At 32.3% G+C, this 71,360-nt stretch overlaps 4 protein-coding genes across 4 annotated transcripts; 3 read left to right on the forward strand and 1 right to left on the reverse strand.

Annotated features, from left to right (window-relative positions):
• The first annotated feature begins 20,752 nt into the window (after positions 1-20,752).
• LOC139875570 (uncharacterized) lies at positions 20,753-21,277 on the forward strand. Its single transcript, XM_071862916.1, has one exon. The coding sequence runs from the start codon at positions 20,753-20,755 to the stop codon at positions 21,275-21,277; it is 525 nt and encodes a 174-aa protein (XP_071719017.1).
• A 22,460-nt stretch (positions 21,278-43,737) lies between these two features.
• LOC139860657 (uncharacterized) lies at positions 43,738-53,503 on the forward strand. Its single transcript, XM_071849354.1, has 2 exons — positions 43,738-43,963; positions 52,881-53,503. Exons 1-2 carry the CDS (start codon positions 43,796-43,798, stop codon positions 53,403-53,405), a joined length of 693 nt encoding a protein of 230 aa, XP_071705455.1. The 5' UTR covers positions 43,738-43,795; the 3' UTR covers positions 53,406-53,503.
• LOC139886456 (uncharacterized) lies at positions 47,500-51,118 on the forward strand. The gene is made up of 4 exons (XM_071870278.1): positions 47,500-47,878; positions 47,974-49,709; positions 49,802-50,678; positions 50,755-51,118. The coding sequence occupies exons 1-4, from the start codon at positions 47,803-47,805 to the stop codon at positions 50,925-50,927; spliced, it is 2,862 nt and encodes a 953-aa protein (XP_071726379.1). The 5' UTR covers positions 47,500-47,802; the 3' UTR covers positions 50,928-51,118.
• Positions 53,504-57,165: 3,662 nt separating the features above from the next.
• LOC139860673 (cytoplasmic 60S subunit biogenesis factor REI1 homolog 1-like) lies at positions 57,166-60,373 on the reverse strand. The gene is made up of 5 exons (XM_071849355.1): positions 60,268-60,373; positions 58,685-59,233; positions 57,981-58,150; positions 57,600-57,815; positions 57,166-57,457 (listed from the first exon to the last, which is right to left on the reverse strand). Exons 2-5 carry the CDS (start codon positions 59,141-59,143, stop codon positions 57,298-57,300), a joined length of 1,005 nt encoding a protein of 334 aa, XP_071705456.1. The 5' UTR covers positions 59,144-59,233; positions 60,268-60,373; the 3' UTR covers positions 57,166-57,297.
• Between the last annotated feature and the right edge of the window lie 10,987 nt (positions 60,374-71,360).

Raw genomic sequence — 71,360 nt, forward strand, 5'->3', positions numbered from 1 at the left:
ATGTTACCGAGCAAGATTACTCACTGGCTGTTTCCAACCCATTCATGACCACCACTAAATACATGAGACCTCTTGTAAGGAATTTTGAGTCTCAACCACTGAGCTATCTTGTTTATTGGTGTACTGTAAAATTTTTAATCATCGTTTGTAAAAAAAATAAAAATAAATAATTAACGATGTCCTGGAATTCACGGGCATATATGTAGGCTCGCTAATGTGGATGTATAGATATTGATGGATGTGGAGAGATATTGTAATGACCAGGACTTTTCCATGATTATATATATGAGATTAATATTTACATGCATAAATGTTTCCAACATGTTAAGCAATCAAACTTGTTAAGACATGAATGTTTAAAACGGATTTTACATAAACGATTGATCACCCAGTTTGTCCGACGATTCACGAACGTCATAACTTGTAAAAATGATGTAATGGAATATATATGGATATATATATATATATATATATATATATATATATATATATATATATATATATATATATATATATATATATATATATATATATATATATATATAACTTGATAAAATGATATTTAAGTATCTCATTAAGTATATTAACAATGGGATATAAACATAAAATGAAACTATTAACTTAAGGGTTTCGAAACAATATATACATGTAACGATTAACGACGAAATAACGGCTTAAATTAAAATGTATATATATGTATTGTAATAAGATGTATTTACACATTTGAAAGACTTAAATACATATATCAAAATACTTATACTTAACAAAGATAGTTATAATCGTATTCCCATTCGTTTTCATCAAAATTCTACTCGTATTCATACGGTATTTGTACCCGTATAATACCCAGCTTCTAGATGTATATATTATTGGTATATACACATAATAATTCAGCTCTTAGCAGCCCTAAATGATTTAGGAAACATGTGAGAACCATCATTTAACATCTAGCATCAAATAATTAAGCTAAATAACAAAACTAAAAACCTTTGTTGACTTGTTAAAAAAAAACGTGTATATGCATGGATATATACATCCATTTCATGCTAGATTACTACATCATTTTACTCTCAAAACACACACACTACCACCTCTTTTAACCTTCATCATATTCAGTAAGATTTGATCTCATAATCAGGCTTCGATCACCATAAAAAGAATCATTCAAGAACACATCAAGAACACTTCGAAAAATCCTTTCAAGTTTGCTAGATTACTATCAATCCTTCTAATCCATTTCAAGTAATCATCCAACATCAACAAATATTCATTTACTTACAGTAGTTTATCATTCTAAATCAACGTAATATTCATATTCAAGCTTTGATTCGATTTCTATAACTATAACTATCTTAAATCATGTAGTAATTTTACTCGAATTTGTTTTCAATTCATGATTCTACTTCAAGAGTTTCCAAGCTATCAAAGATCCTTTCAAGCTCAAGATTATTTCTTGTCATTTCCAGTAGGTTTACCTTCTAAATTTGAGGTAGTAACCTTGTTCATAACTATAATGACCCGGAAAATTTCGATTTATCTAAACCAATTCTCTATATGATTTAATATTTTTGTCATGATAAGCAATGCTGTCATAACCCGTCCTTAACCATAAGAACGTGTTAGATAACGTATGATTTCATTGCGAGGTATTGACCTCTATATGCGACATTTTTAAAAGAACAACTGCATATATTTTACATTACAAACCATAATTCTTATTTTGATACAAGCTTTAGACAAAATAAAGATGATTATCGTTTAGCGATAATCTTAGACTTACAAACTTTACATGTGATGATAACAATACGATTTCTAGCATATTTTACATTACAAATCCTCCGATATGCAGTTTTATTTTTGACACAAATATGCATACTCAAGATCTTGTTTAAATTCAACATGTTGCAGCGGAAGCTTTTAGAAATCACCTGAGAATAGACATGTTTTAAAAGGTCAACATAAAGTTGGTAAGATATAGGTTTAGTGCCGGCAGCGATATAAATATAGACCACAAGATTTCATATATAAACATTTTAATAAAAATATTCTAAGTGGTTGAGCACTTGGTAACCATACTTAACATTTAATCACGTCGCATATTCCCTTTATTATGAAATCTTACTACACCGTACCAAGTGTAGTCACAAAACGAAGTACTGTGCAACCGTTGAATACTGGTCGTCCAGTCCGGTTGGGGTTGTCAGGCCCGATAGATCTATCAACAGGATTCGCGTTTACAATACCGCTGTAAATAACAGTTACCAAGCTACAGGGAAGTATGCCAGTGGTACAACTCAACGTAGAATATATTTTTCAGTTACTTGTGTCCATAACGTAAAACATAAAATACATGTATTCTCATCCAGAAATACTTAGAGTTTAAAAGTGGGACTATATACTCACTTTTGTCTTGAAGATATGTAATTTCGACTTGGTCTCCGATTGATATCACGAACCTATCCATATATAGTTTATCAATATATTTCTATTTTAAACAATCGTCACATATATATACTTTTTATACTTTTAATAGTTTTAATAATTTCTTAGTCCGTAGTTAGCAGTCCGGTGTTAGTAATTCAATTTTAATGGTTCATTTTTAGGTGTTTAATAAACCCCCAATGAAATAAATAAAAACCCCCATCGTATATGTATTGGTCGAGATTAATCTTGACCCACGGTACCGGTGTTGTCAAATGACGTGTTGCGTACATAAAGTACCGGTGTTGTCAAATGACGTGTTGCGTACAATCATGGGATCTTATGATTAATCTTCTCGTATTGTTTACGGGTGATCCTGAACCATATAAAATTAAATTATGAGTACATATATATAAAATATCATGTTATTTTAAAAAGATGTGATTTATTTAATTTTCTCCAATTATTTTCGTAGCTAAACTAGTCTTAGATATCCGATCTCGTTTTGGTCATAGTTTCTTCGTTACAACTCCGTTTTCGTTGATTCAACTTGCCACTTCCTTGGATTGAGTCCCTCTTTAAGACTATGAACTGTAAATACCTTAGTTTGTATTCGAAATCACAGGTCATAGGTCAAACTTTAGTGAAACTTATGGAGTTGATCATTTTCCATCATATAAACAACCTTAAATGATTATTTTTCTAAAAATACTTATACTTTGAGTTAAATCATGAAATTTTTATGTGTTAACATATTCATAGTAAATATCAATTTTCCAGAAAATAAGCCTCCAATTCAAAGTTCAAAATAGTTTTTAATTATCCAACCCAAAACAGCCCCCGGTTACACTCCGACACCGTAGATTCAGTTTTAAGGTGTTCTTTGAAAAACCAAGTTATACCTTGTTAAATTAGCATATATTTAAGTTATATTATAGGTCTTGTAGTATTTTAAAAGTTAAGTTAGAAGGATCTATTTAGTTTGAAAACAAGTTTGAAAACATTCAAACTATGTTCTTGTTGTTAAAATTTTATACCATAAAATAAGATAGCTATATATATATGAATCGAATAAGGTTATGAACAAAGTTACTACCTCAAGTTACTTGGACAAGATTGCTGTAAAAGAGGAGTAAGAACCTAGAACCAAAAGAGTGATGGAATTGGATGAAAGATTGGAAGTAAACTTGTGTTCTTGAAAGGATTCTTGAAGTGTTCTTGTATGGTTTTTCTTATGATGATTAAGGGTTGTTTTTGAAGCTAAATGATGGGGAAAATTCTTGGAGATGATCAAGTATGAAGTTAAGAGTATTTTGAGAGAGAAATGGGAGTGTAAGTATGAGAAAATGGGGTGAAGAAATGGTGTGCATGCATAAAAACGTTTTTAGGTTATAAAGGAAAAAAAAGATACCTAACTTTGTTTTCTTGCTAAATAATTCATGCTACTTGACAAATGGTTGGTTCCACATGTTTCTTAATCATTTAAGGCTGCTAAGGAGCAGATTTTTATTGGTATATACCAATAGTAAATACATCTAGAAGCTGCGTATGATACGGGTACATATACCCTAGATATACGTGTAGAAATCTTTGAGAAAACGGAACGAGGATTCAAATATAGCTATCTTTTGTAAATATACTTATATTGTTTTATGTATGTAAGCCCTTTAAAAGTGATAAAATACATATCTATACGATGCATGTATAAGTATTATAGGTTATAAGTATTTATGTCGAAGAACGTTACGTATAGTTATCGTTTTGAAAACTTAAGTTAGTAGTTTCAAAATATACTTATAACTCATTGTTATTAGTACCCAATGAGATGTTAAACATCCTTAGATCATGTTAAATATATATAAATACATATATATACATAAACGTATAATTATCGTATGTTATATAGTTCGTGATATCATCGGTCAAATTGGACGGTCAAACGTTGTGTAAAACTCTTTTCAAAAACATAAATCTCAACAATTTAGATTGCTTATCATGTTGGTAAGGTTTAATTTATGTAAATATTAATCTTATAAGTATAAATTGATCGAAAAAGTCCGGGTCATTACAGTACCTACCCGTTAAATAAATTTCGTCCCGAAATTTTAAAATCGTACCTATTTTGCGTCATCGGGAAACAAATGCGGGTATTTTTGTTTCATTTGATCCTCTCGCTCCCAAGTAAACTCGGGACCTCTTCTTGCATTCCAACGAACTTTAACGATCGGTATGTTACTCTGCTTGAGCCGTTTAACTTCACGATCCATGATCTCGATTGGTTTTTCTATGAATTGTAGTTTCTCGTCAACTTGAATTTCTTCAAGAGGAATGGTGAGGTCTTCCTTTGCAAGACACTTCTTAAGGTTCGAGACGTGAAATGTATTATGTACTCCGGCGAGTTGTTGCGGTAACTCGAGTCGATAAGCTACCGGTCCAATGCGTTCGATGATCTTGAACGGGCCTACATACCTTGGGTTTAGTTTACCCCTTTTTCCAAAACGTATTACACCTTTCCATGGTGACACCTTTAACATAACCATGTCACCGATCTGAAACTCTAATGGTTTCCTTCGAACATCGGCGTAGCTCTTTTGGCAACTACGGGCTGTTTTCAATCTCTCCTTGATTTGTACTATCTTCTCAGTCGTTTCGTGTATGATCTCGGGACCAGTTAATTGTCGATCTCCTACTTCATTCCAACAAATAGGAGATCTACACTTCCTTCCGTACAATGCTTCGAATGGCGCAGCTTTAATGCTCGCATGATAACTATTATTATACGAGAATTCTGCTAATGGTAGATATTTATCCCATCCGTTTCCAAAATCGATCACACATGCCCTGAGCATGTCTTCAAGAGTCTGAATCGTTCTTTCACTCTGCCCGTCGGTTTGCGGATGATACGCGGTACTCATATCCAAACGAGTTCCTAGGGCCTCCTGTAGTGATTGCCAGAACTTTGATGTAAATCTACTATCACGATCGGATATAATGGAAATAGGTATTCCATGCCTTGAAACAACTTCCTTTATATACAATCGTAATAGTTTCTCCATTCTATCTGTTTCCTTTATAGGCAAGAAGTGTGCAGACTTGGTGAGAGATCAACAATCACCCAAATGGTGTCGTATCCCCAGGCAGTCTTTGGTAACTTCGTGATGAAATCCATGGTAATACCATCCCATTTCCATTCTTGGATTTCTGGTTGTTGAAGTAACCCTGACAGCTTCTGGTGTTCAGCTTTGACTTTGGAACAAGTTAAACATTCCCCAACATATGTTGCAACGTCTGTCTTTAAATTAGGCCACCAATAATGTGTCTTAAGATCTTGGTACATCTTTCCAACTCCAGGATGTATCGAGTATCTTGTCTTATGTGCCTCATTTAATATCAACTTCCTTAATCCACCCAACTTCGGTACCCAAATACGATTTGCAAAATATCGAATTCCATCTTCCCGCATAACGAGTTGCTTCTCATACTTCTTCATTATTTCATTTCCTATATTTTCTTTAGTAAGTGCTTCTCGTTGAACTTCTTTGATTTGTGAGTTGAGATTCATGCGAATTTTTATGTTCATCGCTCGTACTCGAATTGGTTCTCGTTCCTTTCTGCTTAAAGCATCGGCCACCACGTTCGCCTTCCCGGGATGATAACGAATTTCACAATCATAGTCGTTTATTAACTCGACCCACCTACGTTGTCTCATGTTCAGCTGTTTCTGATCAAAAATATGTTGAAGGCTTTTATGATCAGTAAACACAGTGCATTTAACCCCATACAAGTAGTGTCTCCATATCTTCAATGCAAACACGACTGCTCCCAGTTCTAGATCATGCGTCGTATAATTCCGCTCGTGAATCTTCAATTGTCGGGATGCGTATGCAATAACTTTCTTTCGTTGCATAAGAACGCAACCAAAACCTTGTCGCGAAGCGTCACAATATATTTCAAAATCATTAACTTCTTCTTTAGTAATTGAAATGCACTCTCCTGCTCAGAAGTCCATTCATATTTCTTCCCTTTTTGCGTTAACGCTGTCAACGGCTTAGCTATTCGGGAAAAATCTTGAATAAACCTTCTATAATAACCGGCTAAACCCAAAAATTGACGTATCTGCGTTGGTGTCTTAGGAGTCTCCCATTTTTCAATGGCTTCAATTTTTGCTGGATCAACCTGAATTCCTTTGCTACTAACAACGTGGCCAAGAAATTGCACTTCTTTCAACCAGAAAGCACATTTAGAAAATTTAGCATATAGCTGTTCTTTTCTCAACAACTCTAATATCAACCTTAAATGCTGCTCATGCTCTTGCTCACTCTTGGAATAGATAAGAATATCATCAATGAAAACGATAACAAACTTATCTAAATATGGACTACAAACTCGATTCATGAGGTCCATGAATACAGCTGGCGCATTTGTCAACCCAAACGGCATGACCAAAAATTCGTAATGACCATAACGTGTCCGAAAAGCAGTTTTCGGAATGTCCTCTTCTTTGACACGTAATTGATGATAGCCCGACCTTAAGTCAATTTTTGAGTACACACATGATCCTTGGAGTTGATCAAATAAGTCGTCAATTCTCGGTAGTGGATACCGATTTTTGATAGTTAACTTATTTAATTCACGATAATCTATACACATCCTAAAAGATCCATCTTTCTTTTTAACAAATAGAATCGGAGCTCCCCACGGTGAAGTACTTGGTCGTATGAATCCATGATCCAGTAATTCTTTTAACTGACTCTGAAGTTCTTTTAACTCGGACGGTGCAAGTCTATATGGAGCACGAGCCACTGGTGCGGCTCCTGGTACTAAATCTATTTGAAATTCTACAGATCTAAATGGAGGTAATCCCGGCAACTCTTCCGGAAAAACTTCAGGAAAATCTCTTGCCACAGGCACGTCGTTGATGCACTTCTCTTTTTCTTTCTTTTCGACTTTATTAACATGTGCTAAGATAGCATAGCACCCTTTCTTCAAGTACTTTTGAGCTTTCAAATAACTAATGAGTTTTAGCTTTGAGTTACCCTTCTCTCCATAAATCATCACCGGCATTCTATCCTTACAAGGAATGCGAATTGCCTTCTTGGCACACACAACTTCAGCTCCTACTTTGGACATCCAGTCCATGCCGACTATTACATCAAAACTTCCTAATTCTACGGGTATCAAGTCAATTTTAAACGTTTCTCCAGCTAAATTTATTTTACAATCACGGCAAATTTTATCGGCTTTAATTAGTTTACCATTAGCTAACTCAATCATGTACTTAGCATCTAGAGGTAATGATGAACAATTCAATTTAGCGTGAAAGTCTCTACACACGTAACTTCTATCAGCACCAGTATCAAATATAATAGATTCGGATAAGTTATTAATGGTAAACGTACCCGTAACAAGCTCCGGGTCTTCACATGCCTCTTTAGCATTAATAACAAATGCTCTTCCACGTGCAGGTCCGATATTCTTCTCTGGATTCGGGCACTGGCTCTTATAGTGACCTTGTTTTCCACACCCAAAACAAGTAATGGTAGCCAAAGCAGTTCTATTTGCATTGGTGGCAGGAGTCTTGGTACCATTTGTATTTGTAACGAGAGCCCTACAATCTTCAGCAAGATGACCCTTTCGATTACATTTGTTGCATACCACATTACAGTAACCAGAGTGATGTTTGTGGCATCGGTTGCATAAAGGATTTTGTCCTTTATAACCAAAGCTTAAACCACTACCCGTACCTTGCGTGTTTTCTTGTTTCTTAAAAGATTGTTGTTGGTTACCTCGATCATAATTTCCATTCCACTTTCTTTTGTTACCTGATACCTTCACATCAGTATTGGATACTTTCTTATCCATGATGACCTGATCCATTAGCTCGTTTGCCATGGTTATAGCTTCATGAATTGTCTTAGGTTTCGATGCTGTAACATTTGCCTTGACCTTTTTGGGCAAACCATCTTTGTACATTTCAATCTTCCGTTCTTCGGTTGGAACCAATTCAGGACATAGCAAAACTAATTCCATGAATCGCTGATTGTAGTTGGTGATTTCAGTACCAATAACCTTCAGACTTCGTAACTCATCTTCCAACTTCCTAACCTCGTTCCTTGGACAATATTCATTGATTAACATTGTTTTGAATTCTTCCCACGGAGTATCATAAGCTACATCTCCTCCTACAGCCTTCACATAATTTTTCCACCACGTGAGTGCACTATCTTGTAAAGTGCACGATGCATACTTGGTCATGTCCTTCTCAACACAACCACTGATTTTAAACACAGTCTCCATCTTTTCTATCCACCGGGTTAAACCGATCGGTCCTTCTGTTCCACTGAATGATGAGGGCTTGCAAGCTTGAAAAGTTTTGTAAGTGCACCCCACACTAGGATTTGGGTTAACTGCAGCACCTCTTGCAGCCTCGACCCATAACATTCTGTCGTTCACTCGCTGATTGATGAGTTCCTGGATTTCTTGTTCCGTCATTCGGTTCAATCGCGCCATATTCTTCTATAAGAATGAAAAGAAAATAATTATTCACATGGAATATTATAGATGTAGTGTATATTTACAGTACATTATAGCTTATTAATAATATGAACCAGGTATTATTATAAAAGCCTTTTCTTCTTATTAGCGTTTTATAATTATATCTAGGGTAGTACCTACCCGTTAATGTCCATACTTAATAGCTTAGTACAGAATCAATTACTACCATCTAAATAATACTTAACCATGAAAAATTATTGTATTTCACACTTCACTATTTTACATATGCTTATCTTACATCGAACATTAAGCAAACCACACTAATAATATTATACAAAACATTATATGATCCCATGGTTTAATACGGCAGCGCATCGTTTGGTCTATTTTCTAGGACGTTTAGGTTCAAAGAATCGCTTAACGCTTATCCTGGCTGTCTGCCTATATTTTGGCTGTGGGACTGAAGAACTGGATGCCGGGATAGAACGAATAGGAATAGCGGGAATAGGGGTGGTAGTGTCTAGTGGAGTTGGTGCCACATCATCCTTATTAAACTCAGGATTTGAATTTTCTAATTCATTAGCCTTTCGTTTCTTTCCTAGTTCGAACTCTTCTTTTGTAATTTCCTGTATTTCTTCCTCGGGTTCACTTTCCTCCTCGGGTTCACTTTCCTCCTCGGGTTCACTTTCCTCCTCGGGTTCACTTTCCGGGTTCTCTATAGTCGGTTCATCCGGAATTTGTGAGTCTTTCCCATAGATATTATTTTCGTCATCGGATAGGTTAATGACTGGAACACCATCTGAAGATTCTGGTTCGGAGTCGCTGAATGTGATAACAAGTTTTGAGCCCGACATCTATCAGACAACAACTAACCCATTAGTACTACATAATATTTACATATAAATTTTAATCAACAATGATAAGCAATGGTTTTTAAATCAGACCCGGTCAAAGTCCAGACTTACTAATGTATCCTAACGACTTATCAGTTAGACACACTAATGCAAACCTGGTTCGCTAAGACCACCGCTCTGATACCACATGTCATAACCCGTCCTTAACCATAAGAACGTGTTAGATAACGTATGATTTCATTGCGAGGTATTGACCTCTATATGCGACATTTTTAAAAGAACAACTGCATATATTTTACATTACAAACCATAATTCTTATTTTGATACAAGCTTTAGACAAAATAAAGATGATTATCGTTTAGCGATAATCTTAGACTTACAAACTTTACATGTGATGATAACACTTTCTAGCATATTTTACATTACAAATCCTCCGATATGCAGTTTTATTTTTGACACAAATATGCATACTCAAGATCTTGTTTAAATTCAACATGTTGCAGCGGAAGCTTTTAGAAATCACCTGAGAATAGACATGTTTTAAAAGGTCAACATAAAGTTGGTGAGATATAGGTTTAGTGCCGGCAGCGATATAAATATAGACCACAAGATTTCATATATAAACATTTTAATAAAAATATTCTAAGTGGTTGAGCACTTGGTAACCATACTTAACATTTAATCACGTCGCATATTCCCTTTATTATGAAATGTTACTACACCGTACCAAGTGTAGTCACAAAACGAAGTACTGTGCAACCGTTGAATACTGGTCGTCCAGTCCGGTTGGGGTTGTCAGGCCCGATAGATCTATCAACAGGATTCGCGTTTACAATACCGCTGTAAATAACAGTTACCAAGCTACAGGGAAGTATGCCAGTGGTACAACTCAACGTAGAATATATTTTTCAGTTACTTGTGTCCATAACGTAAAACATAAAATACATGTATTCTCATCCCGAAATACTTAGAGTTTAAAAGTGGGACTATATACTCACTTTTGTCTTGAAGATATGTAATTTCGACTTGGTCTCCGATTGATATCACGAACCTATCCATATATAGTTTATCAATATATTTCTATTTTAAACAATCGTCACATATATATACTTTTTATACTTTTAATAGTTTTAATAATTTCTTAGTCCGTAGTTAGCAGTCCGATGTTAGTAATTCAATTTTAATGGTTCATTTTTAGGTGTTTAATAAACCCCTAATGAAATAAATAAAAACCCCCATCGTATATGTATTGGTCGAGATTAATCTTGACCCACGGTACCGGTGTTGTCAAATGACGTGTTGCGTACATAAAGTACCGGTGTTGTCAAATGATGTGTTGCGTACAATCATGGGATCTTATGATTAATCTTCTCGTATTGTTTACGGGTGATCCTGAACCATATAAAATTAAATTATGAGTACATATATATAAAATATCATGTTATTTTAAAAAGATGTGATTTATTTAATTTTCTCCAATTATTTTCGTAGCTAAACTAGTCTTAGATATCCGATCTCGTTTTGGTCATAGTTTCTTCGTTACAACTCCGTTTTCGTTGATTCAACTTGCCACTTCCTTGGATTGAGTCCCTCTTTAAGACTATGAACTGTAAATACCTTAGTTTGTATTCGAAATCACAGGTCATAGGTCAAACTTTAGTGAAACTTATGGAGTTGATCATTTTCCATCATGTAAACAACCTTAAATGATTATTTTTCTAAAAATACTTATACTTTGAGTTAAATCATGAAATTTTTATGTGTTAACATATTCATAGTAAATATCAATTTTCCAGAAAATAAGCCTCCAATTCAAAGTTCAAAATAGTTTTTAATTATCCAACCCAAAACAGCCCCCGGTTACACTCCGACACCGTAGATTCAGTTTTAAGGTGTTCTTTGAAAAACCAAGTTATACCTTGTTAAATTAGCATATATTTAAGTTATATTATAGGTCTTGAAGTATTTTAAAAGTTAAGTTAGAAGGATCTATTTAGTTTTCAAACAAGTTTGAAAACATTCAAACTATGTTCTTGTTGTTAAAATTTTATACCATAAAATAAGATAGCTATATATATATGAATCGAATAAGGTTATGAACAAAGTTACTACCTCAAGTTACTTGGACAAGATTGCTGTAAAAGAGGAGTAAGAACCTAGAACCAAAATAGTGATGGAATTGGATGAAAGATTGGAAGTAAACTTGTGTTCTTGAAAGGATTCTTGAAGTGTTCTTGTATGGTTTTTCTTATGATGATTAAGGGTTGTTTTTGAAGCTAAATGATGGGGAAAATGCTTGGAGATGATCAAGTATGAAGTTAAGAGTATTTTGAGAGAGAAATGGGAGTGTAAGTATGAGAAAATGGGGTGAAGAAATGGTGTGCATGCATAAAAACGTTTTTAGGTTATAAAGGAAAAAAAAGATACCTAACTTTGTTTTCTTGCTAAATAATTCATGCTACTTGACAAATGGTTGGTTCCACATGTTTCTTAATCATTTAAGGCTGCTAAGGAGCAGATTTTTATTGGTATATACCAATAGTAAATACATCTAGAAGCTGCGTATGATACGGGTACATATACCCTAGATATACGTGTAGAAATCTTTGAGAAAACGGAACGAGGATTCAAATATAGCTATCTTTTGTAAATATACTTATATTGTTTTATGTATGTAAGCCCTTTAAAAGTGATAAAATACATATCTATACGATGCATGTATAAGTATTATAGGTTATAAGTATTTATGTCGAAGAACGTTACGTATAGTTATCGTTTTGAAAACTTAAGTTAGTAGTTTCAAAATATACTTATAACTCATTGTTATTAGTACCCAATGAGATGTTAAACATCCTTAGATCATGTTAAATATATATAAATACATATATATACATAAACGTATAATTATCGTATGTTATATAGTTCGTGATATCATCGGTCAAATTGGACGGTCAAACGTTGTGTAAAACTCTTTTCAAAAACATAAATCTCAACAATTTAGATTGCTTATCATGTTGGTAAGGTTTAATTTATGTAAATATTAATCTTATAAGTATAAATTGATCGAAAAAGTCCGGGTCATTACAAATGCATTTTGACAAGTTTTAAAACTTTTGTAAATGAGTTTTATATAACGGTTGACCACCTTGTTTGTCCGACGATTCACGAAAAACGGTTTATAAATAGATATGTATATATATATATATATATATATATATATATATATATATATATATATATATATATATATATATATATATATATATATATATATATATATATATAATAAGTTGAAAGACGTTGATAAAATATTATGCGATTTAATTGTTACAACTAAATATGTGAACTTTTGTTTCTATACGATTCTTAAATGATATGTTATTACAACCCTCAAAATTCTTAATCCATATTTGATAATTATGGTAATTTTGACATGTTAAGTATCATTCACGAAAAAGTAGTCATTTTATTTCAAAAATCACACAAATGGTAACATATATTGTTAGTAGGGTAATAATTTTAAAGAATAATATTAATAATATAAACAACACATACACGTGAAGTTTATAAAAGTGATGTTACTATAACTCTTTTGAATTCAATATCACAGACGGAAGTTTAATTATTGATGGAACAAATTATCACGTTATGCTATATAATAGTATGGTCCCATGACTTTGTTAAAAATAAAAAAGAAAAAAAAAACTACAAGTTTAAAAGCGAAAGATACAAGCAAGCAAAGCTTGGTGTAAGAACATATATATTAAGCATAAAGTGTAGTACTACTCTTAAAAATAATGTGGGATATATACCTTTTAAGTTAGTAATATGGGATGGGACACCATTTGCTTTTGTTTGTGTGTTTTGATTGAAACTGAAGTTTTTATTTCTATAGAATTATAAAACACGTTTTGTATTTATATTTAATTATTATATTATTCATTATTATTATAGAGTATATATATATATATATATATATATATATATATATGTGTGTGTGTGTGTGTGTGTGTGTGTGTGTGTGTATAATTATATACAAGTGACAACTAATAATATAATTTTTGTTACACACGTTTTGCACATATTATATCAACTTGATATGTTATACCATGCATATATATATATTTGTCTACTTGCAACAAGAACCAACACCCATTTGTTTGGTAATAATTATGCTTTCTTTTACTCGAAAAAGACAAAAACACTTTCCATTTTTTTCTTTCGATACACTATAAACATGTATGTAATTATGCAAGTAGTGTGGGGGTTGCACTAAATAAATAAACATAAAGTTTATCCATTGGTTCCTTTTTGGTGTGTGGTGTCCATAAACACTAATTCATTGAATATTGAGATTAGCCCAAAAGTCCAAGTGTATTATTCAATCAGTGAATGTAAATATCCCGTGACAAAATGATTACTATTGATTTATTATATAGAGTACTAGATATAGATATGGACAGGGGTATTATATAAATAAGTAATATATTTCTGTTCTAGTTAACTAACATGCCATCACCTCCCCATATTCATCACTCTTTTTCTTTATCAATAACCATCGACAACCAGTGCATACCAAAACCCATTTATTGTTATTATTATTATTCTAAGATCGAACGAGAAAAATAATACATCGAGTGTATACATGGGTGTTCTAATTACGGGTTTTCAAACGAATTATAGCTAAGAAAATATTGGGTATTGTTCGTGAATCCAAGACCAACCATACAATCATCCACTATCGTTACGTCTACCTACAATATTGAATCTCAATATTGAACTGTGAGTTTATAGATCCCTTTTTAATTGCTTTTGAAATCTATATTTTTGGGCTGAGAATACGTGCACTTTATTTTAAACGCAATGGATACAAGTACATACTAAATTCTACACCAAGTTTGAACCGAAAATCCCTTAGATTTGGTAACTAGTAACTGCCGGTTATAAGAACTGGTGGGCGCGAGTAGTTATATATGGATCCATAGGGCTTGACATCCCCGTCTGTTCCAGGTATAGAAACCCTAGCCTGAACTATAAAACAGACGTATGCTATTTGAGGTTAGTACACGTTGGTTTGCGTGTATTATACATGTTGGTTGCATGTATGTTAAAACAGGGGTACTTATTTTATATACGTTAAAGTTTAGTTACCAGGGTGCTCAATCTTGTAGAATATTTTGTTAAACGTTTCTGGATGAAACAACTGAAATCTTATGATCCACCTTTATATACAGATGATGTGCAATATTAAAACTATAAACTCACTAACCTTTGTGTTGACATTTTAAGCATGTTTACTCTCAGGTTCCTAGAAGTCTTCCGTTGTTTACTTATACGTTATACAAGCTATATGCATGGAGTCATCATGCTTTATTCGAGAAAACTTTGCATTCACAAAATCTTCACCATGTATCTTATTTTGACTGCATTGTCAATGGATGTATTATTGTAAACTATTATTTACGGTGATTGTCTATATGTAGTAATTATCAGATGTCAAAAACCTTGGAATAGATATTCATTCATGCTGTGCCTTTTCAAAAGAATGCAATGTTTACGAAACGTATCATGTAGAGGTCAAAACCTCACTATGAAATCAATGAATAACGTACCGCGTCAATAGCGATTTTGACGGGTCGTTACAATAACCTTGTTCGATTCATACTTATATAACTATCTTATTCGAAAAATATAACTTGTAATCACTAGAACATAGTTTAGTTAATTCTAAACTTGTTCGCAAACAAAGTTCATCATTCTAACTTGACTTTTAAAAACAACCCCACACATGTATTATATCTATATGATATCTATATGATGTAGACGATAGAGAATAGAAAATGACTTTTCCAGTATGTTACTCCCGTAGTTTTATTTTGATAACAATACTTTTCCAGTATGCTTCTAGCTCATCGATCATCTTGCTAAACTTAGCATAGAATTCATTAAAACATCACATGATATTTTACTTTCATCCCAAAAAACCCATCTTTTTACAGTTTTAGCCCATCTTTTATTCATCTTTCTTTAATTAGTTAAAGATTACGTGGATAGTTCATGTGAATAGTTTGACGAACTCAGTTAACTTTCGTTAAAGTAAGGGATGAAATTGGGAGTTTAAAATGCTTTTAAGGATGAAAAATGCAAAAATAAAATACAGGGATGAAACGGGCAAAAAGTGGAAAATACAGGGACGAAATGATCATTTTTGTCTTTTTTTTCAAACTATATCATGTTCATTCTTACTCTCCATCAACATTTATGGGTGATTCAATCTACTCATATGTGAAAATCTTTGTAAATTAAAAGTTTTCTCAATTTTCGTCATTTTTGTGGTTCTCGTTTGAACTTTTTACTAATATATATATATATATATAATATATATATATATATATATATATATATATATATATATATATATATATATATATATATATATATATATATATATATATATATATATATATATATATATATATATATATATAGATGTGTGTTTTCTACATCTATTTTTCTTGAACTAAACTAAATCAAATTAACACACAAATGCAAACAACTATTCCTAATTATTGCAGTAAAATATTTAATAAGTACAATTTCGTTCCACAGAGAGTAATTAATTAAGATCTTAAAATCAATAATTATCCTAAGTTTAAAAATGGATTTTTGTTTTGATGCTAAACTAAATTAAAAGCAAAGTAAATAAACGAATAACCAGATAAGGAGAAACAAGTGACATCAGAGCTTAGGCTCACGTGTTCGAAGTAACAATGGCGAATAAGAGTGATGTGAAGATTGATCGTTTTGATGAGACTAATTTTAGCTTTTGGAAGATGCAAATTGAAGACCTTTTTATCAAAAGAAGCATTAGCAACCGTTAACGGGTGTTAAACCGGAAGAGATGGGGTAAGACGAGTGTGATTGAATTGATAAGCAATCCCTAGGGGTTGTTGGACTTTCTCTGGCCAAGAACGTTGCTTAAAACATTGTGGGTGAAACCACAACCGCGATATTGATTCCGGCGTTATCCAACATGTATGAAAAGTCGTCCGCTTTGTACAAAATTTTCTTGATTTGGCAATTGGTGAATGCCAGGAAGATGGAGGGTTCCTAGATGGCGAATCATGTTAGCGATTTTAATTCGATTTTAACTCGATTGAAATCGGTTAGTATTAAACCTATATATATATATATATATATATATATATATATATATATATATATATATATATATATATATACATATATACATATATACATACATACATACGTACGTACTTACATACATACGTACGTACATACATACGTACGTACATACATATGTACGTACATACATACGTACGTACGTACATACATACGTGCATACATACATACATACATACATGCATACAAATCTGAAATGCCCCGTTCATATCGATTATAAACGTTTCATATAATTGATTTCATTGCGAGGTTTTGACCTCTATATGAGACGTTTTTCAAAGCTTGCATTCGTTTTACAAACAAACCATAACCTTTATTTTATCGACAAAGGTTTAAAGACATAATGTAGATTATCAAGTAATGATAATCTAAAGTACAACGTTTACACACGACCAATTACATAATGGTCAATAATAATTTGTTACAACAAGACGTTTTCCGAATGCAGTTTTTAAACATTATCATACAAGCATGCTGACTCCAAATCTTGTCTTTAAAAAGTATGCAACAGCGGAAGTCTTTAATAGTCACCTGAGAATAAACATGCTTAAAACGTTAACAAAAATGTTGGTGAGTCATAGGTTTAACCTATATAATAATTCGTAATAATAGACCACAAGATTTCATTTCCATAACAAGGTGCAGGTCTACTCACTGCCAAAAATCATTTATATGATGAACACCTGGTAACCGACATTAACAAAATACATCTAAAATATCTCCAGAACAGAACCACTCGTCTGTAGAGAAAATCGAAGTACTAAAGCAGTTCAAATTCTTTGACTGAGACGTGTCAAAGCCCATAGATCTAACTTTAGGATTTGCGTCAATTAGTGGCAATTATAATAAACACTAATTCTTAGGTTACCAAGCTCAAAGGGGCGATATCCGGTATAGTAATCCAACATAGAATGTAGTTTCAAGTACTTGTGTCAATTTTATAAAACATTTATAAAGCTGCATGTATTCTCATCCCAAAAATATTAGATAGTAAAAATTGAACTATAACTCACTTTCACAGATTTTTAATTCGTCGAAAATCAGACTTGACCACGGATCGATTCACGAACCTATAACAAATATATATATATATATATATATATATATATATATATATATATATATATATATATATATATATATATATATATATATATATATATACATATATATATATATATATACATATATATATATATATACATATATATATATATATATATATATATATATATATTTGTTATAGGTTCGTGAATCGATCCGTGGTCAAGTCTGATTTTCGACGAATTAAAAATCTGTGAAAGTGAGTTATAGTTCAATTTTTACTATCTAATATTTTTGGGATGAGAATACATGCAGCTTTATAAATGTTTTATAAAATTGACACAAGTACTTGAAACTACATTCTATGTTGGATTACTATACCGGATATCGCCCCTTTGAGCTTGGTAACCTAAGAATTAGTGTTTATTATAATTGCCACTAATTGACGCAAATCCTAAAGTTAGATCTATGGGCTTTGACACGTCTCAGTCAAAGAATTTGAACTGCTTTAGTACTTCGATTTTCTCTACAGACGAGTGGTTCTGTTCTGGAGATATTTTAGATGTATTTTGTTAATGTCGGTTACCAGGTGTTCATCATATAAATGATTTTTGGCAGTGAGTAGACCTGCACCTTGTTATGGAAATGAAATCTTGTGGTCTATTATTACGAATTATTATATAGGTTAAACCTATGACTCACCAACATTTTTGTTAACGTTTTAAGCATGTTTATTCTCAGGTGACTATTAAAGACTTCCGCTGTTGCATACTTTTTAAAGACAAGATTTGGAGTCAGCATGCTTGTATGATAATGTTTAAAAACTGCATTCGGAAAACGTCTTGTTGTAACAAATTATTATTGACCATTATGTAATTGGTCGTGTGTAAACGTTGTACTTTAGATTATCATTACTTGATAATCTACATTATGTCTTTAAACCTTTGTCGATAAAATAAAGGTTATGGTTTGTTTGTAAAACGAATGCAAGCTTTGAAAAACGTCTCATATAGAGGTCAAAATCTCGCAATGAAATCAATTATATGAAATGTTTATAATCGATATGAACGGGGCATTTCAGATTTGTATGCATGTATGTATGTATGTATGTATGTATGCACGTATGTATGTAGGTACGTACGTATGTATGTACGTACGTATGTATGTACGTACGTATGTATGTACGTACGTATGTATGTAAGTACGTACGTATGTATGTATGTATATATGTATATATGTATATATGTATATATGTATGTATATATATATATATATATATATATATATATATATATATATATATATATATATATATATATATATATATATATATATATATATATATATATAGGTTTAATACTAACCGATTTCAATCGAGTTAAAATCGAATTAAAATCGCTAACATGATTCGCCATCTAGGAACCCTCCATCTTCCTGGCATTCACCAATTGCCAAATCAAGAAAATTTTGTACAAAGCGGACGACTTTTCATACATGTTGGATAACGCCGGAATCAATATCGCGGTTGTGGTTTCACCCACAATGTTTTAAGCAACGTTCTTGGCCAGAGAAAGTCCAACAACCCCTAGGGATTGCTTATCAATTCAATCACACTCGTCTTACCCCATCTCTTCCGGTTTAACACCCGTTAACGGTTGCTAATGCTTCTTTTGATAAAAAGGTCTTCAATTTGCATCTTCCAAAAGCTAAAATTAGTCTCATCAAAACGATCAATCTTCACATCACTCTTATTCGCCATTGTTACTTCGAACACGTGAGCCTAAGCTCTGATGTCACTTGTTTCTCCTTATCTGGTTATTCGTTTATTTACTTTGCTTTTAATTTAGTTTAGCATCAAAACAAAAATCCATTTTTAAACTTAGGATAATTATTGATTTTAAGATCTTAATTAATTACTCTCTGTGGAACGAAATTGTACTTATTAAATATTTTACTGCAATAATTAGGAATAGTTGTTTGCATTTGTGTGTTAATTTGATTTAGTTTAGTTCAAGAAAAATAGATGTAGAAAACACACACACACATATATATATATATATATATATATATATATATATATATATATATTAGTCAAAAGTTCAAACGAGAACCACAAAAATGACGAAAATTGAGAAAACTTTTAATTTACAAAGATTTTCACATGTGAGTAGATTGAATCACCCATAAATGTTGATGGAGAGTAAGAATGAACATGATATAGTTTGAAAAAAAAGACAAAAATGATCATTTCGTCCCTGTATTTTTCACTTTTTGCCCGTTTCATCCCTGTATTTTATTTTTGCATTTTTCATCCTTAAAAGCATTTTAAACTCCCAATTTCATCCCTTACTTTAACGAAAGTTAACTGAGTTCGTCAAACTATTCACATGAACTATCCACGTAATCTTTAACTAATTAAAGAAAGATGAATAAAAGATGGGCTAAAACTGTAAAAAGATGGGTTTTTTGGGATGAAAGTAAAATATCATGTGATGTTTTAATGAATTCTATGCTAAGTTTAGCAAGATGATCGATGAGCTAGAAGCATACTGGAAAAGTATTGTTATCAAAATAAAACTACGGGAGTAACATACTGGAAAAGTCATTTTCTATTCTCTATCGTCTACATCAACGCAACGGATCGGTGGTGTTTTCGTGGGAATGGACACGGGCGGCTACGGGACGTACAAAAAATGAATTTGAGAATCTTAAAACGTTACTATCCACTTTGGTAATGGACTCAGAAAAGGAGGACTCATTCTCTTGGAAGCTATGCGAGTCAGGGGTATTCACTACAAAAAAGTTAACAAAGCATATTATGTCAAAAGTATATCCTTCAAGAAATATATCTTTAGCGACCATGAGAAATAACTTTGTTCCAAAAAAAGTTGAAGTTTTTGTATGGAGAGCAAAGCGAGAACGATTGTCCGTTTTATGTGAACTCGACAAACGGGGAATTGATCTTCATTCCATTCTTTGCCCTCTTTGTGATGGTGATATTGAATCGGTAAGACAATCACTTTTTTCGTGTACAAATGTTCGAGAGATTTGGAAAAAGGTCCGAGATTGGTGGGGTTTTGATTCGGTTGGTCTATCTTTTGATAATCTTCTTTGTGGTTTTGTCCCCTTAAGTTACTCGGAATTGGGTAGCAATTTATGGCTAGCGGTTGAGTGGATTTGCGTCTATCTTATTTGGAAAAATAGGAATCAAAAAGTTTTCAAGAAGACTTCATGGACCATTCCAAATGCGCTTAGTTAGATACAAGCAAAAAGTTATGATTGGGTTGCGAAGGGTTGTAAAAAGAAAAGGATCGAATGACATGATTGGCTACACAATCCCCGCTCTTTACTTGTATAATTGTCTTTGACATTTTGTGGTGCGCATCCCTCATGTAATTATTTAGGCGTAGGATTCTAACTCAGCATCTCTACGTTGTGCGTTGTAATTAATTGTTGTACATGCGGTTTCTCGAGTAATAAATTTTTTTTTTCTGCTGTTCAAATTTTTTTTTTCTATTCTCTATCTTTAATTTCTCTATTAAATTAAAATGTTTACTAATAAATGCATAAACATCATTATTCCTATAGGTCTTTGCAGCTAAGAAGAAAACCCACCATATCTATAAACAACTGCTATGATCGTATTCTGTTTCATCCATTATCACATTCATTTTATTATTATAGTTACCTGCATACCATCTCTAATTAAATACGCATCCGTTCATCCATTATCACATTAATTAGAATATTAAAGTTTAGTTTTACGATGAATAAATTCATACTTATAACAAAGGAAATAAAAGGGGATGCATCTAATTTGTGATAAGAAGAACGTGTCTACATATATATTTAAGTAAATATGTATATTTATATGAATATATGTATTTCGGGTGGTAAATGGATATATCCATGGATGAGAAATTTTCATCTATACCCGATCCACTACTATTTTACATCATTCATATTTATATCCACTTATTATCCATTTAGATTATCCATATTCATTTAAATGTATCGGATCGGATGGATATCCGATGGATCGGATATCCATTGCCATCTCTATGTAGCATAGAATTCATTAAAACATCACATGATATCTTACTTTCATCAAAAAAAAAAAAAAAAACCCCATCTTTTTACGGTTTTAGCCCATCTTTTATTCATCTTTCTTTAATTAGTTAAAAATTACGTGGATAGTCCTTATTTATAGTTTTAACGAACTCAGTTAACCTTCGTTAGGGTGAGGGATGAAATTGTGACTTTAAAATGTTTTTAAGGATGAAAAATGCAGAAAATAAAATGCAGGGATAAAACGGGCAAAAAGTGAAAAACACATGGACGAAATGGGCAATTTTGTCTTCAAAAAAACTTATATTTTACCTATGTAATCAAATATATAGTTTCTCGTTCACATTTGCATATTTGTTTGTGAACATGTGAATAATTCATATAATTAACAATTTAACATGTAATTTGTGGTAATTAACATATATTTATTAATGATATTGGCATTAGTTAACATTTTCATGTAATTTGCTGAATTTAAATGCTAAAAAACTATGAAATTAAGAAGTTCTCACATGGTGAACGAGAATTGCGAGAACTTTTAATTTACAAAGATTTTGACATGTGTGTAGATTGAATCACCCATAAATATTGACGGAGCGTAAGAATAAACATAGTATAGTTTGAAAAAAAACTTATATTTTACATATATAATCAAATATATAATTCCTCTTTCACATGTACATATTTGTTTCTGAACATTTGATCATTTTCTATAATTAACAATTTAACATGTAGTTTGTGGTAATGTATATTTTTTAGTTAATGATATGAGTATTAATTAACATTTGCATGTAATTTGTTGCATTTAAATGTATAAAAAACTATGAAATTAAAAAGTTCTCGCAGTTCTCGCTCTTTTGTACTTATAAATGATATAAAAAAGTAGGGAATACGGGTCGGTGGTGGAGTGGAGTGACATTTCATGGTCTTTGTTGTTTCCAGTCTCGACTCGACTAGAGTGATGCACAGTCAGAGCTCACTTCGATCTTATTTTCAACTATACTTCAAACATAACACTTTTCCACTTCAACAATTTTACTTTTAACCTTTTAATCTTCAACTTTAATATTAACTAGTTGGGCGACCTGACTTTGCGCCGGTTCTTCACCCTTACATAGTTAATTATTGAGAAGGTAATTATTTATCATATTTTTTTGTTTTATTTTTCATTTTGTCGAGGAAGTACCCAAAATAGTTATGTGATTGATTTGTAATAAGCGTAAAAGTAATTATTCATCATTTTTTGTTTTAGTTTTCGTCTTGTTGAGCGAAAAGAACAAAATGCTCAACCAATAAAATGAGAGGTACATCAACGATTGATATAAATTATTTAATAAAATAGGAAAAAATATTTATAATATATATATATATATATATATATATATATATATATATATATATATATATATATATATATATATATATATATATATATATATATATATATATATATATATATATATATATATATAAACAGTTATTAAAAAATGAGTTACGTGGTTAATTTGTAATGAAAGAAAAAAGTTAAATAATAATAAAGTGAAAAACTATGTGATTGATTTGCTAATAATAAAATTAATAATAGTGAGTAGTTATTGGATAGTGAAAATTGTATAGACGATTTATAATGAATGAGAAGTTTGATGGTTAGATTATAAAATGTGAAAAGTTTGTGTTATGTTTATAAAAACTATGAGGGTAACTATTTTAAAGGGTGGGGTTGAATTGTAAAAAATAAAAAGTTTGATGTAAGTTTGTAAAACTTCTAAAGTCCACTATTCATTTGGACTATATCTTTTAGATATAAGGTATAATATATTGTTGTCTAATTAATATTTTTAGGAGACAAAAATTGTTAGAGCTACGTTTAATTTTAAACTATATATAACTTAATTTCTTATGTATACTATATATAACTTAACTAGTTCAGTTCAGCCCGCTCGATGCGGCGGGGTCTTTCGGTCCGTGTATTCATATTTAACGCAGTTTTATTGACAGAAGAAAAAACGGCACGTGTGTTATGCGTTATTGTTGGTGTCGTCGTCTTTAGTGTTTTTAAAATATGTTCGGTTCAAACATAGTTAGTTTATTTTTGTTGATAAAATTATTTCGAGCCTGACGGTGCTGGCGAAAAAATTTAACTCCTGGCGAGCAAGAAAATACGGGTTGTCGTTGTGTTTAGCGTTTTTTAAAAAGTTTCTGTTTCGAACGTAGTCAGTATCGTTTTGTTCATAAAATTATTTCGAGTCTACCGCTGCTGTCGGAAAAATTTAAGCCGCGGCGAGCGGGAAGATACGGGCTGTCGTTGTATTTAGTGTTTTTTAAAAAGTGTCCGTTTCGAACGTAGTTAGTCTCGTGTTGTTCGCAAGAATATTTCGAGTTTAACGGAGTGCTCGGTGAAATTTGAATCGGAGCGAGGAGGAAGATACGGGCTGTCGAAGGCGTTGAGGGAAGTTTTTATTTTAAGTTTCAGAATTGACAGTTTACTCCCCTGAAGTACAGGTTTTTTTTTATAAACTTGTAAAAGTTGAGGGGGGTGTTTTAACTTTTTTGGGATTGGGTTTGAAAAAATATCGTTTCATGTGGTGGGGTGGCCAAAACGACCACAAACCCCACCATTTTTAGTGTGAATGTAGGGAAGTTTTTATTTTAAGTTTCAGAATTGACAGTTTACTCCCCTGAAGTACAGGTTTTTTTTTATAAACTTGTAAAAGTTGAGGGGGGTGTTTTAACTTTTTGGGATTGGGTTTGAAAAAATATCGTTTCATGTGGTGGGGTGGCCAAAACGACCACAAACCCCACCATTTTTAGTGTGAATGTATTAATGTATTAATGTATTAATGTATTAATATTAATATTAATGTATTAATGTATTAATATTAATATTAATGTATTAATGTATTAATGTATTAATGTTAATGTATTAATGTATTAATGTATTAATATTAATGTATTAATGTATTAATATTAATATTAAAATATTAATGTATTAATATTAATGTATTAATAATATATTAATGTATTAATATTAATGTATTAATATTAACGTATTAATGTATTAATATTAATATTAATGTATTAATATTAATTAATGTATTAATGTATTAATGTATTAATATTAATGAACTAATATTAATATATTAATATTAATTTCTTATGTATACTCTTTATTTATTTTTTTATTTTTTTATTTTTTTTTTATAGCTAATCATTTTATTAAAACTCCAACAGTAAAAAGCCAAATTTCTTATTTATTGATAATGCTAAAAACGAACATATATTTCATAGCATTATTCCTCAAGAAAGACAAGCTTTTAGTTGCAATTGTTCTATTTACAAGTGATAATCGTTTAAATAATAAAAGGTGAAGACAAAAGACAGATTCGACGAATTGAAGACGCAAACGACCAAAAAGCTCAAAAGTACAAAAGACAATCAAAGAGGTTCCAATTATTGATAAGAAACGTCTCGAAATTACAAGAGTACAAGATTCAAAACGCAAAATACAAAATATAAAATTGTACGCAAGGACGTTCGAAAATCCGGAACCGGGACCAGAGTCAACTCTCAACGCTCGACGCAACGGACTAAAAATTACAAGTCTACTATGCACAAGAATATAATATAATATATAAATAATTATATTAATTATTTATATTTTATATTTATATATAAAATCCGTCGGCAAGAAAGACTCCAAAAGATGTGAGCTGTAATTTCAATCTCCGCGACTCGCGGAGTTTGAAGGCCAAAAAGGCCGCGAGTCGCGGAGCCCCAATTTCAGAAACTTCCTATAAAAGCAAACGAATTCTGATCGAAAAAACCACCAAATATATCCATCTCTCTATCTATATCGTATATATTTATATTTATATTTTAATTTTAATTTTAATTTTAATTATAATTCTAATAATAAGGGTATGTTAGCGAATGTTGTAAGGGTGTAAGTCGAAATTCTGTCCGTGTAACGCTACGCTATTTTTAATCATTGTAAGTTATGTTCAACCTTTTTATATTAATGTCTCGTAGCTAAGTTACTATTATGCTTATTTAAAACGAAGTAATCATGATGTTGGGCTAATTACTAAAATTGGGTAATTGGGCTTTGTACCATAATTGGGGTTTGGACAAAAGAACGACACTTGTGGAAATTAGACTATGGGCTATTAATGGGCTTTATATTTGTTTAACTAAATGAAAGTTTGTTAATGTTAATATAAAGATTTACAATTGGGCGTCCCTATAAATTACCATATACACTCGATCGGACACGATGGGCGGGGTATTTATATGTACGAATAATCGTTCATTTAACCGGACACGGGAATGAATTAATAGCCACTAGAATAATTAAAACAGGGGTGAAATTACATTCAAGGGTAATTGGTGTAATTGTTAACAAAGTAGTAAAACCTTGGTTTACACGCAGTCGATAACCTGGTGTATTCATTAAACAAAGTATTAAAACCTTGTTACAATTCGAATCCCCAATTAGTTGGAATATTTAACTTCGGGTATAATAATAATTTGACGAGGACACTCGCACTTTATATTTATGACTGATGGACTGTTATGGACAAAAACCAGACGGACATATTAAATAATCCAGGACAAAGGACAATTAACCCATGGGCATAAAACTAAAATCAACACGTCAAACATCATGATTACGGAAGTTTAAATAAGCATAATTCTTTTATTTCATATTTAATTTCCTTTATTTTATATTTAATTGCACTTCTAATTATCGCACTTTTATTTATTGTTATTTAATCGCACTTTTAATTATCGTACTTTTTAATTATCGCAATTTTATTTTATCGCACTTTTATTATTCGCAATTTCATTATCGTTATTTACTTTACGCTTTAAATTAAGTCTTTTATTTATTTAATATTTTACATTAGGTTTTAACTGCGACTAAAGTCTTAAAATCGACAAACCGGTCATTAAACGGTAAAAACCCCCCTTTATAATAATAATATTACTTATATATATATTTGTATTTTTATAAAAGTAAACTAATATAGCGTTGAGCTTTGTTTAAAGATTTCCCTGTGGAACGAACCGGACTTACTAAAAACTACACTACTGTACGATTAGGTACACTGCCTATAAGTGTTGTAGCAAGGTTTAAGTATATCCATTCTATAAATAAATAAATATCTTGTGTAAAATTGTATCGTATTTAATAGTTTTTCCTAGTAAAATATAAACTATTTTATATACACCTCGCATAACATCAAGTATTTTTGGCGCCGCTGCCGGGGACTTATCTTAAAAGCCGGAAGCGCAACGCTAATATAAAAAAAAAGATTTTTTTTTGTTTACTTTTATTAAAAGTCGTTTTTGTAAAAATACGTTTTAAATATTCGAAAATATAAAAAGAAAAACAAAAATATAAGTATTTTTAAGATTTTGTTAAATATTTAAGTTTTATAAGTTTCTTTATTTTTATTTTAGTTTATAAAAATATAAGTTTTATTTTAATATCTTTTATTTATTTAAAAACAGAAAACAGAAAATAAAAAAAAAATAAAGAAAAAACGCGTCGAATTTAAAGCTGTCATCTGAATTTTTGAACCCCGCGAGTCGCGGGGTTTGAAGCATTATATACCGCAAGTCGCGGAGCTTCTCTGACACGCGAACAGGAAGCCCTAATTCAGCATTAATTACGGTTTATTATTAATTATAATTATTATTTAACCCTAATTATTATTATTATTATTATTAGTTTTATTTTTACTTTTACTTTTTATTTAATTTATGTATTTAGTATTAATCAGTTTTATTAAATTGTAAAATTAGTAGTTTTATTAAATAAATAATATAAAAATAATATTTTTATAAAAATTGTACTTTTTACAACTTTTTGTATATTTTTATATTTTGTCCCTTTTTAATCATTGTAGCGTAATATTTGTATTTTTAGCTCATATTTAATTTTAAACTTAGTTTTTGCTATAGTTATTTTTACTCCTAGATTTTTAGGCTTTGCCGTAGAATTCCTTAAGTGCTTTTTCTTTAGACTAAGATTTAGGTACTTTAAAATTTTGCGACGCCTTTTTAAGTTTTAGTTTCTTTTTAAGTTATTTCCATTTGGGATTTAGTTTTTCCTGTAAGCTTTAATATTTTTAGACACTTTTACTATGTACCAATTGTCATTCCAATTAGTAATTTCAATTTGCGATTATAATTTTAAGTTAGTTGTAGTAATAAGGTTAGGTTAGTTAAGTATTTTTAAGTTTTTATAAGTTTCTTTTATTTTTCCGTCACCTTTTATTTTTCAACCATTTTTTCTTTTTCGACCTTTTTCGACGAACTCTTTTTCTCTCTTATTTCTCGCCATTCTAGTTTTTAGGACTTAGAATTTTTTCTACTTCTTATCTAAATTTCTTAAAATTACGAAAATTTATTTTAAGTGGTTAAATTGATAGACATCAAAATTTTCTGGTTCGTAGTAATAGTTGGATTTGTACGTGGACCGGGTTATTGGAGCCAAACAGTCCTCAATTATATTGAGACCAAACGAATCCTGCCCCTCTGCTGCATCTTTTGGCTATTCGAAACGTGAGCAAAATCAGAAAAGTCTATTAATTGGATAACTTATTATAATTTTTCTTTCCTTTTAAAAACTAATAGGATATTCAGTGAATGCACCGAGCAAGACGTTCATCACCTTTTGTACGTTCACCACCTGTAACTAGATCAAGACATTTAGCAAATATAACCGCCGTTGATTTTTCTTTAGAATCGTCATCCAGTCGACCAAATACTTCAGTTCAAATTTCCGATAATCCATTTTTTGAACCCGACCTCACAATTGAGAATCCGGAGAATATTCAGGAACGGTTCATAGATCCTGAACCATTAAACTTTCCTCCGGAGCCACCAATCATTCAAACAGAGATTGTTGAGGAACGAACCATTAAATCAGAATCATCTAGTGATACCGATTCAACAAATTTAATTATGGAGAATCTGGAACCTTTAAGTATGGAAGACCGAATGAGAGCTAAACGCACTGGCCAAGGTCACGCAATTACTCATCCAGACATTAATGCGCCAGATTATGAAATCAAAGGACAAATTCTACACATGGTGACTAATCAATGCCAATTTAGTGGTGCGCCGAAGGAAGATCCAAATGAACATCTACGTACCTTTAATAGGATCTGCACACTATTTAAAATCCGAGAAGTGGAGGATGAACAGATATATCTCATGTTATTTCCCTGGACTTTAAAGGGAGAAGCCAAAGATTGGTTGGAATCGTTACCTGAAGGGGCGATCGATACATGGGATGTTTTAGTTGACAAATTTCTTAAACAATTCTTTCCTGCATCTAAAGCCGTAAGACTTCAAGCAGAAATTGTTACGTTTACACAGAAACCAAATGAAACTCTATATGAGGCGTGGACTAGATATGGAAAGTTATTAAGAGGATGTCCGCAACATGGTTTAGACACCTGTCAAATAGTACAAATATTCTACCAAGGATGCGACATCACTACAAGAAAAGACATAGATATAGCAGCTGGTGGTTCTATTATGAAGAAAACCGAAACTGATGCTTACAAAATTATTGATAATACTGCTTCCCACTCACATGAGTGGCACCAAGAAAAAGACATCATTAGATCATCTAAAGCAGCTAGAGCCGATTCTAGCCATGACTTAGATTCCATTTCCGCAAAGATAGATGCTGTGGAGAGACGAATGGAAAAGATGACTAAGGATATTCACTCAATACGAATTAGTTGTGAGCAGTGTGGAGGACCACATTTGACAAAAGATTGTCTCAGTATTGAATTAACGATGGAACAAAGAGAGAATATTTCATACATAAACCAAAGGCCTGGAAATAATTATCAGAATAATTATCAACCGCCAAGACCGATTTACAATCAAAACCAGAATTATAACCGAAATATTCCATACAACAACCAACAAGGTCCTAGCAATCAACAAGTATCCAATAATACTTACAATCAGCAAAGACCTAATTTTCAAAACAAACCACCACAACAAACCGATGATAAAAAGCCGAATTTAGAAGATATGATGACAAAGCTAGTTGAAACTCAAACACAGTTTTTCACATCTCAAAAACAAACAAATGAACAAAATGCTCAAGCATTTAGAAATCAACAAGCTTCTATTCAAAATCTGGAACAAGAAGTAAGTAACCTAGCAAGGTTAATAGGTGAAAGAAAACCGGGAAGTTTACCTAGTGATACAAATGCTAACCCCAGGAATGAAACAGCTAAAGCCATTACCACAAGAAGTGGTACAACACTTAAACCACCTGAAATACCTGTAACTTCTGATGAAACTATTCCTACTCCACAAGAACCACAACCTGATCAAGATAAGGAAAAAGAACCGGTAGTTGAAAAAGTTAATGAAAATAACACAGTTAAGGATAAACCTTATGTTAAACCATACCAACCACCACTTCCTTATCCGAGTAAAATGAAGAAAGAGAAACTTGAAGCCGAGCAATCCAAATTTTTGGATATGTTTAAACAGATAAATGTAAATCTTCCTTTCATTGATGTGATTTCAGGAATGCCAAGATATGCTAAATTCTTGAAAGATCTAATCTCAAATAGAAAGAAAATGGAAGAACTCTCGGCTGTTACTATGAATGCTAATTGTTCAGCAGTGCTGTTGAATAAGATACCAGAAAAATTATCTGATCCAGGAAGTTTCACAATTCCATGTTTTCTGGGTAGTCTTAGTTCAATAGAAGCATTGGCAGACTTAGGTGCTAGTATAAATCTAATGCCGTATTCACTATACACTAAACTAGACCTTGGAGAATTAAAACCAACCAGAATAAGCATACAACTAGCCGATAGATCAATAAAATATCCTAGAGGGATAATGGAGAACATGCTAGTTAAAGTTGGTACTTTAGTATTTCCAGTAGATTTTGTTGTTTTGGACATGGAAGAAGATTCTCAAGTTCCTCTCATATTAGGAAGACCATTCTTAAACACGGCTAAAGCAATGATAGACGTGTTCGGTAAGAAACTGACCCTAAGTATAGAGGATGAGAGTGTTACCTTTTCAGTTGATAGAGCAATGCAACAACCACAATCTGCAGATGATACATGTTATTATATTCAAACTATAGATGCACATGCAGAATTATTAGAAGAATTTCCAGAATTACAAGAAACAGGAGAACGTTCTTTAGGAGAAGGTAATGAACCAATTGATGAAGCTGAAATGTTAGCTACACTAATAGCTAATGGATATGAACCAACAACAGAAGAAATTCAAATGCTAAAAGAAGAAGACAAATATCGATATAAATCATCGATAGAAGAACCTCCGAAATTAGAGTTAAAGCCACTTCCAAACCATTTGGAATACGCTTATTTACATGGTGAATCTGAATTACCTGTAATAATATCGTCTTCTCTTACTAAAAATGAGAAATCACAACTCATTTCTGTGTTGAAAGCTCATAAACCAGCCATTGCATGGAAGATTCATGATATTAAAGGAATAAGTCCTTCGTATTGCACACATAAAATCCTTATGGAAGAAGGTCATAAAACGTATGTGCAACGCCAACGAAGACTAAATCCTAATATGCAAGATGTAGTTAAGAAAGAGATTATTAAACTGCTAGATGCAGGTTTGATATATCCAATTTCTGATAGTCCATGGGTAAGCCCAGTTCAATGCGTACCTAAGAAGGGTGGCATGACTGTCATTACAAATGAGAAAAATGAGCTTATTCCTACTAGGACTGTAACAGGATGGCGTGTATGTATTGATTATAGAAAATTAAATGACGCCACCAGAAAAGATCACTTTCCCTTACCTTTCATAGATCAAATGTTGGAAAGATTAGCCGGAAATAGTTACTATTGTTTTCTAGATGGATTTTCCGGATATTTTCAAATTCCAATAGCACCCGAGGATCAAGAGAAAACAACATTCACGTGCCCTTATGGTACTTTTGCTTACAAACGCATGCCATTTGGACTTTGTAACGCCCCTGCAACCTTTCAAAGGTGTATGATGGCGATTTTTCACGACATGATAGAAGAATGCATGGAAGTATTCATGGATGACTTTTCAGTCTTCGGTGATACATTTAAATCATGTCTAGTTAATCTGGAACGAATGCTAATTAGATGCGAACAATCAAATCTAGTACTTAATTGGGAGAAATGCCATTTCATGGTTAAAGAAGGCATCGTTCTTGGACATAAAATTTCAAAAGAAGGAATTGAAGTGGATAGAGCTAAAGTAGATGTAATTGCTAAACTTCCACATCCCACCAATGTTAGAGGAGTTAGGAGTTTTCTAGGGCATGCCGGTTTTTACCGACGTTTCATAAAAGATTTTTCTAAAATTGCCACTCCTATGAATAAACTCCTAGAAAAGGATGCTCCATTCATCTTTTCAGATGAGTGTATCAAATCTTTTAATATTCTTAAAGAGAAACTCACTAATGCACCAATCATGATAACACCAAATTGGAATCTACCATTTGAACTAATGTGCGATGCAAGTGATTTTGCAATGGGAGCCGTTTTAGGACAAAGGATTGAAAAACGATTTCAACCTATATATTATGCTAGTAAGACATTACAAGGAGCACAAACGAACTATACAACTACTGAAAAAGAACTCCTTGCTATTGTCTTTGCTTTTGACAAATTTCGATCATATCTCGTTCTAGCAAAAACGGTGGTCTATACCGACCATTCTGCTCTTAGATACCTATTTTCAAAACAAGATGCTAAACCAAGATTAATCCGTTGGATCTTACTCTTACAAGAGTTTGATATTGAAATCCGAGATAAAAGAGGAGCAGAAAATCTCGCCGCTGATCATCTTTCTCGTCTTGAAAATCCTGAGTTAGAAGTTCTAAATGAATCGGCCATACAAGACAACTTTCCTGATGAATATCTATTGAAGATAGATTATAAAGAAATCCCATGGTTTGCAGACTATGCAAACTACTTAGTTTGTGGATTCCTTGAAAAAGGATTATCGTACCAAAGACGAAAGAAATTCTTCAGTGATATAAAACACTATTTCTGGGAAGATCCACATTTGTTTAAAAGTTGTCCCGATGGAATAATACGCCGATGTGTATTTGGAGATGAAGCTAGTAAAATTTTAAACCATTGTCACACAGGACCAACAGGAGGGCATTATGGGCCTCAACTAACAGCAAGAAAAGTTTATGATGCTGGATTCTATTGGCCTACAATTTACAAAGACGCACACCTTCTTTGCAAATCCTGTGATGCATGTCAAAGGGCCGAAAAAATAAGTCAACGTGATGAAATGCCACAAAATGTCATCCAAGTATGTGAAGTATTTGACATTTGGGGTATTGACTTTATGGGTCCATTTCCAAAATCTCATAATAATCTATATATACTCGTAGCCATTGATTATGTATCTAAATGGGCGGAAGCACAAGCTCTCCCAACTAACGATGCACGAGTTGTAGTCAACTTTTTAAAACGTCTTTTTGCAAGGTTTGGAACACCGAAAGCTTTAATAAGTGATCGGGGTACTCATTTCTGTAATAATCAACTTGAGAAAGTTCTTAAAAGATATGGAGTAACTCATAAAATCTCCACCGCATATCATCCACAAACAAGTGGACAAGTTGAAAATACAAACCGAGCTTTAAAACGTATTCTAGAGAAAACCGTAGGATCAAATCCGAAGGAATGGTCCATTAAATTGGAGGATGCACTCTGGGCTTTTAGAACAGCCTACAAAACTCCAATTGGAACCACACCTTTTAGACTTGTTTATGGAAAAGCATGTCATCTTCCAGTAGAAATTGAACACAAAGCATTTTGGGCTTTGAAGACATGTAATCTTGATTTACATGAAGCCGGACGTCTACGATTAAGTCAACTAAATGAATTAGAAGAATTAAGACATGAAGCATACGAAAATTCGTTAATCTATAAAGAAAGAACGAAGAAATGGCATGATAAAAGAATCAGAAGTTCAAAAGAATTTAAAGAAGGAGACAGAGTTCTTCTTTTCAATTCACGATTCAAGCTATTTCCTGGAAAATTGAAATCAAGATGGTCTGGACCATTCATAGTAAAAAGAGTTTTCCCATACGGAACGATAGAATTAATAAATTCAAATGGGATTGAATTTAAAGTTAATGGTCACAGAGTTAAACATTACATACATGGTCCAATGGAAGTCGACAACGAAGTTAATCACAATTTCGACACCACAGCTAACTAAGTGTGGGGAGAATCAAGTCTTTAAAGGATAATATGTATTTCTGTTAGAGTTAGATTGTCTGTTTTCGTGTAGTTCTCGAAAATGGAACCCGAATGGTCTTTCCCTAGCAGACCCTAAAGAACTAGTCTTCTCCCCCCATTCTGAATTTTTATTTTTTTTTAGGTTTTTACGAAATGAAGACTGCCTGTGAACTAAACCATGGTCTAATGCTACACGCTTTGATCACTAAACGTAATAATGACATACTCCCGAGTGAAATAGTATCAGTAATCAGAGAAAGAATGGACGGAGTTAGAAAAGAATCCAGATGCGAAGATAATAAGTTACAATTTGGTAAAGAAAAATCAAAATCCGCAGCGAAAAGAAGAGCACGACACCTAGAACGATGTCACAAATGCGGAAAATGGTCACATGGAGGTAAATGTTCAAATAATCAAACCTATTCAAATACCGAATTTGTTACTTTATGCAGAGACGGACCGTTCATATGTTTAGAAGAAAAGACACTGAATGCTCGAGGTTACGCCTATGTAGCCATGGAAAATCAATTAAACCGACTATCTTATGAATGGGATAGATCATATAACTAAGAAATCTATTTCACAGGTATGTCTGTACAGTTTTTATTTTTATTTTTATTTTTAACCTTTTGATAATAAATGCTAATTTGTTCGCTAAAAAGTATTAAATTGGTATTGAATAAAATTAGGTTTGGCGACCGAAATTATTGATATCATTCAAAAATTTATTACATCACTGCGAAATTTAACGTTTATTCTTAAGGTATAAATATCTTTAATCAATCAACCCAAAATATTTCAAAAATTCGTCATGAGTTAAATTAGGTCTTGGAACCGAAATTACTTTACCGAAAAGAGGGGCGCATATTTTTGATAATATTTGATTAATTAAAGTGGGATAAAAAGACAAAAAGATTTTTAAATTTGTTTTTACCATGTTTTTAAAATTAATATTTAAATCTTAAATTAATATTGTAAACTTTGTAAAAACAATATTTTTAAAATTATAATTATTTGATTTTTTAAATTAAGTTTGGTGTGAACTTTTAATTTTTAAAATATAAATTTTTAATTTTATGCATTTCAAATTTTAAGTTTGGTGTGAATTTTTAATATTAATTTTGAATTTTATATTTAAGTTATGTGAATTTAAAAACAAAAATTTACTTTATCTCATTAAGTTAAGAATATGATTTTTAAAATTCGTCGTAAGTTGAAGACTAGGTCTTTGAACCGAAATTGCTTTACCCGAGGGAGGGACGAGAACTTTTATTATCATTATTTTTAATCTTATTGAATTAAAGTATGCCAAAAACATTGAAAAACCCCAAAAATCTTAGCTTTTAAAACAATCGCTACAAAAAGACAAATTTTAAAATTTTGTCGAGGGACGGACTAGGACATCGATCCGAAACGACCTCGTCCTAAATAACAAGGGAAACAAAATTTTAAAATTAATTACTTAATTGTTTTAATAAGTTAATGATTATAAAAAAAAAAATATATATATATATATATACCAAACTCCGCGACTCGCGGAGTTTGGAGGGTAAATCCCCGCGACTCGCGGAGGGACCGAAAATCAGAAAAAAAAATAAAATAGCTGAACGATCAGTTTATGGACACACAACTCCACAACTCAAAAACACAGCAGCGAAAAAACCCCGAAAAAACCCGAAAAATACACCCCAAAATCACAATTTTTAACCGTTAATCACCAAATCTTTTGCTAAAATCATGTTGAGAAGGATGCTATCTAAGAATTACTCAAGAAAAACGGTAAATTTCTACACCTAAACACCATTTAATCCGAAATTTGGTGTTCTTGAGCAAATTTTTCCCCAATTTGATTTTGATGCTTTTTAGTGTAATTAAGCTTAAATTGTTTATGTATTATGCTTGTATAACCTAGATTGATGCTGTTTAACATGATTAGAAGCCTTAAACTTCAAATTTTTAGTAATCTAGGGTTTGTGTTCTTGAGCAATTTGGGGCTTTTTGATATAAACAGGTTATGGCCGATTTTTGTCATGAATTGTTGCTAAATTGAGTAGTGTAACATGTCTAGGTAGTTAAATGATCCAAACTTTGAGCCTAAACATGATTTTGAGAATTAAAGTGGACTTTTTCAAGTCTAAAATTCATGAACTTGATTTTTGAAAGATAATGCCATTTGAGACTTGTTTGATTGCTAGTAATGATTATTTTGACATGTTATTTGAGTTGAATGTTTATGAACTTGGCGAACATTTTCGTATATGCTTATTTGAAAAAGTGTAGATTTGATAAAAATGTGAAAATGAGCTTAAGTTTGATATAAATTGATAATGTCATTGTAATTATTTTGATTGATGATTTTGCTGACACTAATGCATATTTGGATGCACAAAAATTGTGTTTGATGTGTTTTGCAGAATGAAAGGGGTGAATCTTCATCCCAAGCCCGCAATGCTCCTGCTGAGAATTTGGAACAACAGGAGGTGGATAACTACTACAAGAAGGATATACCTCATCCAGTCATGACCTTTTCCGATATGCACTTGGAAGAGTTGCACCCGAACCTGAGATTTGACAGACTTTGGATAGATTATCCAAAATATCAAAGGGGTTTGCATACTCTTCATTCTAAGGTTGTTGAGGTACCAAGGGTCATAGAATGGGGACCCTTAGAAGCTGTAGAATTGGCCGGGCCAATTAGGGAATTACTTGTACAGAGGTATGGTAATTCTTCTTTTAATGACTGGGTATGTTTATTCACCATACGTAGACCTGTATATAAAGTATGGTGTGAAGAATTGTTATGTAGTATAGAGTTGAATGATCGGGTAGCTAGTTTAACCGATCGTTCTTTTATTAGATTTTTGTTAGGCGGTTCGATGCGCCACATGTCTTTACTGGACATGGCTCAGGCTTTACGTATATATACGCCTGAGGAGTTAGCGTCTGCCGATTGTAGAGGATTGATACTAAACGGTAGAAAGATAGATGAGAATTTTGATACACACGGTGTGTGGAGTCAAATGACAAGCCATCACCGTTTCAAATGGGGAAATTACTCTTATTTGGATATAGATAGAGCCGAATTAAGAGTGATACATAGGTTTTTAGCTAATTCGATTACACAAAGGGGTAAGAACAAAGAAAAAGTAAATGAACAGGATTTGTTTTACCATATGTGTATTCGAGACCCACAAAGCGCTGTAAGTATACCATATTGTGTGGGTTATTATTTATCAGCTATGGTTCGGGGGATGCGACCACATAGCATAATAGGAGGTGGTATTTTTATTACTTTGATTGGTGAATATCTCGGTGTGGATATAAGTCGGGGGGATTATTAGTAGAAGAACCAGAACCCCGCGATACTATAGGTTTAAATGTATACCATGGTGCGAAAGTTTTGAAGAGGCGAAATAACGCCGCAGTACGATACCATGGTAGACATCCACAGGTGGAGAGAAACCAACAACAAGGTAATGTAGGAGGGGGGAATGAGATGCAAGAAATGCATAGGTTTATAGCTTCTCAGGAATACGAAAATGCTAGACAGAGAGCATTTGAAGATTGGCAAGTTCATCAGAACCAGATCACAGCTCATTGCCAACATATAGGTAGAAACTATATTCCTACACCGAAACCCATCTTCCCTCCTTGGTCTATAGAGATGCAGCCACCATATCCTACGTATGACCCTGCCGAAGCATTCTATAGCACCTATGGTTATGCCTGGAACCCCTATTGGTACCAATATCATCCTTAGTTTACTTATTATTTTTTTTTTATTTTGTAATTTGTAATTATTGATACGTTTAATACTTTTGTTAATATTGTAATCATTTTTATAATTATCTAACTTTTATTCTTAGATTTTAATAATTTTTGAATGTGGGGTAATATACCAAACTTCAAAAATATGTATACATGTTTGCAGTTTATCTTATGTACACAACAGGGTAAAACAACGCATTTTCAAAGACTGGCATTAAGTTCAGCAAAAGCAACTAATTTTGACGACAAGATGCAAAATATATGTAAAATAACAACAAGACGGAATGAACAAATGATGTGCACCATTTATCATTCAGCAAACAAACGCCAATATATTTGGAAACTTTGGTAAAAATTTAATCATTTTCACACAAATCACCTTCAATAATTTAAATTGTTACTGATTTCTTGCAAATGAGGGCATTGCAAGATCTTAAGTGTGGGAAGGGGTTAAATTCTTTCGGATTTTAAAATTTTTATCTTAAACACTTGGTTACCATTAAAAATACTAGTAAAGCAGTAGTTGTATTAGAATCTAGTGCTCTCTGATAAAAAAGAACAGCCCTAGTCTTATATACTGACTACCCAATTCTAGTAAAATTTTTCAAAATTTTCAATTAAATGAATTCAAATTATGTTTATACATATTTATGAACGATAAAACTAGGTTTTAACACCGAAATTATTGTTACCTCGGAAAGGACATAAATTGAGAAACAAACTAAAATGTTAAAATTCATTTAAAATGGAATAGAGGACGATAAAAAGGAAAATAAAAGCCAAGTGTGGGAAAATTTACCAAGTTATTTTAAACATATGTCACATATATCTGTAACAAATAACTGAAAATACTTTTGCTTTGGACTAAACTAAACTGTTTTACCCGATGAAAGAAAAGAAGAGATGGATCTACACGATGAATCAATTCCATCATTAAAAGGAAGTAAAGTCTTCCGAAAAAGACACGCGCTTCTTGATTTAGGTCAAGAAGTTGTCGTCCAGACCAGCTGTAGGTTGACGAAAAGTCTAGAAAAGTCATCACTAAAATCAGCAGGAAATCCACGGACCTCAGCATTAAACAGGGTCGCCAAGTGGTCAGATTTATCCTAACCATGAGAAGGATTTATCTCGTACAATGGGGGGGCACCATGCAAATTAGCTGGATAAGACTAATGAATCAGATCCCCAGAAAGGATAATCTCCTTAAAGATTAAAAATCAGCTTTTAAGACTGATATTACTCAATCCTAGAGATTGACCCTAAAGATTGAGAATTCAAACTCATGGAATTCAATTATTAAAAGTGTTGTAAATATATTTTACAAACTGATTTGTTTTCTGAAAACCCTATTTTCAATGCGTTCATTACCATTGAACGTAAAATCCTAGGAATTCACCTGGAATTCATTAGGTCACCTGAACTAAATCGGGTGTCAACCGTAAGAACGGTGGTTGCATAGTGGTCAAAGACAGGACCTTGTGCCAGACCGAAAAATTATAAGGGTGAGCTTTACTATTGCTCCTACCAAGGATAGTAATTGCATCCGACACGTTATAGACCATAATTAAAAGCATGTCACGGGACATTGCCTTAACAGTTGCTTGTTCAACGCTTTCCTTTACAACCGGACGGTAGTTTACCGAAAGGTAATATACGGGACAAGTAAACTGGACGTGTTGCTTTCCAAATACAAGGTTAGCAAGTGGGTGACACAAAACAGCAAGTTTTGAGCTAAAATTTTCAAATCTGAAACCCACCAAACCCACAAAAATATTTTGCAAACACCGGTAAAGGGTTATCCCGGAAAACTTATCTAGGGTAAAAACTAGATTTAATTTTCAAAAGATCAAATGTTTTCATAAAGATCCAATTTCCTTAATGGATCTAAATTTTTATAGTCATGTGGGACTGTAAACCATATCGTTACTACCATTGTTTATACCGCCGTATAGAAATCACTGATGTACAAAGTGTGAAGAATAAAGAAGTGATTCTAGTATTTCAAGACAATATTGCTTGAGGACAAGCAACGCTCAAGTGTGGGAATATTTGATAATGCTAAAAACGAACATATATTTCATAGCATTATTCCTCAAGAAAGACAAGCTTTTAGTTGCAATTGTTCTATTTACAAGTGATAATCGTTTAAATAATAAAAGGTCAAGACAAAAGACAGATTCGACGAATTGAAGACGCAAACGACCAAAAAGCTCAAAAGTACAAAAGACAATCAAAGAGGTTCCAATTATTGATAAGAAACGTCTCGAAATTACAAGAGTACAAGATTCAAAACGCAAAATACAAAATATAAAATTGTACGCAAGGACGTTCGAAAATCCGGAACCGGGACCAGAGTCAACTCTCAACGCTCGACGCAACGGACTAAAAATTACAAGTCTACTATGCACAAGAATATAATATAATATATAAATAATTATATTAATTATTTATATTTTATATTTATATATAAAATCCGTCGGCAAGATAGACTCCAAAAGATGTGAGCTGTAATTTCAATCTCCGCGACTCGCGGAGTTTGAAGGCCAAAAAGGCCGCGAGTCGCGGAGCCCCAATTTCAGAAACTTCCTATAAAAGCAAACGAATTCTGATCGAAAAAACCACCAAATATATCCATCTCTCTATCTATATCGTATATATTTATATTTATATTTTAATTTTAATTTTAATTTTAATTATAATTCTAATAATAAGGGTATGTTAGCGAATGTTGTAAGGGTGTAAGTCGAAATTCTGTCCGTGTAACGCTACGCTATTTTTAATCATTGTAAGTTATGTTCAACCTTTTTATATTAATGTCTCGTAGCTAAGTTATTATTATGCTTATTTAAAACGAAGTAATCATGATGTTGGGCTAATTACTAAAATTGGGTAATTGGGCTTTGTACCATAATTGGGGTTTGGACAAAAGAACGACACTTGTGGAAATTAGACTATGGGCTATTAATGGGCTTTATATTTGTTTAACTAAATGAAAGTTTGTTAATGTTAATATAAAGATTTACAATTGGGCGTCCCTATAAATTACCATATACACTCGATCGGACACGATGGGCGGGGTATTTATATGTACGAATAATCGTTCATTTAACCGGACACGGGAATGAATTAATAGCCACTAGAATAATTAAAACAGGGGTGAAATTACATTCAAGGGTAATTGGTGTAATTGTTAACAAAGTAGTAAAACCTTGGTTTACACGCAGTCGATAACATGGTGTATTCATTAAACAAAGTATTAAAACCTTGTTACAATTCGAATCCCCAATTAGTTGGAATATTTAACTTCAGGTATAATAATAATTTGACGAGGACACTCGCACTTTATATTTATGACTGATGGACTGTTATGGACAAAAACCAGATGGACATATTAAATAATCCAGGACAAAGGACAATTAACCCATGGGCATAAAACTAAAATCAACACGTTAAACATCATGATTACGGAAGTTTAAATAAGCATAATTCTTTTATTTCATATTTAATTTCCTTTATTTTATATTTAATTGCACTTCTAATTATCGCACTTTTATTTATTGTTATTTAATCGCACTTTTAATTATCGTACTTTTTAATTATCGCAATTTTATTTTATCGCACTTTTATTATTCGCAATTTCATTATCGTTATTTACTTTACGCTTTAAATTAAGTCTTTTATTTATTTAATATTTTACATTAGGTTTTAACTGCGACTAAAGTTTTAAAATCGACAAACCGGTCATTAAACGGTAAAAACCCCCCTTTATAATAATAATATTACTTATATATATATTTGTATTTTTATAAAAGTAAACTAATATAGCGTTGAGCTTTGTTTAAAGATTTCCCTGTGGAACGAACCGGACTTACTAAAAACTACACTACTGTACGATTAGGTACACTGCCTATAAGTGTTGTAGCAAGGTTTAAGTATATCCATTCTATAAATAAATAAATATCTTGTGTAAAATTGTATCGTATTTAATAGTTTTTCCTAGTAAAATATAAACTATTTTATATACACCTCGCATAACATCATTTATACAAGTAGTTATCATAAATAAATATTGCTATTAAATTTAAATAATGAAAGACAATTAAGATTGAAGTTATGTACCTTACAGTTAATTCAACTTTAGCATTCTCCATATTTTAATGAAGTTTAAATATACACTTTGTAGTTTGTAATTGCAAATATAAACGTGATAATATTAATAAACTGATATATATATATATATATATATATATATATATATATATATATATATATATATATATATATATATATAAATTTTTAGACAGACCTAAAATATTAATTAAATTATTGAGTTTTGAGAAAAAAAAAATTGAACGACGATATTGACATCGAATACCTTCATTTGTCACCCACACACGCGTTAGGAGGAAACTCAATTTGCGTCGATGTTGGCAGTACCATTAAAGGTTGGGAAAACCCCCTCAAAGACCTTCTCAAATCGCATTGATGTTGTCAGTATCATCAAAGGTTGGAAACTCACTGCTTGAAGTGAAAATCGAACATGTGTTGCCAGTACCCCAAGTTGCATCACACCCACATACCAATCAAGCCAAGCGTCGATGGTAATTGAGTTTTGAGAATTGGTTTGTGAAATAATTTAAAACCACACACGTGTGTGTGTGTGTGTGTGTGTGTATGGTTTGTGTTGTAGTTCATGTGGTAGTGGCATGCCTTAGCGAGAGGTCGGGAGTTCGACTCTCGTAGGGTGCAACATTTCTCACAAGGTTGCCCCTTTTACCCTTAAATTCCATCCAAGGGTGCCTTTCGCACATCACGTTGCGGAGGCAGTGGGGAAGGGGGTTTTACCGCCAATGTCTTCGAATTAGGTTGGGTTTCCTCCTGGGTAGCAGTTGAGGGCGGGTTATGCAAGTGCAGGGAGATGAACGCGTGAGTGGTTAAGGTTGCCTCTTTACCTTGAATTTCACCCAAAGATGTCTTTCGCACATAGCGTTGCGGGGGCAGTGGGGAGGGGGACTTTTACCGTCCATGCCCTCGGATTGGATCGGGTTTCCTCCTGGACAGCAGCTGAGGCGGGTTATGCAATTGCAGGAAAATGAACTCGTGAGTGGTTAAGTCGTCTCTAGGTGTCCCGTACTACTATTAAAAAAAAAAGTGGATGGATATAATTAATGTACAAATATTTTATACGTTCTAAACTTGTTAAAGATAGTTGTTACAGTAATAAATCCTGTTATAGTTAGATTAGTTTCATACATTAAGTCTCACATATAAAACAGGCAAACTACTATGTATTAAAAACATAATTTTATATCTTAATATTTAATTTAATATTAACAAAATTACTATATTTTAATTAATAATAAAAATATATAAAGTACAAAAAGCATGAGAAGGCAACAAACTCTTGTTTCATGATAAGGCGTAGTGTTTGCAACAAAGGATTAAAATGAGTGAGTCTTTTACTTTATGATCTCCTTTTTGTGATTTTGAACCTTGCGTTTAACACAGTCTTTGTTCATCCACATACTCTTTCTATTTAAACATATGTTTATTATTATCGACTTCATTCAAAAGACTAGCTATAGCTAGAAGATCAGGACAATATCGAGTGTACGTTCATTATTCGATAGATCGAATAATACAACAAGAGTAATCGATCAACAATGGAATGGAAGAAGTGTTATCTCGATGTAGCACTTGTGCCATTATCATTCATGATCACTATCGGATACCACCTTTGGTTATGGTACACGGTTCGAACTCAACCATTCTCTACCGTTATCGGCACAAACAACCACGGGCGTCGTTTATGGGTATCCGCCATTATGGAGGTGCGTGTATAATGTGTTCAAATCTACCTAAACTTGATCTCTAGATATTAAGAAACTTTAATATAATCGTTTAATATATAAGTATAGTTATAGTTATATAAACTTTTATATAGTTTTTTTATATTAATTAAATAAATAAAATCTCTAACATTTTTAAATGTATACGATACAAATATAATATAGTTTGATATACAATTAGTCTAAATTTCGATATAGAATTATCTAATATTATTAATAATATAAATTCTTTACATTAGAGATATGATAGTTTGATATACAATATCCACCATTAATATATAAAAAATATAATAATATAATATAATACTAGTGAAATGACCCGTAGAATCACTGGTTTGTTTAAACGAAACAGTTTTAATGATATGTTTTAGGTATTAAATGAACGTAAATGCTAAAGTTATTTAGTTTAACAACCCGTGGAATCACAAAGTCCGACTAAGAAACTCGTCAGCTGAACATTTCATCAAACACCTAAAATGCATATTAAACAATCCACATCCAATCATAAGAGATACTATTGGTTGTCATTTTATATTAAAAATGAAAATTAAAATATAAATTTAGAAATGGTTTCCTTCTGCCTAGCTTTTATACCTTTTCGTACTCAATTTAAAATAATTAATTAAAATTATTCAAAATTATTTAATTTCAATAATTAAAATAATTATTAATAAGATTTAATAACAATAATTAATTAATATAATTTATTTTTAATTTAAAATTATTTAGATTAATGACATCACTACCATGCTTAGATTTTTTTCTTTTTCTTTTTAATTTTTTCTTAACAAAGAATTTAGCCTAATAATGATATCATCATTATAGCATATTAATATTAACTATAGATAAATAAACAAAAATTTACTTCATTTGTCTCAAAATAAAATAATAAATGTTAATTACCATTTATACCTTTCAACTTACAAAAAAAAATAATACAAAATTATCATAAAGCTATATACTCTAGAGCTTATTAATTACTTTCAAACATTTATATCTAATATAAATTTAGTTAAACTTACCTTGAATATAGGACAAAAATATTTATCATACATATATTAAAATACAATGAATACTTCTAAGAAACAATTATTTTTGAACAAAGGGGGTATAGTTTACGTAATCTATATATATATATATATATATATATATATATATATATATATATATATATATATATATATATATATATATATATATATATATATAATCATAAATCTACTTGTTTTTTAACATTTAAGTGAATTATGAGTGATTAATTAATATTGAAAAGTAAATACTAGTTAATATAAATATTATTCGAAAAAAACTACCTCGTATAAATTTTAGAATAAATACTTATCAGTTTATAACCCGTAATGACACAGGACTAGAACATAATAATTTAATAATATGTTGAATATATATATATATATATATATATATATATATATATATATATATATATATATATATATATATATATATATATACTAAAAATTTTATATGAATAAAATCACAAATAATGATATTATACAGCTATTTAATTGAATGTTATTAAAAATGACACCTAATAAATCATCAAAAAAAATTAATTTTTATCTAAAAAGATAAAACACACACATGTTATTGGATAAGATTACCGAATACTATTAAATACGTCATAAGTCTATTAAAGTAGTCTCTCATGACGACTTTGATGATCGTGATTTATATAAACGTGTAAGTTATAAACACCAACTATATATCGCCCATAACAATTTTTTATTTATCCGTCATGCCCTGTGTACGGTGTACCCATGATTGTGATCCATATCAAGTGTGTAATCAGATACGAAACTATTTGGGGGCAGGGTGGGGCGCCCGCCCCAGTGAATTTTCAATTTTCAGTGTAAAAACTTTGGGTTTTTTCGACTTTGCACCCGGTGAATTTTTTTGTCCTAAAACCTACATATTTTGCCCCAAAACCTTCGAATTTTACCCAAAATTCTTCAACTTGTGCCCCAAAACCTTCAAATTTTGCTCAAAAATCTTCAAATTTTACCTAAAACCTCCATAATTTGCCTAAAAACCTCAATTTTTTACCCTAAAACCTTCATATTTTGTCCAAAAAAATTGCTACGGTTTTTTTTTTTTTTTTGGCCCCGGTGAAAAAATCCTAGTTCCGCCACAGTGTGTAATTATAAGAATCAATTATATGTTGTTGTGCACAATAACTTTTTATTACCTGTGTATTCTTTTCGCACATACATGTAAATCGCAGATACACTCACATATTATAATAGATATGTACAATGTAACCAATAAAAAAAGCTAACACAACAACAAAGTCTAAGAAATATATGCAAATGCTTCAAAACAATAAGTGTGATAAAAAAAAATAATGGTTAATTAAATAAAAGTTGTGGGTTAACATGTATACTGAAGAATTGGGTCCAAACAAGTTCACAAATTAATGAATCGAATTATATCCGCAACAAGTATGATATATCCATGATTCGCCCATGACCGTTAACGGATAAATTTATTTCCAAAACTTGTACCATGAATAAAGTTTTTTTTTTTTTTTTTTATCATGGACATTAATTATTTAATTTAGTTAAATAATAATAATAATATTTTAATTGATTAATAACATTAATAATATGAAAATGAATTTTAGTTGGTTTGTGACATATTAAAAGCTCAATTCAATTCGATTATTTATCTTATCTTGTCTTATATTTATATTACTATTATTTTTATTCTGGGAAAATTAATTTTTAAGGAATTCAGTCAGGCACAAATTTCAAATTGGATGGTATTAAGGGAATAAAAAGACTAGAGATTTAGATATTAGCCAATAAAGAATTTTAAGGCAAATGGGTGCTTAGCTGAAGGGAAAGTCTTTGTAATTTGTTAATCTTAGGTTTTAAACAAACCAAACCCGACGAACCACAAAATGAACCCAACAAATCAATATAAACCGATCAACCGAAGCCAACAAACCAAACCTGACGAACCACAAAATGAACCCAACAAATCAAAACAAACCGACCAATCGAAGCCGGATTACCCGACTGCTGATTTACCTTTACAAGATTTTGAGCCGGAGTAGAAACCAAACCAACTACCTTATTGGTCGTACCCGAATTGAAGGAGTATCTCAACGTGTTTGACGACCCGTCTCCCACTACGGTACCCGATGAAGGTGGAATCAAACCCTGCCGAGCTAGTCCTTCGAAAAAACCGATTCTACCTACTTCACCAAACAAATTTTTTACCGATTCACCATATTATACATCGTCGTCAGTATCCTGCAAACTGAACGAAACATCCATAACAATCTTAGCCCTTGGTTTAAAAACACCCATACCTTTCTTAGTTATTATATTATTATTGGAAAATTAAAACTTAAAATTTTACAATTATTACGTTTTACAACGTGTAACCCGGACTCCCTAGAATACATTTGCATGTTATTGTGCTCCTTCCATCTCTACGTTATTGTGCTTCTTTCATCTCCACTTGTATATTTTAATTTTAGACTTTTTTGCTCAGTTGGTCCCTCTATTATACCCCAAATCGCTGGTTTGGTCCCTCAGTTTTTAATTTGGCAATCAGAGTCCCTTTATTATTTTAATTTTGCAATTGGAGTCTTCCGTCTAACGGACATCCAAATCGAACGTTAACTCCCATCACGTGAGTTACACGTGATGGGTAATATCGGAATTAATTTTAATTCTTGGTACTGAATAAACCCAAACGGGTATGGTCCCCCACTATTATCCACCGATTTTCACACTCATCCCTCCAAATAGTGTTAACCACGAAGTAAAACCTAAAAGCAAAATTGATTATCAATGGATGATTCAATGGATGATTCATGGACTATTCGTACATCAGAAACTGATCAAAAGGCTATCGACCAATTATACGGTATGTTTTATGCACCCAAAGCTCATAATTCTGTGGAACCCTAAATATTATTAGGTAATTGTTTTGTTAACTTTAATTTTTTACACATTTTTCAGATGTATACCCTGATTTGTTCACGATTGTGTTACATCATGGTGGATATTTTAGAATGGGTAGTGAAGTTGTGTACACAGAAGGTAAAATTGATTACATTGATTGTTTTGACATTGAAAAGTTTTGTTTAGGACAACTGGATTCAGTCATGCAAGAATTAGGTTATGATCCCACCAGGTCTGTGGTATATCGTTTTCTTAAACCCAATACAAACATGGATACTGGGTTAAATCTTTTAAATGATAATGAACATAGGGACTATTTGCTTAGTTGTCTAGAAGATGGTGATGTGATTTATAGGCAAATTGATGTGTATGCTGAACATGAGGATATGAAAGGGAAGAGGTTATGGTCAGAACAAATTAATAATGATAACTTAGTAGTTGGTGGTGTTCACAGTGATGGGAGCTTAGTAGAGGGTGATAACAGTGAAGGTAGTGACTCTGAGGATAGTGATTACATTGTTGATGATGAAAATGAGATTTTGGATGTTCATGTAGAGATGAAAGATTTTAATTTTAACATTGATAAGAATGTAGAGTTTATGGGAAATGGCTGTAACTCATTTGAAGATGATGAGGTCAATATTGAGGGTACAGAATTGGAAGTGTTGAACAATGATGGTTTTGAAAGCTATGATTCTCAAAGTGATGAAGAAGGGGTAAGGAAGAAGAGAATTCGTAATCATAAAAAGGAGGTTGAAGGTAGTGTTCAAGTGGGAAAAACTATCTTCTATCTTGGACAAAAGTTTGAAAGTAAATCAGAGGTTAGGCAAGCTGTGAGAATGCATGCTATTGAAACTAGGAGAAAGCTAGTTATTGTTAAGAATGACAAAAGAAGAATTAGGGTTAAATGTGAAGGGTTGTGTATAAATTCAAAAGGTGGTGAGATAGTTAGTCAAAGTGATTTGTCAAAGAAGACAAAATGTGATGTGGGGCCCAGTAAATTAAGAGTTAAAGGTGGTGTAGTTGGGAAGAGTAAAGAGAAAGTGACTAGTCAAATTAAAAAAGCAGGGGAATCTTGTAGTGGGAAGACTAACAAATGGGCAAAAAGGGAATTACACATTGTTTGTGAGTGGGTGTTGTTGGTATCCAAAGAAAAAGATAGTGAAGAATGGGAGGTTAGAACCTACAGACACCAACATGAATGTCAACCTGCAAGAATACTAAAATTCTGCACTTACCAATTTTTATCAAATCGGTTGGTACCTCAAATTCAAAAGAATCCAAAGATACCAATTAAAGCTGTCAGATCATATTTGGAAACAGAAACTGAATTAATCATCAGTGAGCATAAAGCATATCGTGCTGTGAGAAAGGCAACAAAGATGATTCAAGGGGATTATAAATCTCAGTATGCTGAGCTCAGAGATTATGTTTGTGAATTAAAGAGAGGTAATGTTGATACTACTGTTAAGTTTGAGGTTGAGCCAGGAACCCTAAAGTCTGAAACTAGGGTTTTCAAGAGAATTTACATTTGTTTGGGACCATTGAAGAAGGGTTTTAAAGCAATAGGTAGAGATCTACTTGGGTTGGATGGTGCTTTTATGAAACAACCTGCAACTGGTTGTATTTTGAGTGCTGTAGGGGTTGATTCAAACAATGGCATATATCCTGTAGCATATGCCATTGTTGAACAAGAGTGTGGTTCATCCTGGACTTGGTTCTTAGAGTGCTTGGGTCAAGATCTTGACTTGTCTACCAATTCTAACTTTACTTTTATCAGTGACAGGCAAAAGGTAAAAATTACTTGTTTAATTCATATTTAATTTAATTACATTACATTTGTTAATGGTTAGTTACTTTAACTTTTATTGTTTTATGCTGTTAGGGTTTAATACAAGCTGTTACAAATGTGTTTCCTTGTGCTGAGCATAGACATTGCCTTAGACATATTCATGGGAATATGAAAGGGGATTTCAGGGGTGTTGCTTATAAGAATCACTTGTGGAGATGTGCTAGTGTAACAACAGTTCCTGAGTTTGAGCAGGCTATGCAACAATTGAAGGAGTTTGATAATGAAGCTTTTGTTTGGTTAGCTAAAATTCCTGCCCATCAGTGGGCAAGGAGTCATTTTACAGGAAGGGCTGTATCAGATGTGTTGCTCAGTAACATGTGTGAGTGTTTCAACAGATGGTTAGTTGATGCACGTGACAAACCCATAGTTACAGCTTTAGAATACATCCGAGAGTATTGCATGAAGAGAATTGTTAATGTAAAGAAAAACATTTCCAAGACTAATGGCCCTTTAACACCTGCAGCCACCAAATTGTTTGACAAAATCAAATCTGAGGCTCACCAGTGTACTGTCTTATGGGGTGGAGATCAAAGGTACCAAGTGAGTGGAAAAGTTAATCAATATGTTGTGGATATGGAGACTAGATCATGTGCTTGTAGAAAGTGGGAACTAACAGGGATACCTTGTAAGCATGCAATTGCAGTGTTTTATAACATGAGTGAAAATGGTTTGGAAACTGGTGAACCAGAAACATGGGTTCATCCAGTGTATTTGTTAGATACATGGATCAAAACTTACCAATACACCATTGAGCCATTGAATGGGAGAAGCTTATGGCCAAAGGCAGAAGGCATGTTCACTCTGGTATCACCAAAGACTATTTCCACACCTGGTCGTCCAAAAAAGAAAAGAAGGTTGTCCAAAAATGAAGTTGATGTCATTGGTGATAGTGGTAAACTTAGCTCAAAAGGTATGCTCATTTTATTTATTAATTACATCTAGTACCATTTCAATTAATATGGTATTTATTTTGTTAATATTTATAGGCAAGCTAAAGAAGTGTGGCACATGTGGTACTTATGGACACAATAAGAGTACTTGTACAGGTGAGAAGAAAAGAAGTGGGAATGTGGATAACAAGTGGACAAAAAAGACAGTGAAAGTTAAGCTATCTTCAAAGAAGACAATGGTAGTTGGAAAAGGGAAGAAGAAGAAGTGAATGTTGGTGGTGGTTTGTGTTTTAATCATGTGTTTTATGTCTACTTAAAACTTGTTATGTGACTTGGTACAATGTTTGTATTTTATTAAGGTGTGTTGTTGTCTTTTGGTAAGTTTAAGCACATTTGGTAACTGGTACTACGTACTTATGTTGACTTTTGGAATCTATGACATTTGGTAATGCTTGTATGTTTGTCATTTCACTTTAGTTACAATGTATTGTCTGTATGTTTGTCATTTCACTTTAGTTACAATGTATTGTCTTGTGTTTTTGGTTACACTGTATGACTTTGGTTACAATTTATTGTCTACACTTGGAGTCATTGTCTTGTGTTGTAAGGTTACTGATACACATATAAAACAGATGCAAAATTTAACAAAACAACCTTCATTCCATTACCATTACCATTTTACAAAGTACATCATACATACACCACAATTTCAATGACTAAAAAAATAAATACCAAACACAATCCAGCTAAATATACACATCATCTTCCAATTCGTCCCTCTTTTTTCTGCATCTTTGAGCTTTTCATCCACTTCCATTTTGGCATTCATAAGTGTAGCTAGGGCATTGATTGTATTTGGAGGATCATACCAAGCAAAGAAGTCGCACCTAGTGATCTGAGCAACAACATAAACAGGAAATGCTAACATCTTGTTAATTATTTCATAAAATTCGAAACAACATAAACAATCTTACCTTTTTTTCACATGTATAGAATCGACGTCCAGGGTTAGATTCAGTGCCAGATATTCGAATTACACAAGGTCGACCACACCAGCATTCCATTGTTATCGATTTGTAGCTCCAATTTCTGATTAATACGTTATGTAAATGAATTAGGGTTTCAAGTGAGAAGAGAGTGAAAAGCGGAGGATGAAAGTGGAGACCTTACCCGTTGGCGTTATTAAATACCAAAAAAAAAAAATTTAATTCCGATAATACCCATCACGTGTAACTCACATGATGATAGTTAACGTTCGATTTGGATGTCCAGTTGACGGAGGGACTCCAATTGCAAAATTAAAATAATAAAGGGACTCTGATTGCCAAATTAAAAACTGAGGGACCAAACCAGCGATTTGGGGTATAATAGAGGGACCAACTGAGCAAAAAAGTCTTAATTTTATTGTTCATTTCATAACTAGACACAGATATTGATGTATTTTTTTATATATATTTTTAATGTATGACAAAAATATTAAAATAAGTAAAAAGTATAATCTAAAATCATACTAATCATATTGTTTTTATTAGACTGTGTATGTGTATTTTAATTAATCAATTGAATATTGTGTTAGCTACCTTATTAATTACTCCCTCTGTCTCACATTAAATGTCCACATTTGACTTTCAAAGTTTTTTTTACCAACTTTGACCGTAAATATTTTTAGTTGTGTTATATATTATTTGATGAAAATTATATGAATAACATTGCGTTTAAAAACTCAATCCATTCATATAAATATTATCAAATATGATATGATACAAATAAAGATATTTACGGTTAAAGTTGACAATAAAAGACTTTGAAAATCAAATGTGGACATTTGATGTGAGACGGAGGAAGTAGATAGAAAAGTAGAAATATATATATATATATATATATATATATATATATATATATATATATATAAGTAGGAAATAATTTAACTCGCCATTACAAAACAAACATTTATCTGATTATTCATTATTAAAACATTTGCCAAATAAATTGATTTTACGTTTTGCTAGAGAAAAAACTCATTTTTGAGAAAGCAATTAAGTTGAGACATGCTTTTCCAAAACAGGTTTTTGAAAAGGCCAAATCTATTTTAAACACACAAATTCCGTTATTCCGTTATATACTTCATAACATTAGCTTCAACCTAATACGAGTTGCGTAACAAATTTGTAATCGCTAATTAGATAGAGTACGTATTTTTTTTTTTTTTTTTATTGTGACAGGATAATGAAAGGAAGAATATTTTAGCAGTCCAAACACTTCGAAACACGATAATGGGAGCAACTCTTATGGCAACTACATCGATACTTTTATGTTCAGGTCTCGCAGCAGTTATAAGTAGCACATATAGCGTTAAAAAACCAATAGACGACGTCCTTTATGGCGCTCATGGTGAATTCATGGTAGCACTGAAATACGTAACTCTTTTGCTCGTATTCCTTGCGTCCTTCATGTGTCACTCGCTATCGATAAGGTTTATAAACCAAGTTAACTTCCTAATTAACTGCCCACCAGATTCGACCTTAGTGACAAGTGAGTATGTTTCAGAGCTTTTAGAGAAAGGGTTCACACTTAATGCGGTTGGGAATCGACTCTTTTATTCAGCACTTCCGCTCATGCTTTGGATCTTTGGTCCCGTGCTTGTGTTTGTGAGTTCGATTACTATGGTACCGATGCTTTATAATCTCGATTTCATGTTTGGGAACTCGAAAAAGAATATGAAGTGTGAAATGGAAAATGGGGTGTAAGTTATGCCTAGAAACAGTGTGATTTGTGTGAATTGTGATGGACAATTATAATTGGACTTGTGTTGTTTTACTCATTTCTATAAAAAAAAAATGAGAGACTGGTGTATTGTCTAAAGTATCTTATGACATCTATACAGTTCAGTTATATCACGTATTTTAAGATGTCTGCATATATCTATTTGCATAGTACTACTATCGCAGACTTAATTTTTTATATTAATATGTATGCGGTCAGATAAAATGAAGCAAACATACTGGTAATAAAAAAATATAGGAGGAAAGAAGAAAATGGTCTATAACATACTGGTAACTCTCTTACCGACCCGTATTCAGGACCCATGTCCGACCGCCTGCCTTCGGGATGGTATAAGGTTCGGATCCCTGTAATGCGGTTCGGGTTTCCTGCCCGAAAGCGCGTGTGTACGTGACAAATGAGAGTATTCGATGCCAACAACTTGCCTTTAAAAAAAATAACAGTTCTGCAATAAATTTTGCTCATGTGTGAATCACGAACCATTATATTCTTCAATAAACGTCCCCTAATGTGAGATTATTGTTTATTTAATTAATTAACATTGCTGATCCGGTAAGAGTGTAAACGGAAAACATCGCTTCATGTTACGCGGAGAGGACAAATTTTTTTACTCGGATATACACGGTCTCAACAGACTTATCTATGTAATTGTTAGGTGCAAACCATTAACCAAACTACCACATCGAAAATCCAAATAAATTAATGTATACATATGTGCATTTAAGAACCTCCTACTATCATCAATTTTAGAGTACTAAAAAATTCTGAGGATTTATATGTTGACATGTTGTTGGGCTAAGGTGATTCTACAAATTATATCAGAGCTACAATTAAAGCCAAGATGTGATTGTTGATTATCGAGCTTAAAACTTTGAGACTTCGTGACATTTCCCTTGTATACTATTAGCCACCTGACTTTTGGTCGTTTCTCCCCAAATGAAATTTTATTTTCTCTATTTAAAAAAACTCAAATACTGAATAATTGTCGCCCTTTCCTCTCCGCTCTTCTATGTGTGATTCTTCTTCAAACCTAGGGTTTCAATTCCCTTGCTAACATTGCCAATTAACCCTGCAATTTTTGTATTTCCTGGGAGAAGCATCGTTTTGATGGTTTACTTTTTGGGTGCCGGCGGTTTCGATTTAACCCTAGGGTCTCGAAGTTTTTGGCTTTTTGTCTATGCGATTATCATCTAATCTTATTTTTACCATTAGTCCACATTTGTGATGCTTTAACGACTGTATGACCATATATGTGCTTTTTATTAGTTTTCTTGTAAAATATTTCAAGAGTTTTTTCTGAATAAATTTACATATTAACTAATAGACAAAAGTTATGAACAGTCTCAGGGGCATTTTCGACTTTTCACCTTTTTTTTAACTAAATTTCATTTTACCAACAAAGGCCCCCACACTTTTTTTAAAAATTCAAATCGACCTCCCAAACAGGGGGGTAAAGTGTCAAATAACCATTTTCATAAAAAATCTTAAATAAACTCCACCCAAATATTCAACGGGTCATATCTTCTCGCTCGCAACGAGTTAAATTTTTCCGACACCATCGTTAAACTCGAAATAATTTTAGAAACACAATGTCACTAGCTATACGCAAAACAGACGCTTTTTAAAAAACGCTAAATATTTGGGGTACTTTTCATACACGTTGATTTTGCGTTAAATTTTTAAAAGTCGACAATTCCATAGCGAAACTCGGAGATGCACATATATTGTTAATTTAAAATAACATTTAAATCTCTCACGGGTTATACCTTTTAGTTCGACTCGAGTTGCGCTTCAACGACATCATCGTTAGCCACAAAATAATTTTACTAAACGCAATAAAATACATTAAAGATTGAACTCCCAGCGTGAAGCGAGGGTTGAATAACTAGTTACAATCATTGGACATGTTTTGTCAACCACTTTACCAATGCTAAAGCAATCATAAATCTATGTATCATCCATTGTCCCAACTAACTTTTTCCATCAAATCAACCACATCTGATTCCAACACTTAAATGGTACCACTTTCGCATCCCTACGTGTTATTATATTAACTTTGGTCGTATTAGTACTAGACCTTGAGTATCAACATCACTTTTGTTCGCTTTCATTAGCCCTGTCATGTTACAGTATCATGTGTTAACAACACCTAAAGACCATTTATCTTTATTTAACGTCTATTTTTCAATCAATTGACGTAAAGAAGAAGTTGTGGTGTGGTACAGCGGTTGGTGGCCTGCCTCCTTTAGGGGAGGTCAGGAGTTCGACCACGTTGGCTATATATTAAAAACACAATTTCATCCATGCCATGAAGTATCCACCCATGGCAACTCTCTCATATCGTTTGGGGGGTAAAGGGAGGGGGGTTAACTTGGTCATGCCCTTGGATCGGTTTCAAGGTTTCCTCCCCGTCAGCGATGGGGGCGGGGTTATTATCGTTGCATCAGCATAGTCGAAACGAGAGATGATCGCAACAGGTGGTTTAGTCCCCTCGGGTAAAAAAAAATTAAAAATTTGACGCAAAGAAGCTTCGTGACCCTTCTTCACCCTTCTTTAGTTACTTTTTTCATTGAGATTGGATTATTTAAATAGGTAAACAAAGAAAGTTTTCCATGCTATGTTTAAACTACTTGAGAAGGGCAGGTACGCGGTCTAACCAAATTATCCGCTCACGATTGATATCAGTTGAATAGTTAAGTAAGATGTTTATTCAAAAAGATAAATTTGAATTTCAGTTGCTTCTTTTCTGGAACTAAATTGCTCGAGAATAATAATATTACAAGGATGTTTACTAAAAAGAGCACTTCATGAGTCCTTTAGATGAAAAAGGTTACACATTTGAAAGAAATAGACATCCATGATCTAAATTATACTCTTAACAAAAAACCTACTAATGGAGCCATCAAGAAAAATGGAGTGAACTTTATATTCAAAAAAAGAAAGAAAAAGAAATGGTTGTCCAAAGTTCTCTTTAATATCAGCTTTAGAGATTTTTATGTAATTTTCTAGACCTGATAATCTTGACCCAAACTAAGAGAAACACGTCACTCTAGGAAAGTATTTCTAACCACATGAGTTAATCTGGATGGTGACAACTGAGAACTTTGGGTTTAATGAGTGAGCTAAACTCTTCGAAAAGATTTGGAACGTGTCAAGTCATCAATAGGTGCTATAAATCCACTCGGTATCAGAAGAGTTAAGCAAGTGGAAAACTAAAGAATCAAACTGATGGCAATTTTGAAAATGATCCATTTGACCGCACTTTGACCCAAAACCGATCAGACTTGTTACACAACCCTGAAATACCCATGATTATAACAGGCTTGGTTTGTAAATCAAGAAACCATTTCTTCTCTCAATTGGTTGGTCAAGCAGGATTCTGGTTTGTAAACTGGGTTGCAAAACACCTGAAACACCCATGATTATAACATGGCCTAGGTAGTCATCAAGAACCCCAATAAACCCATCCCTAAGCTTTATTTATGTGCAGTTGTTAAATCATTATTATGACATTTCCAGTAATTATGACATTGGATTGATAATGCCCAACCCTAATCAGCTCAGTTTTTTAAGTATACGGACCGCAATTGCCTGCCATCTCAATAATATGGAGTACTTGATGCAATCATGAGTATAAAAATACGTAAATGGCATGAGAAACAGAGCAAAACATCAAAATCAGGCAACAGGTACAAAATATTCAAACGACATCAACAAAAAGTGACTTTGTTGTCTAATGTGTACATATTCATATAGCAGATGTAGTCATTTCTTAATCAAAACGGACGAAAACAATTCTCCAAGGATTAATAAGAAAGCAAGGGTTGGTAGTACCTAAAGATCATAAAGATTGTAAAATTAATGTGTAACATTCTTTGGAAGGTTTCGGATGACATTGCTTTTCATGCCCATCTTGGAACGCATAGCCTCTACCCCTGATCGGTTCATCTGCTTCATCACCTTCATCCTAACCATGTTCTCCTTCGACTGCACAGTTGACAAACCCATGCTCCTATACCTGAATTGTTTCAATTTCTTCAAAAATTAGTGAACATGCATTTGATTAACTTTAATTACTTTAAAATAACTTTATGATTTGAGATAAAATATAACCTGATTGGACATATTCAGTATAAACAAAAACAGAGTAATAGGTTTACCTTGCAGCCAAAACAGCAGTCATGGGAACATCATTTGCAGATGGGCGTGGTTTCTGACGATAGTAACGAAGATATTCCCGGGAACCAATTGCTTTGGTTGATATTGTATCGTCGGTTACGGAAGTTATAATGAGCTCGGACCCACCACTCCCGAGTTCTATACCAGTACTTGTATCATCGGCTGAAACAACCTTGTTCCCATTTGCATCCAGATAACTAACAAAAAAAGAAACATAATAGATCATTATTAGCCAATAGTGTAAAACATCATTTTGTATAGTTATCATTTTGTAAGTATGATTTTGTGTGTGCAGAAGAATAAATAAAAAAGTAACTGGATGAACTAAATCATAGAGAATAAAACAGAAATCTAATATAAACCTGCTGGTGTAATCATAAAACTCTTCTAGTTCAGCTTCTTCTTCATCATCATCATCACCATAGTGTACTTTGCAATGACTTTTTGCCTCCATATGTTTCCTAACTGCTTCCAAACTATTGAAAGGCTGGCAGTTACTGTTGCAATACAAGCATATGAAATCACGCTTAACCTGTAAAAAGACAATATAGCTATAAATAAGTAACATGCTTCAAACTTCTAACAGGAAACAGCCATGAATACCACTAACCAAAAGAGTAACTCGGTCCGAAAACATAACCAGATAGACAGAATTCTCAACTGATGTACATGAATTGTTAGAGCTTACAAAATTACTAAAAATTATTAATAATTGATTCTAACAGGTCAAATGGGCAACGTTATAAATATCATAAGGATGTAAAAAAACAGATCAAATAGTTCTAACTGGTCACTAAAATGAAAAACAGAAAACTGCATTGTCATTTTTGATAACTATTGTAATCCCATTTAATTTTTACTTCAATAATATACAAAACAGGGAAAAGATAATATTGGTTTACAGGCTAGTCATCCGGTTCAACACAGTAAAAATACTTGTTATGAACCGAACCTACTTTGCCACCTCCAGTAATTATCATCAAGAGAAACAAACAACATGTCCTTGATAGAAAGGTAAAGTACAAAGGTATATGAAGTTTTAAAAAAAGGGTGTCGCATGTCATACCTTAAGTCCAAGATAAGTAAAAAGGCCAGTAGGATCTTTCAGATACTCAATGTCTGGAACAAAAAAGCCATGATGTTTGTGCATGTGAACCATACAGCTTTCAATACTTTCATGCTCTAGATCACACATAAAGCAACATGTTGGATCCACTTCCTCATCATCATCCATATCATCATCATCATTCACTTCCATATGAGTAGAAGATGATGCCAGTTCACCAAGCACATCATCATTTTCAGTGACCTCCTCCCATTCATCACTTTCATAGTCAAATTCCTCCTCCTGTTGAGGGGCCTTCTTGGTAATCTGAGTTGAAAGAGGCTTTATTACTGCATTGTTCTCATCTTCATGACCTGCATCTTGTGAGGCCCGCATAGTGTGAGTACGAGATTTTAGATGCTGAGCATGAGCCTTTGCACTTCTATAACCTTTGCCACATAGGCGACAGATGTACATCATCGCGGGACCATTCAGCTTACTCTTCTCTTCATCAAGTGTGGTTTGTCTGGCTAAAAAGAGAGCTTCTGTCACTCCAGGAACCCCCGCAATCTGTATTTTTCAAATAAAATATATAAATTCAAATTTCTAAGCATAATTGAATGCATCAACAACTGCATGTCTCAGAAAAAAAAATTAGGTTGGTTGCAACACATTCTGACTATTGGTAAATGCATTTAGAGTGTCACGTGCGCAGATGATTCAAACAGATTTACAAATATCCTAATTCCAAGTATATCTAACGCAGATCACAAAATATATAACAGATCAACTAATATCCAGAGTTTCGGCAGATGATGGATGATCTATCATAGTTTTAAAAGGTTTTCTTGGTCACAAAATATATAGTTCCAAACTAGGTGAAGTGTGCAGAAAAGCTTCAATAACCATCTTTTCGTGTTGGTTCAAAGGTTAAAAGTCAACGAGCCACATGCTTAGTCCCGTATGAAGCAATGGTTACCTTTTCTAGAAGTATGTTTTAGTTGCAGATACTACATCACTAGTACTCAGAGCAATTTTAAGCCATATAAATCTCCTGGTTCGTATCGTACGTCCAAAACCATAGAAAATTCATTGCATACACCAACAGTATTGGATATATGTATGAAGTCAATACAATATTTAATCAAATTTGCTTCTTCTATTGTTACCTTCTACATAATATAGAGTATGTAATATGACTATGAATAATATCCGTTTAATTTCATACTTGCACTAAACTAATAATCACAAACAACTGACGTTAAAATCGAATATATCTTTCAATTAGAATTAATGAAAACAAAAAAGAAATTGCAAACTGTTTTTGATAATCAGTGTCAGTATTATATCATTAATTTAACACAATAACTAAAAAACACAATCGTAACTAAAAATACACAATCCAGTAACTTAACCTCACAATATGATCAACCAATTTTTATCTAACTTCATGAACTTTAGCATGAATCAACAAGTGTAATATCACTTGAATTAGGTTAATCAAAAGAGGACATAAACAAATCAAAACAAAAAACCCGATATAAACACGCATACACGTACAAATATAGAATTAAAGAGTATTAAAGATATCAATTACAATTAACCTTGCGTTTGAGATTGTATCGGTGCCATTCGGACTTGTAGTGAAGCTTTTGATCATTTTCATCTTCAAATTCTTTGTTGCAAGCGTTGCATGTCAGGCCGCTTGTCATCATCATCTTATTGTTTGAAAATACAGAGAGAGAAAAAAATTGTTTATGCAATTGTCGGCTATTGAATATTGGAATTGAATTGTTAGTTTAATTTAGGGCTAGGGCTAATAAAGAAAAGAGGTGAAAAAACCCCACCGTGACTCGTTTTCTTGGCTTGCAAGGCGGTCCGGCCCACAAGTTGATGCAACCCCTGCCCAAATAAGTTTTGGTCAAAGAATTTATATATTTATTTATTTATATTATATGTAAAAAATTATTGTAAAATTTTACACTGCCCGAATAAGTTTTGGTTAAAGAAATTATAGTGAAAAACTAGTTGTGAAGCTCTCGCTTCGCGCTGGGAGCTCCGTTTTGAATGCGAGTTAAAAAAAAAAAAAAATCTTGATCTATTTTGTAAAAAAGAATTTTTTGACATCTAACATTGAAGGGTTGTTCCTTTTGTGAAAGTTGCTTCTTTTAGCGTTCGGGTTTTTTTAAAAAGTTAGTTGATCTATTTTGTAAAAACGAATGTTTTCGACATCTTTTGGTAGCATTGAATTTCTTCTTTTATCGTTGGAGACAAAAAAAGGAAAACAAATTAGCACAGTAGTGGCCTATGTGGGTCCTACTGTTTGAGCGCAGTGTACAAGTCGGTAAAGCGTGGTGAGTGTTATTGTTCAGTATTTTTGGTGTTAGCTAGGGGATAAATAATAATTTACTAATATAACTAATAGACAAAATATATGTAGAAAGTGAGAGGTTCAATTTGTATTTTAATGAAAGTTAGGGGTTAGATTTGTGTAAAGTGAAAAAATAAATAGTAATATTCATAACTAATAAGACAAATTTTGTCTATTAGTTATATTAGTAATAGTAATAACTAGCTTTAAGTAGTTATACACCAATCATGCTCAATTTCATTTTATACTTTTTGTTTTTATTTTTCTACAAATTTTGTATTTTGCTTTTAACTAGTTATTGAACCCTCGCTTTGCGCCAGGGGTTCGATTTTTAATGTATTTTGTTGCGTTTAGTAAAATTATTTTGTGGCTAACGATGATGTCGTTGAAGCGCAACTCGAGTCGAACTAAAAGATATAACCCGTGAGAGATTTAAATGTTATTTTAAATTAACAATATATGTGCATCTCCGCATTTCGCTATGGAATTGTCGACTTTTAAAAATTTAACGCAAAATCAACGTGTATGAAAAGTACCCCAAATATTTAGCGTTTTTTAAAAAGCGTCCGTTTTGCGTATAGCTAGTGACATTGTGTTTCTTAAATTATTTCGAGTTTAACGATGGTGTCGGAAAAATTTAACTCGTTGCGAGCGAGAAGATATGACCCGTTGAATATTTGGGTGGAGTTTATTTAAGATTTTTTATGAAAATGGTTATTTGACACTTTACCCTCCTGTTTGGGGGGTCGATTTGAATTTTTCAAAAAAATGTGGGGGCCTTTGTTGGTAAAATGAAATTTAGTTAAAATTAAAATAAAAAAAGGTGAAAAGTCGAAAATGCCCCTGACACTATTCATAGCTTTTGTCTATTAGTTAAAATATTTAGCGTTTTTTAAAAAGCGCCCGTTTTGCGTATAGCTAGTGACATTGTGTTTCTTAAATTATTTCGAGTTTAACGATGGTGTCGGAAAAATTTAACTCGTTGCGAACGAGGAGATATGACCCGTTGAATATTTGGGTGGAGTTTATTTAAGATTTTTTATGAAAATGGTTATTTGACACTTTACCCCCTGTTTGGGGGGTCGATTTGAATTTTTTTTAAAAATGTGGGGGCCTTTGTTGGTAAAATGAAATTTAGTTAAAATTAAAATAAAAAAAGGTGAAAAGTCGAAAATGCCCCTGACACTATTCATAACTTTTGTCTATTAGTTAATATGTAAATAATAGTAATTATTGCACTTTTTATTTTACTTAAAAAATAGACATTAGCCGGATAAAATATAGGCCATATTTGCCAACAAGCTTTTTCGAGCTTTTAGGAATTTTTATCTTTTAGCGTTTATAAAAAAGCTTATATCATATAAAAAACTCTGTTTGGTTGCAAGAGCCTAAAGTTTTTTGAGGGTTGAAAAAACTAAAAACTACTAGAACTAGCATTAAGCTTTTAGCTTTTAGCTTTTGTCATTTTAATCTTTATTTTATCAATTTCAGTTACTCTGTCAAACAACTAAATACATATAAAAAGCTAACAGCTGTCAGCTACAAGCTATCAGCTAACAGCTAAAAGTTACTAGCTAACAGCAAAAAGCTACCGGTTACTAACTAGTTTTACCAAACATACCTATAGTTTACACTAATTTCTGAACATATCTCTAAACTCTTTAGTCCTTCGAATTGTAATTTTTTTAATCCCTCGGTAAAGGTCGTTTGATTTATTTGTTGAGTCCACATGTGTGAGGTATTTTCAATATATCACCACTACCATTGTTACCTTCAACAAAACCCGAACCTAGGAATCTTGCCACTAAACTTGCAAATAAAAATAATTCCTTTAAAAAACAAACTAAACTAAAAACATAATCAAATCAAAAATATAGTTACTCCAACAATTAAAATCTTATATCGTCTATTACAAATGTTTTATAGACCCTAGAAAAATTATTGTGGTGGGCTTAGAGTTACTATTGGAGACAAGTTTTATTGAAGCATATCGAAATGAGGCCCGTACTTCCCATTTTGTTCCTCCAATGTATCATTTGGAAATTAGTAACACATTAAGGGTATAGGATGTTAATGATATTTTAAAGAAAAAAAATTATTGCATTGAATATTTGTTCTCACTATGAATGGCTATCAACTTTACACAACTGGTTAGTGGTCACTACTAAGTAATGTAATGTCTGTCAAAATATTAGATTTTATGTACTTGGACCAGATTTCTTAATCAATTTATTCGGGTTATGTGTGGACATCCAAGAACTAGTATTATTGTCGGGAAGGATAGGATGTAAAGTTTGGAAGGGTTTTTTCTATTTGGATTTACCTATAGACACTAAAATGAACAAAGTCGGTGATTAATCTCCCATCATAGAAAGGATATAATCTAGACTATCCGATTGGAGATCAAAGTCGTCGTCATTATGTGGTCGTTTAACCCTCCTCGAGTTGGTTCTAAGCAGCTTGCCTTTGTATTACTTCTCACTTTTTTGAGCTCCCCCATTTTGAACAACTTGGATTTAATTTCTTTTGGGGTAGGGAGGGTGAATAAAAAAATTATTGGGTAAAGTGGGATCATTTGCATGGTTCTATGAATCAGGTTATATTCGGGTTACTTATGGGGGGAAACCAGGTTCTTTTGAGAAAATGGTGGTAGCCATTTAAAGTGAAAAATAATGTGTTTCGGGTATAAATGATGTGATATGGCAGTTGCGCGTTGTTGCGTTTATAACATGGTTGGTGTATTTTGTTTTATTATTATGTGTTTTGTGGTAGCTTGTGCGTTGCCGCGAAAATATATATACAAACACATATATCAACGAATGGTATGAAATTTAACATTGCCATTATTTAATTTTTTATATGATTTAAAATGCAACTTAATATAAAGAAAAAAGTAAAAGAAAGAAAATAGAAGAAAAAAAGAAAGATAACTTTTTTATAATTTGTTACTTTATTTGATTTTGCAATTAGAATACGTAATATATTGAAAATAAATATTAAAAGAAATACAGTAAAATAGTAAGTAATTTGAACTGAGAAGGGACATCAGAGGGAGAACTAAAGCTTGGAGAATTTGGTACTTGATCTAGCTGCATTTCGGCATCTCAACAGGAAGCATGATAGCTTGGGAATTTAATTGACAATTTGAATTTAGAGAATGCTAGACATGGAGAGAAAACTATGTGCAAAACTTTGCTGCCTCAAAAATTTGAAATCTTTGTTGGAGGGCAAAACGCAGAAGATTACATGTTCGCATTGAGTTAGACAAAAGGAGTCGTTTAACCCTCCTCGAGTTTGTCATGACCCGAAAATTTTTGACTAATTTTGAACAAAACTCACGATACGATTTCATAATTCTGACATGATAAGCAAAGTTCGTTAGGTCGAGTCCAAAAATTTTGAACTGTTTTCATATATTCAATTGACCTTCGATCATTCCCGACGATTCACGAACAACTATTTGTAAATAGTTATATACATATTTAAATATATATGTAGATATATATAAAAATAGATATATAAATATTACTTGTATATATATAAAAATGTATTAATCTATTTGTTTAAAAATATATAATATATTTATGTAGTAAAACTTGCTATTAAAAACTGTTTATATATATATAGAGAGAAAGTATATTAAATATAAATAATTTCGAGCTTAATTTGTCAAAGTTTGTATTACTTGGTTGACATTTCATTAGCGTTAATATAGATTTAACATGAGTTTATGAAAGATTAAAATTAAAGTTGGAGTGTAAATCGATTACGAAGATTTTAGATTTGTTAAAAATATTTTTATATTTTTAAGTTTAAATATTAGTACTCCGTACATATAAATTGGAACAGAAAATAAACAATTATCTAACATTTTTGATCAGGTTATAAACAGTTAATGAGTGAAATAATTAAATATATTTAATCTAAAAATTTGGGATTTTTAGGAGCACTTTTATACGTTAACTGTTTAGCAATGGACCACGATATGGTACCCAATTGAGAGTGTCGGCAGATTAGTATTCTAAAAGGGCTGCTAGTATTATAGTCACATGTTTTTTTATATATATATTATAATTAATAATTAATATTTTATTATAATCAATATGTAAGCATATATGCCTACATATTCTGTGAGATACAATTTAGGAGATGTAAGAAGACCCACTTGTACAATTCATCCGTAAATTTAGTTCATTAAAAGGTTACTGTGTTATGATTGGAGTTATAATTAACTAATGTTTCTATTACTAATCTATCTAAGTCTATATATATAACTTACATATAGATAGATTAAGAGATATGTTGAACACCCTTTAAAACTGCCCATATCTTATCTCAAGCTACAACCATATCTCCATCTCTTCCTCTCATCTAAGACCCTCCACCGTCGCCACCATAAACCACCGTGACCACCATCGAGCTTCCACCATCACCCACAACCACCGTCACGTCTCCACTACCTCAAACTGTCAACACCACCTTTTTCTTGTTTTTCTTTTCGTGAAACCCACTTCCACCAAGAACCATCGTCAACTACCTTCAACCTCCATACTCACCATAATTATCGTTATTTCCTTTCGTTTCTGTATCGTGAACATCACCAACCGAAGTCATTAAAGGATTTCAACTTCCATTGTTGTTGTTGTTTTTACTCTGAACTATTATACTACCACACTCGACCATCCATCACCACTTTCTAATCACCATGATGACCCACCCATCGTCAACCACCCAACCACCTCATCATTCGAACCACTATCGATCACCCTAGTCGAAACTATCATCATCAAACATTACTTGCTTCTGTTTCTGTCCAACAAACACACCCACCGCCCAATCCCTACACCGTCGCCATACTCGCTATCTCTCCTCCCTCTCTCTCCTATTATTTTTTTCTCTGTCCCAAACCATCGTGAAACCAACACCTTCGAACACCCTTTTAACTGTTTCATATTTCTGTTTCTTTATCTCGTCGAAGACAGCCACCAGATCACTCTCTCCTCTCCCTATTCTCTTTCTAATTATTTCCTGTTGAAACACCATGAACCATAATCAATTGCTGTTACTATTCCGATCGACTACTGTTATCTGTTTCTTTCTTGACTGATCGACATCATCAAAACCAACCCATCCGTTTGTTGAGTTATTGTTTCGTTCATCCTTTTTATTGATTCGATCAGCTACAGTCGTGAATAACTCCTGCTTGTTCTATTCGGGGTTTAAAAAAAAGAATATATAAACAAAACCCTTAATTTTACTAACTGGCTGCTAACTGTGTTGTGATCTATTGGTTATTGGACTTGGGAACTATGATTGGGCCGTAGCTATGTTCTTGGGCTGTTTAAATGAAGGCCAAACCCAATAAACTGAATAATGGACTGAGTCCAAACAGATGAAGGTTAATTAAATTAAATTTATGAATTAAATCAGAAAGTAACAAACAGAGGAATGGTTAGTAGCATGTTAGGGGAACCAGAGGTTGAGGGTTCGAGCTTGGGCAATGGCATTTTATTTTTAAAGCTTGTTTCTTCAAAGGTTGTTCCCTTTAATTATTATTATTATTATTATTATTATTATTATTATTATTATTATTATTATTATTATTATTATTATCATCATTATTATTATTATTATTATTATTATTGATATTATTATTATCATTATCATTATTATTAGTATTATTAAAATAAACATTATTATTATCATTATCATTAACATGATTTTTTTTTATATTTTAATTAACATTATTATTATCATTAGTATTATTGTTTATATCACTATTACTAATATTATTGCTATTATTAATATTATTATTAATAAAACTATTTTCATTATCTAAGTATTATTAAAAGTATTATTTTATCAAACAAATGATATTTATAAATATATTTTTTTACATATAACATAACTATGTTGATATTTTTTTTTTAATAAATACTAATTATTTATCTAAAGTATATAAAATAAATACAGTTAATTAAGTTATTAATGAAACATATAATTTACTAATATAACAATTAATAATAATATAAATTGTTCGATTACAATTATATGTATTAATATATATACCTGATATTGGTTCGTGAATCCGAGGCCAACCCTATACTTGTTCAATGTTGTCATATGTATTTTTGCTACAAAATACAGTATGGTGAGTTTCATTTGCTCCCTTTTTAATTGCTTTTGCAATATATATTTTTGGGCTGAGAATACATGCGCTACTTTTATAAATGCTTTACGAAATAGAGACAAGTGATTAAAAATTATATTCTGCGGATTGATGTGCTAGGTAATTTAGTTACATGTTATAAGATCATGTAAGCGCGAATCCTAAAGATAGATCTATCGGGCTTAACACCCCCATCATGTAGGCTGCACTAGACATAAGAGCTAGTGGGCGGATGTTTAGTACTTCGAGAATTATTTATACACTTGCGAGTGTACATATCCATCTTTGCGAAGATGACTTATTATATTATTGTTAAGGTTGGTTACTGAGGCCTCAACATAAGCAGAACGGTTTATACACTTGCGAGTGTACATATATTTATAAACTGAAATCTTGGGGTCTATTAATATATTGAAATGATTGCTATGATAAACTTATGAACTCACCAACCTTTTGGTTGACACTTGAAAGCATGTTTATTCTCAGGTATGAAAGAAATCTTCCGCTGTACATTTGCTCATATTACATGGAGTCGTTCATGGCATATAGAGGTCAGTTCATTGCAATGGGACCAACTGTTGAAGATTTCGTCCAGATGGATTAGGTCGGGTCACTACAGGGTTCTAAGCAGCTTGCATTTGTATTACTTCTCACTTTTTTGAGCTCCCCCATTTTGAACAACTTGGATTTAATTTCTTTTGGGGTAGGGAGGGTGAATGAAAAAATTATTGGGTAAAGTGGGATCATTTGCATGGTTCTATGAATCAGGTTATATTCGGGTTACTTATGGGGGGAAACCAGGTTCTTTTGAGAAAATGGTGGTAGCCATTTAAAGTGAAAAATAATGTGTTTCGGGTATAAATGATGTGATATGGCAGTTGCGCGTTGCTGCATTTATAACATGGTTGGTGTATTTTGTTTTATTATTATGTGTTTTGTGGTAGCTTGTGCGTTGCCGCGAAAATATATATACAAACACATATATCAACGAATGGTATGAAATTTAACATTGCCATTATTTAATTTTTTATATGATTTAAAATGCAACTTAATATAAAGAAAAAAGTAAAAGAAAGAAAATAGAAGAAAAAAAGAAAGATAACTTTTTTATAAGTTGTTACTTTATTTGATTTTGCAATTAGAATACGTAATATATTGAAAATAAATATTAAAAGAAATACAGTAAAATAGTAAGTAATTTGAACTGAGAAGGGACATCAGAGGGAGAACTAAAGCTTGGAGGATTTGGTAGTTGATCTAGCTGCATTTTGGCATCTCAACAGGAAGCCTGATAGCTTGTGAATTTAATTGACAATTTGAATTTAGAGAATGCTAGACATGGAGAGAAAACTATGTGCAAAACTTTGCTGCCTCAAAAATTTGAAATCTTTGTTGGAGGGCAAAACGCAGAAGATTACATGTTCGCATTGAGTTAGACAAAAGGAGTCGTTTAACCCTCCTCGAGTTGGTTCTAAGCAGCTTGCATTTGTATTACTTCTCACTTTTTTGAGCTCCCCCATTTTGAACAACTTGGATTTAATTTCTTTTGGGGTAGGGAGGGTGAATAAAAAAATTATTGGGTAAAGTGGGATCATTTGCATGGTTCTATGAATCAGGTTATATTCGGGTTACTTATGGGGGGAAACCAGGTTCTTTTGAGAAAATGGTGGTAGCCATTTAAAGTGAAAAATAATGTGTTTCGGGTATAAATGATGTGATATGGCAGTTGCGCGTTGCTGCGTTTATAACATGGTTGGTGTATTTTGTTTTATTATTATGTGTTTTGTGGTAGCTTGTGCGTTGACGCGAAAATATATATACAAACACATATATCAACGAATGGTATGAAATTTAACATTGCCATTATTTAATTTTTTATATGATTTAAAATGCAACTTAATATAAAGAAAAAAGTAAAAGAAAGAAAATAGAAGAAAAAAAGAAAGATAACTTTTTTATAAGTTGTTACTTTATTTGATTTTGCAATTAGAATACGTAATATATTAAAAATAAATATTAAAAGAAATACAGTAAAATAGTAAGTAATTTGAACTGAGAAGGGACATCAGAGGGAGAACTAAAGCTTGGAGGATTTGGTACTTGATCTAGCTGCATTTCGGCATCTCAACAGGAAGCATGATAGCTTGGGAATTTAATTGACAATTTGAATTTAGAGAATGCTAGACATGGAGAGAAAACTATGTGCAAAACTTTGCTGCCTCAAAAATTTGAAATCTTTGTTGGAGGGCAAAACGCAGAAGATTACATGTTCGCATTGAGTTAGACAAAAGGAGTCGTTTAACCCTCCTCGAGTTGGTTCTAAGTAGCTTGCATTTGTATTACTTCTCACTTTTTTGAGCTCCCCCATTTTGAACAACTTGGATTTAATTTCTTTTGGGGTAGGGAGGGTGAATAAAAAAATTATTGGGTAAAGTGGGATCATTTGCATGGTTCTATGAATCAGGTTATATTCGGGTTACTTATGGGGGGAAACCAGGTTCTTTTGAGAAAATGGTGGTAGCCATTTAAAGTGAAAAATAATGTGTTTCGGGTATAAATGATGTGATATGGCAGTTGCGCGTTGCTGCGTTTATAACATGGTTGGTGTATTTTGTTTTATTATTATGTGTTTTGTGGTAGCTTGTGCGTTGCCGCGAAAATATATATACAAACACATATATCAACGAATGGTATGAAATTTAACATTGCCATTATTTAATTTTTTATATGATTTAAAATGCAACTTAATATAAAGAAAAAAGTAAAAGAAAGAAAATAGAAGAAAAAAAGAAAGATAACTTTTTTATAAGTTGTTACTTTATTTGATTTTTGCAATTAGAATACGTAATATATTGAAAATAAATATTAAAAGAAATACAGTAAAATAGTAAGTAATTTGAACTGAGAAGGGACATCAGAGGGAGAACTAAAGCTTGGAGGATTTGGTACTTGATCTAGCTGCATTTCGGCATCCCAACAGGAAGCATGATAGCTTGGGAATTTAATTGACAATTTGAATTTAGAGAATGCTAGACATGGAGAGAAAACTATGTGCAAAACTTTGCTGCCTCAAAAATTTGAAATCTTTGTTGGAGGGCAAAACGCAGAAGATTACATGTTCGCATTGAGTTAGACAAAAGGAGTCGTTTAACCCTCCTCGAGTTGGTTCTAAGCAGCTTGCATTTGTATTACTTCTCACTTTTTTGAGCTCCCCCATTTTGAACAACTTGGATTTAATTTCTTTTGGGGTAGGGAGGGTGAATAAAAAAAATATTGGGTAAAGTGGGATCATTTGCATGGTTCTATGAATCAGGTTATATTCGGGTTACTTATGGGGGGAAACCAGGTTCTTTTGAGAAAATGGTGGTAGTCATTTAAAGTGAAAAATAATGTGTTTCGGGTATAAATGATGTGATATGGCAGTTGCGCGTTGCTGCGTTTATAACATGGTTGGTGTATTTTGTTTTATTATTATGCGTTTTTTGGTAGCTTGTGCGTTGCCGCGAAAATATATATACAAACACATATATCAACGAATGGTATGAAATTTAACATTGCCATTATTTAATTTTTTATATGATTTAAAATGCAACTTAATATAAAGAAAAATGTAAAAGAAAGAAAATAGAAGAAAAAAAGAAAGATAACTTTTTTATAAGTTGTTACTTTATTTGATTTTGAAATTAGAATGCGTAATATATTAAAAATAAATATTAAAAGAAATACAGTAAAATAGTAAGTAACTAGTTGTGGAGCCCTCGCTTCGCGCCGGGGGCTCCGTTTTGAATGCGAGTTTAAAAAAAAGTCTTGATCTATTTTGTAAAAAAGAATTTTTTTCGACATCTAACATTGAAGAGTTGTTCCTTTTGTGAAAGTTGTTTCTTTTAGCGTTCGTTTTTTTTTTAAAGTTAGTTGATATATTTTGTAAAAAAGAATGTTTTTCGACATCTTTTGGTAGCATTGAAGGGTTGTTCCTTTTATGAAAGTTGCATCTTTTATGGTTGAGGAAGTAAAGAAGGAAAAAAAAAAGTTAGTTGCTTTTTTTGTATAAAAGAATTTGTTTCGACATCTTTTGGTAACATTGACGGGTTGGTTCTTTTACGAAAGTTGCTTCTTTTATCGTTGGAGACCCAAAAAAAAGGTGAAATAACGAAAAT

Source organism: Rutidosis leptorrhynchoides, chromosome 1 (assembly GCF_046630445.1).
Source record: "Rutidosis leptorrhynchoides isolate AG116_Rl617_1_P2 chromosome 1, CSIRO_AGI_Rlap_v1, whole genome shotgun sequence".
In the NCBI taxonomy this organism is placed as follows: domain Eukaryota; kingdom Viridiplantae; phylum Streptophyta; class Magnoliopsida; order Asterales; family Asteraceae; genus Rutidosis; species Rutidosis leptorrhynchoides.

Coding starts and splice junctions, on each gene's coding strand:
- LOC139875570 (XM_071862916.1), top strand. CDS start 20,753: ATGGACTCAGAAAAGGAGGACTCATTCTCTTGGAAGCTATGCGAGTCA.
- LOC139860657 (XM_071849354.1), top strand. CDS start 43,796: ATGGAATGGAAGAAGTGTTATCTCGATGTAGCACTTGTGCCATTATCA. Junction 43,964..52,880: donor GGGTATCCGCCATTATGGAG/GTGCGTGTATAA, acceptor TTATTGTGACAG/GATAATGAAAGGAAGAATAT.
- LOC139886456 (XM_071870278.1), top strand. CDS start 47,803: ATGGATGATTCAATGGATGATTCATGGACTATTCGTACATCAGAAACT. Junction 49,710..49,801: donor TTATCAGTGACAGGCAAAAG/GTAAAAATTACT, acceptor TTATGCTGTTAG/GGTTTAATACAAGCTGTTAC. Junction 50,679..50,754: donor TGGTAAACTTAGCTCAAAAG/GTATGCTCATTT, acceptor TAATATTTATAG/GCAAGCTAAAGAAGTGTGGC.
- LOC139860673 (XM_071849355.1), bottom strand. CDS start 59,143: ATGATGTACATCTGTCGCCTATGTGGCAAAGGTTATAGAAGTGCAAAG. Junction 58,151..58,684: donor TTACTTATCTTGGACTTAAG/GTATGACATGCG, acceptor GTCTTTTTACAG/GTTAAGCGTGATTTCATATG. Junction 57,816..57,980: donor TTTTATGATTACACCAGCAG/GTTTATATTAGA, acceptor TTTTTTTGTTAG/TTATCTGGATGCAAATGGGA.